The 60,948-nt window shown below is 40.0% G+C and overlaps 1 protein-coding gene across 1 annotated transcript; it reads left to right on the top strand.

The window, feature by feature from the left end:
- The first annotated feature begins 619 nt into the window (after nt 1-619).
- Nucleotides 620-60,121, top strand: ANXA3 (annexin A3). Its single transcript, XM_002745678.6, has 13 exons — nt 620-712; nt 3,296-3,348; nt 23,108-23,195; nt 29,646-29,740; nt 32,811-32,924; nt 36,850-36,940; nt 41,743-41,822; nt 45,736-45,792; nt 46,163-46,256; nt 47,696-47,791; nt 51,142-51,200; nt 53,581-53,703; nt 59,733-60,121. The coding sequence occupies exons 2-13, from the start codon at nt 3,334-3,336 to the stop codon at nt 59,790-59,792; spliced, it is 972 nt and encodes a 323-aa protein (XP_002745724.1). The 5' UTR covers nt 620-712; nt 3,296-3,333; the 3' UTR covers nt 59,793-60,121.
- The last annotated feature ends 827 nt before the right edge of the window (nt 60,122-60,948 follow it).

The following is a 60,948-nucleotide window of genomic DNA, read 5'->3' as shown; positions in this document are numbered from 1 at the left end:
TTGGTTGGAATCCTCATACTAGCATCAGTACGTTTAGCAGAGGAACTACTGAAATAGTTGGGTTCCAAACACTGGCTCCAGCATCTACTTTCCGTGTAAATTTGCTGAAGTTACCTAACGTCTCTGTATCTCAATTTCCTCATCTATAAAATGGGGATAATATATCTACCTCATAGAGTTGTCATTGGAGCCATTTTAATGGCAAAAACCGCAATTACTTTTCTACCAGCCTAATAAAGCAGTGTATATTCGTAAATAAGTTAGAACAGTGCTTGGCACAAAGTACATGCCAGATACATGTTATTGACTGTTATTAATGTTAGGTGTCCGCCACCTATACCACGCGGTGAGTTCCTTGGGTGTGGGGACAGTCTAATCTCCGAATCCACACTGCCTAGAACAAAATAAGCATCTCAGTACATTTGAGAAAGAGAAGGTGAGTGAAAACCGAGGGCGAAACGAGGGGGTAGGGAGAAAGGGTGGGGAAGCTTAGAGACCGGTGAGAGAGCAGAGTTTCAGGGATGGAGCCCTGCGGCCGCAGGGCGCGGCTTCCCTCCCCCAGGCAGGTGGAGCCGAGAGGCCGGAGGAGGGGCAGGAGGAAAGGGTGCGGCCGCGATCCAGGCCGGGAGCCAGCGCGGAGCACCGGCGCCCGGGGCGCACACCTTCGCTCGCAGTTCGCCCGCACGCTAGTTTCCCGCCACCGCGCTTCGGGGTAAGTTCAGCCTCCAGGCGCGTCCCCAGAGCCTCGCTCACCGCCGCCCGCTGCCTGGTGTCTTGGAGAGGTCGCGGCACCTCTCCCAGTTCCCCCGCGAGCGCAACTCCGTCCGGGGCAGGGCCGGCGGCTGGCTACTGCGCAGGGTCCAAACCAGCCGCGTGGGTGCGGAGCTGGAGGGACCTCAGTCCCGCATTTCAGAGTCGAGGAGGCTGGAACCCAGGGGAGGAAAAGGGCCGTGCCCTTGGGTGGGGGTTGGGGGGGTCACCCAGGTCTTGGTGGGGCCCAAGCTGATACTCAGCTGTCCTCGCTCCCCGAAAGCTTCGCTGATCACAGCTAGCAGCTTAGGGGATCCACTTAGCCATCTCAGCCTCCCCAGTACTAAAGGACTAGGGGAGAGAAAAAAGCTGGGAGTCGGAAGGTTCCTCGGGGCCCCGGCGTCGCAGACGGCCTGGCTCAGAGGTCTGCTCTGTGGACTTGGAATCCCATCCATCCTGTGAGCACATTCTCTTCACGTAGCCAATATATTTTATTTTTTACTTATTTTTTTTAGAAGGTAGAAAAAAGTGGATTTGCATATTGAGGGTTGGAAGTTCAGAAGTTTGCTTTTTCCTGGAAAGACTCACCGTTTTCTTTGCAACAGAATCCTATTCACTAGACATGAATCATTTCCTCGACATTTGAGTCTCCAGGTGGAAGATTTAGGTACTTGGTTGCAAATGACCAAATATAGGAAATTATGCAGGTGCTTGCTGGGAGGTTCTGGGTCGCTGGAGGCCCCTCTGGCTGCTGGTAAGAAATTGCATAGCCATGGCCGAATTCTTTCCAACAATTTGTGTTCAGTACTGACAGCAAGACTCTGCCCTCTATACATTTACTATGTTCATCAACCTCATATTTTAAAATGTAACCAATTAATACGTTATTCCATAAAGATATCACATTTGTTTTTCACGAAGGCAGAAAACTTCAGACTGACCAGAAAGGGAATTTTTAAATGTAAAGAAGATCAGAATCTTGTTCCCAGAACTGTGTGATTGTGTAGAGAAACCTGTTTAGAAATAACTGTAGAGGAGGAAGTAAAAGGAAATGATGTAATCCCTTTCAGGAAAGGGTATGTTGAAGTTCTGTGTAAGTCATTTCACCTTCTCTGTGGAGTAATTCTGTACTTCTTAAAAGTTAAACAACAGATTAGTAATAATTCTAAATAATTTTCAAATTCTACTGGATCAACGCATATCAAGTGTCAGCTTTGGTCAGGTGTGGGCCAGACAATGGGGTAAGGCAGAAACACTGGGATTAGTTTCATACCTTTAGAGTCTAGCTGCCTCAATGCCATAGGGGACCACTCACTAACTGTGTGACTGTGGGACATTGCCATCCCTCTCTGGGCCCCAGCTTCTTCCTGTGCAAAATGGAGATGTAATATCTAACTCACCGGATGATTGTGAGGCTTGTATTATATCATTCATTCATTCAATAAGTTTTTTTTTAAATATCTGCTGTGCCCCAGTGAACACAGATAAGAAGACTCCCCAGCATTGTGAAATTTAACTCGTTCAATGCTAGCAAACACCCCCTTCTCCACTTTTTACAGGTGAGGAAACTGAGCCACAAAGAAATTGTGTTTAGCTTTAAGAGGCAAAACTAGAACTAATAATAACTTGTTTCCATTGTATAGGGTGGTTTGACTTCTGATTTTTAGACTTCATAATAGTTTATCTGGCTGTAACCCCTCATAAGTCAAACAGCATCTATTTATAGAGATGTAGTGTTAGACTCTAACTAGAGAGCTGACTGCCCTAGGCCAGAGAGCCTGAAAAAAACAGGGCTAAATATTTCCAGAGGCTAATAGTGTAATTTCCCATTGAAATTTGCTCTGGGGGGTATCAGGGAATTTTTAGAATATTTTGTTCCCAGGAAGGGTGGGAACAACTTGCATTTCTAAATCAACACTGGAGATCTGCCAATATGTTTGAATACTTATCTATGTAAGAAAAGTGTGTCTGGCTTCCCAATCAAAGAACTGCCCCTTTCACCTCTGCACCCTACCAAGGACTGGACCACCTCCTCAAAGAGCAGACATGTCTTTATAACAGACTATAGGCCTGAACCTTGTAAAATGTACATGGAGGTTTCATAATCAGGCACAAGGAATCCAATTGAAGGCAGCAAAAAATTGTGTTGATTTGGTGAGAAGGAGCAAAATCCTGTTTATGTTGTTATTGATCCTTGTCGTGGTAGCCTGACAGTAATCAGCATAGTTCTGCTGGACTTTAAATAAGTCAAAAATTGGCTTTTAAGGAAGCATATTTGTAGCATCATTTAAGTATGAAGATTTTTTTCTCTCTCTTATCTTGAAATCCTCACAAGTCTAGCACGGTCCCTTATATATGGTAGATACTCAGTAAATGTTTGTTTAGCAAATGGGATACCCAACATCAGATACATCCTCTTCCTGAGAAGAGAAAGTTTTTCTGTGAAGGTTGACTTCTGTTTTCTGGATTCAAGATTAAGGGTTGGACTGAGATTGTGTTCTGAATCACATATTGACACCATTTACTAATTTTTTTCTTTCAATAGATTAGTGTGATCTCAGCTCAAGGCAAAGGTGGGATATCATGGCATCTATGTGGGTAAGTAAAAAATTAAGCCTTCACAACATAGTAACATATATGGTCAAACCAAAACACAGAAAGCCAAGATATCAAGAAACATTTTATGAAAGTTGATAAGTTTATCTGACAAAATTAACATGCCAGAAAAGCCAGAGGATGTTAAAAATAATAAAATATTTTTAAGTGCATTATAAAGTTACATAGTTAAAATAATTTATGATGACACCAAAACAGAAAGATCAAAAACATATAATAAATGTGGCATATAATTTGGAAATTTGTTATATGATAAAGATGACATACTAGAGAAGAGATGAATTTTCAATACATGTTAGGAAAACTTCTAGCCGTTTGGGGAAAAAGTAAATCTGTATTCCTTTCTCTGCCTTACAATAAAATTAATTCTACATATATAAAATACAGAAATGAAGAAGATGAAATATGAATGGGCTGGGTGTGGTGGCTTATGCCTGTAATCCTAGCACTTTGGGAGGGCGAGGTGGGTGGATAACCTGAGGTCAGAAGTTCGAGACCAGCCTGGCCAACATGGTGAAACCCTTTCTCTACCAAAAATACAAAAACAGGGCCAAGCGCGGTGGCTCATGCTTGTAATCCGAGCACTTTGGGAGGCCGAGGCAGGTGGATCATGACGTCAGGAGCTCAAAACCAGCCTGGCCAACATGGTGAAACCTCATCTCTACTAAAGATGCAAAACATTAGCTGGGCATGGTGGCAGATACCTGTAATCCCAGCTTAAGAATCGCTTGAACCTAGAAGGCAGAGGTTGCAATGAGCCAAGATTGTGCCATTGCATTCCAGCCTGGGCAACAGGGAGAGACTCTGTCACAAAAACAAAACAAAACAAAACAAACTAGCAAAACAAACAAACAAACAAACAAAAATAGGTGTGGTGGCACACGCCTGTAATCCCAGCTACTCAGAATCGCTTGAACCTGGGAGGTGGAGGTTGCAGTGAGGTTGAGGTCGCGCCACTGCACTTCGGCCTGGGCAACAGAGTGAAACTCCATCTCAAAAAAAAAAAGAAAAAAGAATGTGAATGGATTGAAAAATTATCTTGGAGTAGGAAGGCACTTACAACTGTGACACAAAACCAAAGGCCTAAAATAAAAATATTGATCTATTTTACTTACATACAAATTTATAATTATGACAGCTAACAATACCATTAGTAGAGGCAGAAGACAGCTCACAAGGGAAAAATATTTGCAGCACATTAGACAAAAGGTTTACTTCCTTACCATACAAATAACTTGAAAAAATCCATTTAAAAAATCAACTTGATGGAAAAAGTTGCGAGGGACATAAATAGGACATGAAAAGAATTCTAAATGTCCAATAAACATCAGAAGGTGCTACAAGGTCGGAAACGGTGGCTCACACTGTAATCCTAGTATTTTGGGAGGCCAAGGCAGGAGGATCACTTGAGCCTGGAAGTTTGAGACCAGCATGGGTAACATGGCAAGACCTAGTCTCTAAAACAAAACAAAAACTGCAAAAATTAGTTGAACATGGTGGGGTGGTCCTAGCTATTTGGGAGGTTCAGGTGGGAGGATCACTTACGCCCAAGAAGTGGAGGCTGCAGTGAGCCTTGTTCTTGCCACTGTATTCCAGCTTGGGTGACAGAATGAGACCCTATTTATTAAAAAAAAAAATATCCTGCACCTCACTCAGAATTGAAGAAACATAAATATCATGATGAGAAACCATTTTCTACCTAAGAAATTGGTGAAGGTTTAAAAAAATAGGAATGTTGCAGAAGATGTGGCAAGGTGATACTTTCATTGTCTGTTTACAGGTGAGTAAATTTGGTACACTTTTGGATGGTATTTTGGCAATATCCTCAGTGATTAATTGCACATGTCCTATAAACCCAGTAATTCCACTTGTGGATATGTATCTTATAGATAAACTTGCATAAAGTTGAAAAAACAGGGGCCCAAGGATATTTGTTTGTGTTAATGAAAACATGCAGACAGCATAAATGTCCATCTATAGGGTAGGAATAAGTAAATTACTCATTTATAACTTATAGGCATTTTTATGTGATGGTTAAAAAGAATGGGGCTGGGCTCAGTGGCTCACCCCTGTAATCCCAGCACTATGGGAGGCTGAGGTGGGCGGATCACCTGAGGTTAGGAGTTGGAGACCAGTTTGCTCAACATGACAAAACCCTGTCTCTACTAAACATACAGAAAATTAGCTGAGCATGGTTGTGGGTGCCTGTAATCCCTGCTAATCTGGAGGCTGAGGCAGGAAAATTGCTTGAACATGGGAGGCAAACGTTGCAGTGAGCTAAGATCATGCCACTGCACTCCAGCCCGGGTGACAAGCACAAAACTCCGTCTCAAAAAAAAAGGGAAAAAGTGGATCAGCTGTATGTGAACTGACATGAAAAAAAAGTCTCAAGGTATATTAATCAATTAAAAAAATCAACTCACAGAATAATGTGTATAGAAGGATTCTGTTTAAAAGAAAGAACAAAGAAAAGAAAAAATATACAGAAAGACCATTACGTGAAAACTTTGTGTAAAGGTGGAATTGTGAGAAAGGGCACTTTCACTCTTCAATGTATCACCTTTTGTACTGTTTGAATTTTTTTTTTTAATCGTGAGCATACACTATATTTTATAAGTAAGGGACAGGGCAAATTTAAAGAAAAGCCTGTGCAGAGATGTGACCATCCCTTGGCTTGGGCAGTATGGATGGAAGGTGTGCTGTTGGAAGGCTTTGTTTGGCTCAAATTACCCCCTTCCAACTGGCAAGGAGGCTAATCTTTCATCTTTCATCTGAAATCCCTGCTGCTTTTATGGACATCTCAGAGTCAGATGAAAAAAGCATCTCTCCAAAATGCTGGTGTTAAAAAAATAAAACTCCCTCTGGCCTTTGCCCATGAATAAATTGACATGGAATTAGTTGGGCAGGCTCTCCCGCTGACACCTTCAAAGTCATGGCACATTTCTGAAGGGCTAGGAGAGACCCAGATGAGTGTGATCGAGGGTGTATTCTTTTCCTATTGCAGCTATAAAAAATTACCACAAATTTAGCAATTTGAAACAACACCCATTTATTACCTCACAGTTCCGTATGTTAGAAGCCTAAAGTGGGTCTTACAGCACTAAAACGACATGTTGTTTGGACTGTGTGTCTTTCTGGAGACTTTGGGGAGAATCCTCTTCCAAATCCGTTTAGGTTGTTGGCAGAATTAAGTTCCTTGTAGTTGTAGAATTGGGTTCTTAGTCCTTGCTGGCTGCCGGCAGAGACTGTCTTCGGCTCCTGGAGGCCTCTGCCTGTCCTTGTATGTGGCCCCTACATCTCAGAACCAGCAGTGGTCCATCAAATCTTCCTTATGCATGGAATTGCTTTGGCTTTTCTTACTGGAGCATCTGTACTGTGCCTTTCTCTTCTTCCTCCAGCTGAAGACATTTCTCTGCTTTTAAGGGCGCATGTGATTAAATTGGGACCACCTGGGTAACATGGGCTAATCCCTGTATTTTAAGATCTGGAAACTTAATTATGTTTGCAAAGTACTTTTCATCATTTATCACAATATGTTGACAATTTCCAAGGATTATAGTGTAGACGTTTTAGGAGGCGGCTGTTCTGCCTACCACAGGGGCTAGGAGTATGGCTCATGGCTCCATCAGGGATAATAGCATTTGGCATCAGATGGCAGGAAAGAGAGGTGGGGAGGGACCAGAAAGGGAAGGCTAACCTGAGCCTGAAGGGCAGACCCTTACATGGAGAATAAGGCCCTTGCCAGAGAAGTGATCCTACTCTCTGGGTTTTTGTTTTGCTTTTTTTTTCCTATTTTCCTCCTCTCCTTCAATTAAAGAACTAATATTTATGAGTGAGATCTCAGAGAGCAAAGATTAAGAACAACTCAGAACCACTATGGAAAGCAAGATAGCAGTCCTCCAAAAAATTGAAACTAGAACACACCACGTGCTCCAGCAATCCTACTTCTGGGCATATATCCAAAGGAAATGAAAACAGGGTCTTGAGGAAAGATATCTGTACACCCATTTTCACTGCAGTACTTTTCACAATAGCTAAGAGGCGGAAGCAGCCCCACTTTCCATTGACTGAAGAATGAAGAAACAAAATATGGTACATACACACAATGGAATATTATTCAGTCTTTAAAAACACATGCTGTGTGACAGGAAGAAAACCCTGTCACATATGGATGAGCCTTGAGCCCTTTATGTTAAGTGAAAAAAGCCGGTCCCAAAGAGACAAAATACTGTATCATTCTATTTATATGAAGTATCCAAAGCAGTCAAATTCATAGGAACAGAAGGCAGACTGGTGGTTAGGACTGAATAAGGAAAGAAAAAAAGAGGAGTTGCTATTTAAATATGTATAGAGTTTCAGTTCTGAAATATGAAAAAGTTCCGAAGACCTGTTTGAAAACAATGTGAATATTCTAACCACAACTGAACTGTATACTTAGAAATGATTAAGATGGTAAAACCCCTCAGATTTCCAATTGTAAATATTCTTATCACAAAGTTTTTTTTTTTTTTTTTTTTGGAAAGAAAGACTGTTTATTTGCCCAGGAGGTACCTCACAGGGTTCAATAATTATTATTTTCACTTACCAATGAGCCATAAATGAAATGTCTATGAGTGTATTTGTGCTAAATAATTTTTTTTTTTTTTTTTTTGAGACGGAGTTTCGCTCTTGTTACCCAGGCTGGAGTGCAATGGCGCAATCTCGGCTCACCGCAACCTCCGCCCCCTGGGTTCAGGCAATTCTCCTGCCTCAGCCTCCTGAGTAGCTGGGATTACAGGCACGCACCACCGTGCCCAGCTAATTTTTTGTAATTTTTAGTAGAGACGGGGTTTCACCATGTTGACCAGGATGGTCTCGATCTGTTGACCTCGTGATCCACCCGCCTCGGCCTCCCAAAGTGCTGGGATTACAGGCTTGAGCCACCGCGCCCGGCCCTCTTATCACAAAGTTTTATGTGTTCTTTTGTTCTCTCTCCCACACAAAAGCACATACACACTCAAACATAAATAAGTAATCAAGTCCTTGCATTTCTACGAAACTGTAGACACGGTTATCTGTATGATTAGCTTATTACAGTGGTATGATCAAGGGAGAAGTCAGTAGTTGCAATTTCAATGCATTACCATTGAAGATGAAAGAACGGCTGGTTTCTTAGGTCATTTATATTCTATCTAGGGGTGTTGCAACCCTACCATTGTTTCCGATGAATAAACAATCTATGTTGCATTAGTATTTCCTTTGTTTGCAAATTTTTAATATCTCCGTTCAGACATATGTTTCTATCACTTCACCCTTGATGAAAGGATCTGATACCTTATTGTTCTGTACTCCTTGGACTCGGGGTCCCTTGTCATATGTTGCCTATAGGTCCATAGCAAGCACTCAGGAAGCCCACAAATTAGAATGTCTTATAACATGGCTTTTTATTAAACTACCACAGCAGTATTTTTTCGGTGCGTACCTTCTGTTGTATAACACTAGGTTTCCCATGTAAATATTCTGAGCTCTTCCCTCCTTAATCAATTTCTAACTCACGTTTAAGAATAATAATAAATGTAATTCCTATTTGTTTGAACTCTCAAATTAGAGTTGTTATTATGATACTAGAATTTTTCTTTCTCTTTCTTTCTTTCTTTCTTTCTCTTTCTTTCTTTTTCTCTTTCTTCCTATCTTTCTTTTTTTTGACAAAACTTCACTCTATTACTCAGACTGGAGTGCAGTGGTACAATCACGGCTTGCTGCAGCCTCAACCTCCTGGGCTCAAGCGACTCCTGCCTCAGTCTCCTGACTGTCTGGGAGCACAGGCATGCCCCACCGTGCCCAGCTAATTTTAAAACTGTTTATAGACATGGGGACTCACTATGTTACCCAAGCTAGTCTCGTACTCCTGAGCTCAACTGATCCATCCACCTTGCCCTTCGAAAGTGCTGAGATTACCGGTATGAGCCACCACGCCCAGTGATGCTAGAATTTTTCTAAATTAACTCACAGTTGTTGTAATCACCATGAACTGTTATTAACATCCTAACTTGGTATACGTTCTCCTTGCACCACTCCAAACTCTAACTTACAAAATGAGGAAAGGGAATGTAAAGCCACTCTGCAACCAAAGGATAAAAGAAGTTTTATAAAAATATATTACCTAAATGCAGTGCCTACTAACTTCGTTTGGAAGTTAAACAGTTAAGCAATTAAAGCAGCAAGTACCTAGTGTGACAGGCTCTGCTGGGAGCAGAATGAAGACAGTCTAATTACAATCCCAACTCTCCCTTTCAGAACTCCCTAATTGTTGAAAAGGTAGGCTCTTGAGCAAATTTCATAGTCTTTCTCTATCTCAGTTTCCTCATCTATAAAATAGGCATAGTAATAGTACCTATGTCATCTAGGGTTTGTAAGCATTAAGCCAGTTCATGTAAAATGTATTAGCAGTGCCTAGCATGGAGTGATCATACAATAAATGTTAGTTTTAATCAGCATGATTTCAATATGTTAATTTTATTCTAAAACATATTTTTTGCTAAATAATATCACTACAACTGTTTTTGTACAGGGATTCTGCCTATTTTCTGGGCCTGATTTTATTACACATCAATAGTCCCCTCTCTCCATTGGAATGGTTCTTTCAACCATCTAAAAGAGTTGGCTTATCCTCAAACAGATTCTTTCTGACCACTCTTATTTTCAATATTTCATAATATTTTAAACACATGTATATTTCTAAAGACATAAAATACTTCCATTCGACTTCTCACAACCGGTGGGCCTACTGGAATACATTTCTGACACTATCCAGCGTTAGCATCAGATTCTACAGTTTTAAGGGCTCAGTCTTCTAAAAAACTGCCCTCACTTCAGATGTCAATTCCAAGTCCCAGGAATCACCAGCACTTCTGGCCAACTGGCTATAAATTTGGAGTTTTCTTTGATGCTCTGAAGTTAAACCCTTTCCTAGAACGACTCACAGAACTCTATGAAAGTGTTATCCTTATGATTGGAAGTTTATTATGAAGAATAGAAGCTCTGGAAGGGTCCTGGACCCAGAGCCTCCATGCTATCTCCCTATGGAGTCAGGGCACCTCACCTTCCCTTCATGTCAGTGTGTTCAACAACCAGGAAGCTCCTCTAAGCCTCAGTGTCCAGAATTGTAATTGGAATTCCATTATGTAGGCACCATTGATTGATTAAATTATTTGCTACAATCTCCAGCCCCTCTTTACTCCTCAGAGGCTGGCTGACCCAGAGTTGAAACCCTGTGATCAAAGCGCTGATCTTTCTGGAGACCAGCCATCATTCTAAAGCTATCTAACGGCCCGCCATGAGTCACCCCAATTGCATCACAAAGTCACTCCTATCACTCAGGAAATTCCAAGGGTTTTTGAAGCTTTGTGCCAATAACCAGTACAAAGACCAGATACATTTCTAATTATGCCACACATTTATGTAACTCACATTAAGACACACAGTTTCTAAGATATATTCTTTTATTTTTGATGAAAGTTATATTAAAAATAAAGTTATATTAGTACCAATGGCACTGGCTATCTTATACTGATCAGAAGCTCTGAGTGTGTTTTTTTTTTTTTTTTTTTTAAATAAAGACGGGGTTTCACCATGTTGGTCAGGCTGGTCTTGAACTCCCGACCTCAGGTGATCCACCCGCCTTGGCCTCCAACGTGCTTGGATTACAGGCTTGAGCCACCACACGTGGCCGAGAAGCTGTGATTGTTAGCTATATTTTTCATATATGGGAAAATGAATTAATTTTTGGTAATAAATATAAATTTGCCAAGACACAGTCATTCAAAAAGATGGGATCCATATAGGAGATATTGAAAAAGGGATCTGCAGTAGTAGAAATGTTTGGGAAGGCTGCCAAGACGGACACTTGCAGATAGGAAAAGCTAATCCATGATCATGTGTTCATGGTGAGAGTTAGAAGGCACAGCCTCCCTTCCCTACTCAACCCTTCCTCTCTGCAGGGAACAAGATTGGTGCAGTTTGACACATGTGGACACAGTGGTCTCATTTCTTCTGTTAACCCAGAAGAATGTGGTGATAGGGCTCTTAGGAAGGGTGCAATGTGCTAACAAGAGAGAGAATTTTGAGCAGATAATGCCTTTCAAATTCTGTCGCATGGAAGACATCAGCCCTGGGCATTTGGATGTTGTTGCTCCTGGGTTCCAAGAGTTTGTGAGTGTCCTGTCCAGTCTCACACTTCATGCTTTGACATGGACATCCCACCAGACCTTTCTTTCCTGGTGCGGTTGCTCTTGTTTGCCATGCAAACTTAAAACGTGTGAGGAGAAACTTGTGTTCATGCATGTGGATATGCTGAACTCCTCTGGTCTCCGTCCCGTCTGCCACATCCAGGAATGGAAGATCAAGCCTGGTGACTATTTTCACTGAAAGAGACTTTTCACATCCCAAGAAGAACAGGTATCTTTCCTGGTTCGGTGCTGTTCAAGTCTGCTGTGTGTTTTAAACCATGTTCCCTGAAGCTGCTTTAGGTAAACATTGGCACTCAGACAAGTACACAAATGGTCTTTTGCAGCAAATTGATTTAAAACAGGTTAGACCTGGATTTCAAATCAAAACATTTAAGCTTTGTTTTGGGACGAAGCCTGGAAAGCAATACCATATCATCTGAGTGAGAAGAGAGAGGCTTCCTAGGAATGAGTGGAATGAACATGAAAGAGCTGTTCTTTGCCACTCCCCGATCTTAGCCCAGCTGTGAAGAAGGGAGGGTCCCTCTTTTATATTTAATCATGATAAAACTATAGAATGCAAAGGTAATGTTTAGCCATTTAAAAAGCTTGGTAAGTCAGACGTAAGAGCAAGGAATGTAAAGTGGAGAAGGTGTGATTTGTTCTCTTGAAAGTCTATTGTTGTGGTGGATGTAAAGCAGTTAGAAAAAAAAAGAGGTATATAGAGTACTGAGCAATAAAATGAATACACAGGTCTCACATGAATTAAAAGAGAATAAGTCAAAAGAGGAGAAATTTCTCAAGTCTATCCCTTCATTATCAGATCTTTGCTCCTTTCATTTGTAACTATCAGTGTTTGATTCAGTACCTCACATAGGTTCTGGAGCCATGTTTAAGTAGGAGTAGTGACAGCGCCATGTGAACAGGGTTTAAGAAAGGTGAGGATTACATTTGTAGGATTTTTTATATATGGCGCGGAGCTCTGAAAATTCTGACAGCAGCGTTTGAGAATTATTGAACAAGATGCAGAACAAGAAAACAGTTTTTATTCATTTATTCACTCAACTAATATTTACTAAATATCTTTTATATGCCAGATACTGGCTTTGGCAGCAGAGCAGAGAAAGAGAAATAAAAAAGCATTGTATTGGGGAAGACAGACAATAAATGAAGAAATAAATGTACAGTATAAAAAGACAGTTTTAAGTGCTCTCGGGAAAAGCAAAGTGGATAATAAGAATGATGGGGAATGCGATTTTCTGCTCAGATATATGAGAAGTCAATGTGGCATGAGAGAGTGAGCTGAGAGAATAACTTGGGAAAGAGCAGCCAGGCAGAGGGAACAGCAAGTGCAAACTCTGAGGCCAATGGGCAAGATGCATTTGAATGCAGCAGGAAGATTTCCACCAAGCAATACAGGGATACAAGATTACAAGGGGATTGGGGGAGGTATTACAATTCTCTTTTATGATACTTTCTTACCCTCCAAGGACCACAGAGAGTTCCAAAAAGTCTTCACATGGACTGTTCAAGGAGTTTCCAATCCCTAGGTTTACTTTACATTAGGAAGCATTCTTAAATCTGCAGCAACTTGTTAGGATTATCACTTCCCCCCAAAAAGTCATAAATAACCCATAAAATAATGCATTTGCCATCACGTCTGGTAGACATCATTGACCTTGGCCATTTATGTAAGAATATTCTTCCCAGAATGTTACAAACAGGAGACGTCCCTGATTGCAGTTCCTCACCGGTTTCTCATCAAAGAAGTGAGGTGGATAGAGTAAGTGTCCCCGAATCCAGCAAAGCCAGTGCTATTGTCTAAATGTCTGTGTTGCTTCCCCGCCTCCACCACCATGTCCCTTACTCATAGGTTGAAATCCTGATAACCTTCAGGATGATTGTGTTGGCAGATGGGATCTTTGGGGGTGATTAGGTTAGGTGGGAATTATTGCCCTTTTAAAGGAAGTCTGAGGGAGCTTGGTCATGTCTTCTGCCAAGTGAGGACACAGCCAGAAGAGGCTGTATATGAACCAAAAAGTGAGCCTTCACTAGACACCAAATCTACTGGCACCTTAATCTTGGATTTTTAGCCTCCAGAACTGTGAGAAATAAGTATTTGTTATTTATCACACACCCAGTTTGTGGTATTTTGTTATATCAGCCTGGAATGCTAAGACAGCCAGCCACCGTTCTCCAGCCAAGGGCCATTTCAGAAGATGTGGATTCTGCACTTCAGTGAGCCAAATTCCCTGTATTTCTCTATATATCCAAGAAGATATAAATTCTCTATATATTCCTGTTAGATTGCAGACCCTTAGACAGAGGTGTCTCCCCCAGAAGTTAGATATGCGCAGAGCTGATTATGTGGCCAGAATAGCCACATTAGTCTTCACTCTTTGTGACCCTTGGCCAAGAGGAGAATTTGGTCAAGAACTCTTAACTAAGTTAAGCACTTTGCTTTGATTGTGGAACAAAACGATAATCTATAAATACCAGTGCTAAATGACTCAAAAGAAGATGAATATAAATTGTTTATAATCTGCTTCAAACAAATACATGAAAAGTATTCTAAGAAAGAAGTTTGTGTTGATAAGGATTTGGGGGAGGCCCAGTGTTTTAAACTCAATCCAAATTGTTGGGTGTGCTACCTTTGTCAGAGAAACCCTGAGCACCTGGAGAGACAGGAAGGAGGATGTAATAGAATCACCAGACACAGCCATGCATTTCATGTCTCCAGTGTACTAGAGAACACCCAGCTTCTGAAGTACCTCCCGAATCTCCCAGGATACAATGGGTACTTTGATTTCTAGACTATTGACATTTGAAGGAAGCAACTCATCAGGCAGCCAACTATCTAGTGTAGAGCTTGGAGAAATTCCACACGGTGAGATGTCATTGACTTGCTTTCACATTCTTACTTAGCAAACGAATTCACAGTTATGCATTAAGCCCCTATCTGGGGAACCAGCACTGGGCTCCCAGCTAGATAAATAGGAGTGAGTAAAACAAATGTCTCTGCCTTCTGGAACTTCATTTTAGATGCAGATGTAAACAGTGAGAGGTCTTACTCAATGCTGAGTGCCCTGAAAATTGGAAGGTTGCTGAGATGGAGAGTAACAGCCGAATACCTACTCAGATCAAGAGCCAAAGAAGGCCTGTTAGAGAAGATGGTCTTTAAGGAGAGGCCTGAAGGAAAAAAACAAAAAACAAAAAAACAAAAAAACCATTCTAGGTAGAGAGAAAAGCACAAACCCATAAAGTGGGAAAGGGTTCATTCTATGCCAGCATGACTTTCAAAGAACAGAAGTATGGTGGAGACTCCACCTCTCATCTGGAGAAAGTGGCTCCAGTTAAGAGCCATGAAGAAGGTTGGGCCAAACCATGCAGGGCCCTATGGACCAGTATAAGGAACTTGAACTCTATTCAGTGTGAATAGGGGAGTGACAAGATCTGACTTAGATCTTTTTTTTTTTTTTTTTTTTTTGAGGTGGAGTCTTGCTCTGTTGCCCAGGCTGCAGTTCAGTGGTGCAATCTTCAGGTCACTACAACCTCCTGAGTTCAAGCAATTCTCCTGCCTCAGCCTCCCAAGTAGCTGGGATTACAGGCACCTGCCATCACACCTGGCTAATTTTTTGTATTTTTAGTAGAGATGAAGTTTCATCATATTAGCCAGGCTGGTCTTGAACTCCTGACCTCAGGTGATCCATCTGCCTCGGCCTCCCAAAGTGCAGAGATTACAGGAGTGAGCCACTGTGCTTGGCCTGACTTAGATCTTCAACAGATCCTTTGGCTGCTACGTGGGAAATGGCTGGAGATGGGCAGTAGGAAGAAGAGAGGGTTGCTACTCAAATGTTCAAGTCCAGGAGAGTGATGATGGTGACTTGGACAAGAACAGGAGCAAAATGCTGGAGAGGAGTGCACATGAGATTGTCTTAAAATAGTCTCAGCAGGCCTTGGTGATGGATGGAATTCAGAAGGAAAGGCAGGTGAAGGAATCAAAGGGGACTCTCGGGTTTCTGGTGGCTGATGGTTGGTCCTTTTACAGGGATGGGGAAGATTGAGGAAGCCCAGCAAATCAAGGATGAGCACAGAAACTAGAGCCAGATTGCCTAGGTTCAAATTCTGGCTGTGCCACAAACTGGCTATGTGACGGTGGCTAGTGTCTTAACCTCTCTGAACCTCGTTTTTCTCCTCTATAAAATCAGGGTAATAATTGCATCTACCTCATAGGCTGCTTTTGAGGATTAAATTATCAGGCATATGTAAAATACAAGTAAATACTATGTAAGTGTCAGATGGGGCAAGAAATAACTTGGGAGAAAACAATGAGTTGATATAAGAGATATCAGAACAAATACAAGGAGGAGATATTGAGTATATAAGACCAGTGCCCAAAACTGAAGTCTGGGCTACAGGTTATAATGTGGGATTTGTCTGTATACAGAAGGGGGAGTAGAAGAAGTAACCCACAGCAGGATTAGAAGTAAAGGAAATAGACAGCCAGTTTCCACTTTAGAAGTGCCTACTTTATAGAGGTCAGACAAAGGTGTGTGCATCCCGGAGAGGCTGGAAGAAACTTAGGAGGTGAGGCACAGGAGCCAACAGAAGGCAGGGCCCAGGAGGCTAGCCGTGAATGACACACGCTCTGAGGGGTCGGGGCTTCTTGTTATAACTCATGTTTCATGGGAAATACGACATAATGGCTTGTTTGTCCTGTCTTCCCTAATTTCTGAATCACATTCATGTTTCTACTCCAGCCCACACCCTCCTCTGTTCTCACATTCCAGTCCTCTTGTTCTGACACTGCCCCTGATGAAATAATTGTGTTTAAAAAAAGAAAAGCTGAACTATTCACAATAGCAAAAATATGTAATCAATTTAAAGTTTATCAACAGAGGATTGAATTAAGAAAATGTTGTCTCTGTGTGTATATATACACCATAGAATACTATTCAACCACAAAAAAGAATGAAATAATGTCTTCTGCAGGAACATGAATGGAACTGGAGGCCATTATCCTGACTGAAATGACCCAGAAGCAGAAAGTCAAATCCCACATGTTCTCACTTATAAGTGGGAGCATGTCAATGGACACACATTGACAAAGAGAGTAGAATAATAGACATTGAAGACTTCAAAAGGTGGGAGGGTGGGAGGGGCTAAGGATTGAAAATTACCTGCTGAGCACAGTGCTCACTATTCAGGTGATGGGTACACTATCAAAAGCCCAGGCTTTACCACTATGCACCATCTGCATGTAAGAAATCTGTACTTGTACCCCTTAAATGTTTAAAAACATGTTTTTAAAGAAAAGTTGAAAAGCATGAATATTTTTCCTTTGAGTGAGCACAAGAACAAATATAAACGTTTTCTTCAGACCTTTGGACACATTACAAACAAAGCCATGATGTCAGCCTGGCATTTCCCAGGCATCCCAGCAACTGCCAGTCCTACCTGCTGTGGACATTCAGCACCGCCTGCTCCTCCTACTGCCCTGTGGGCTATAGACCAAGCCTGAGGTGGTGGGGGGAGCCTCCTGTTTGTGCATCATCTTCCATAGGCAGTGATCGTGGCCAGCCAGTAGGACTTCTCAAATCTTAGGGGAGGTCCCTGCTGTATTAGTTTCCTAGGGCTGCCGTCATAAAGTACCATAAGCTGCAGCTTCGAACAACAGAAATGTATTGTCTCACAGTTCTAGAGGCTAGAAGTTCTAACATCAAGGTATGGTCAGGGCCATCCTCCCTCCTAAACCTGAAGGGGGGTCCTTCTTAGCCTCTTCCTGGTTTCTAGCAGTTTACTGGCATAGGGGAGTAACAGTAACTCTCATAGGTTCTTAGTTGGAAAGGACCCTTGTTACAAAAGACAGATTAACAAGAGAAAACCAAACAGAAGTTTATTAACATGCGTATTTTAAATCCACATGAAGACATCCAGAAAATGAGTAGTTTTCACAAAGGTGGCTTTGAATTTCAGTTTATATAGCATCTTCAACAAAGAACAGTAAATTTTTAGTAACAAGACAGTAGAAAAGGACCTTCAAATCTCTTGGAGTAGCAACTTGCAGGTGGAGCAGTGAAGAAGGGCAAATAACTTGCAGAAAAATGTTAGTACAGCTTGCTAATATAAATTCTTCTAATACCTTTGTCAGGCTGACAAGGGTCTCAATCTGTCTTCAGTCTTTAACCTTTGTTCTCCCTGATAAACATGGGGGCAGAATACCTTTTTTTTTTCCCCATAAATCTTTGTCCTGCTTTTAGGCAAATGGAAGAAAGAAATCTCTTGAATACCTGTTTCTTCTTGTCTTCAATGATCCTTCGTATTTTGAAGAGGCACATTCTAGTCTCATATACGGGCAGCTACATAACTCCAGTCTCTGCCTTCATCATCACATCACATTCTTTCTCTATGTCTCTGCCTTTACATGGCTGTCTTATAAGGACACCAGTCATAATGGAGTGGGGGCCTGCCAATATGACCACATTTTAATTAATTACATGTGTAATAACTTGATCCCCAGGTAAGGTCACATTCTGTGATACTGTGGGTTAGGACTTTAACCTATTTTTTTGAGGGGACACAATTCAACCCATAACACCTGCCTCCCTTGACTGCATTTTATTTCAGGGCCTTTTACAGTAAACTTTCTTCGGTTTTGAAAAGTGTTTTTCACTTGAAAAATTGAATAGGAAGTCTTACAGTTTCCAAATTTGATTGCTTTGTTTTTTGTAATCTCCTCCATTTTTCTTTGTATCATAGAGCTTTAGGACCCAACACAGCATCTTGACATTAAGCAGAGAACCGTCCTTTCTCCCTGGCTCTTTGAAAGCTTCTGTGTCCTGGAGTTTTCTCTGAGGCTTTGATTTGAAGCCTCAATTTTTGGATGTGGCCTTTCCAGGGCTTTCTGAAGTGCTGAGTGATCTGGCTTCACTGCATCTTCAAAATGTCCCTGCCGTAGTTACTATTCTTGCTCTGTAGCATTTGGCTTTAAATATGTTTCATATCAACACGGTTGACACCTTCTGTTTTTCTCTTCGACTCATCCTACTGAATATAAATGAACTTCTTGCAAACCCAGTACACTTTGCATTAAGAAATAGGTACAACTGGCTTTTGTGAGTCAAAAACAGACTGGCCTCTCCCAGGGGTGATAGCAAACAGCTCCCCAGGCCCAGCTTGGCCAGGTATCATGTGCTAAGGCAGACCTCCAAAGGATGATTTTAGAAGATCAAGGGAGATTATATTGGCTTGAAAAAGATGGTTTAAATGAGATGCAGCCTAGTCTAGTTTAGGAGTAAAGACTGTCGGGACAGACCACTTACTGGCTGTGGCAACTTACACAAGTTACTTAAGCATCAGTTTTATCATCTGTGAAAAGGATTTATTGTATGATTTATAAGTTTATTTCGAGGACTGAATAAGCTAATGCAGGAAACATGCTTAGTACAGTACTTGGCGCACAGTGATTAGCAGCAATTGTTCTTAGTATAAAGAGCTCCTGTTACTTCCCCCTTTATTTAGCATTCTTTGCTTTCATTTATTTTCCAACTGGCTTCAGCAGCATTTTTCTTTTTGAGGCATCTGAAGGTCAAGTTTCAGAAAAGGAAAGCAACTAAATGTTGAAATGATGTAGATGGAAATCTGATCAAAGGCAATTTTTTAAAAAACTAGACTGCCAAGTATTCAGGTGATGTTCTACACTTAGCACTATGATAGGACGCTAGGGTTACTGGAAATAAACTCAGCAAACTATTGATTAGTAATCTAAGTGTCAAGGAATTAAGCTTGCAATGAAGCAGGCAATGGAAACAGCCTTGTTTGGCTGTAAAAATGCCGACATTCCTGAAACAATGAGCTCATCATTAAATTCTTCCTCTTCTACACCCATAAGAGAATTCATGGCTTGTTTGCTCATTTTTGCTTTGTTTTCTAGGCAGCTAAGAAGAAAATAAAGCAGTGGTTTTTAAACTTTATTGTGCACTAGAATCACCTGGAAGGTTTGTTAAACAGCAGATTCTGCATCCTAGCCCTGCAGTTGCTGCTTCAGGAACACGGGTTGGACCTGAGAATTTGCATTTCTGACACATTCCCGGGTGATGCTGTCACATTCCTGATGCCGCTGTTTCAGAAACCACACTTTGAGAATCACTGAGATGAAGTCCCCTGAGGCACTGTGATGTGGTCTAGAGCAGGGGTCATTAGTCATAAGGAGATGGGTTTGAGTCCTGGGGCTGTCCTTACTAGCAGAGCTCTTTTAAGCCAATAATAGCAAATAATCTCTCTGAGACTAGGTTTCTTCCATTTTCAATAAGAAATAATAAAATTCACCTCATGAAGGCCCCTTGTAAGGGTTAAACGTTTGTAAAGCACTTTGTTCATGTATTAGTTTCAGAAGATTTCATTAATCTTTTATTATATGATTTTGTGAAAGTCATGTAATATTTCTGAATGATTTGGGCAACCAAGTCTATCAAATGAATAATGCTGTTCATTTAAATGACAGAAACAGTTTTAAATATTTCACTAAAATTCCCCTTCAGAATTCTCATGCCCTTTTTCAATCTGGGCTGTGTGTATGTTAATTCCCCCCTTGTAATTAATCAAGTTGTTCTTCCCTCATTTAATTCTTACTAGGTACTAAATTGTATAATAAATTAGGAATTTCCTCCTTCTCTAATTCTGTGCATTGGCATCTTAGCATATTTTGATGTGTAGGTGGTAGAGGGCAGTGAAAAAGTCACAGCTAGAGTGCAAACCCTGAGTTTTCATAATTCATCAATAACTGGGATCTGACCACAGTTTTGTTTTTTTATATTTAGAATCAGCCATGTCAATATCCGCATAGCACAGAATCACCTGGGAACTTCTTAAACTTATAGAGTTTAGCACCCCATCTCAAAAAAATATGATTCAGTATCTAGATGGTGGGTCCTGGTCATATACATTTTAAATATCACCCCAGGTGGTACAGAGACTACATTTCAGGAAACACCAGGAATGGTCTGGAATACTCCAGTTTGCTTTTAAATTCAAACTCTGCCTGCAACTAGCTATGTAGAGTCAATCAAATTCTCTGGTCTTCTTAAATCTGGGTGCCGTTTATGCGAAATTGCTCGCTCTCACTTGGGGCTGTTACGCAGATTATAATTAACATATATAAAGTGCCTGGCACAGTGCTGAGCATGAAACACTCAAACACTCAGACATTGGGGTAGTTCTTTTAAAATGCCAGACACTGGAAGGCAAACAGATAAGATCAACACAAAAGTTCCTAGGTGGATAGAAGCGAAATGAAGCCAGCTGGCTCTGTGAATCCATAAAATATTTAGTAAGCCTTGGGGAAAGAGAATTCATCAAAGATTATATTAAAGTGACTAATTTCTTTCTTTTTTTTGAGAGAGAGGGTCTCACTCTGTCACCCAGACTATAATGCAGTGACACAATCACAGCTCACTTCAGCCTTGACCTTCTGGTCTCAAGTGGTTCACCTCAGCCTCCCAAGTAGCTGGGACCACACCTGCATACCCCCATACCTGGCTACATTTTTAATATTTTGTAGAGATGGGAATCTCACTGTGTTTCCCAGGCTGGCCTTGAAGTCCTGAGCTGAAGTGATCCTCCATTATTGGCCCCCAAAAGTCCTGGGAATACAGGAGTGAGCCACCACGCCCAGACTAAAGTGACTGAGTTCTTACAGGTATCTTCAGGTCGGGAATATTCACAAGTAGTTTCTAACTTGTTGTAATTATTGTCTAGGTTCTACAGTTCTTATTTTGGATGCTATAAGATTAAACAGTGTTTGAGTGTACTGAAATGAATTATTCAATCTAATCTATTGAATCAGCAGACTATCATTTTTTACTGTGCCAGAACAATAATTTTTCATTCACTTTAATGTGACAGGTAATGTCCTTTCATGAAAATATTCAACACTTCAAGAGAGCCGAAATAAAGCCTTATTAACACAAGACAACAGAGCCAATATTATTCAGTAACAGGATAGAAAAGTGCTGTTTAGAAAGCAAATATTATTACTGCAAAGACAGGTTTTTATTCAAGAAGTTAGAAACTACCATATAAATCTACATTACTTTGATTTTTCCCAACATCTTCGTGGCTGTCCTTCTTTAGTTTCTGTACTATAGCCTTTCCCAGCTTACTGACATGCCTCTAATTTACATGCTTAAAATTCGTAGTGTGGCATCTTTTTACTTCCATGCCATTCCTGAAGATCTATGATGTCAGTAGAGCTTTTAGAAGGGAATTTATCAGCCACAATTGCACATTCATTAAACGAAGCTTAAGAACAGACAGTCCTAAGGGGGTTTTCATTTATGGATCATTTAGTGTGGGGTTCCCCAAGGATAATGGTCAACATTAATTAAAACATCTTGAAATCTATAAACCACAGTTATTTCTGTGTGAGATGCCATGAAGAGCTTTGAATTATCAGTTGGAAAACAAGGAGATTTAGAAAATTTCAGCTTTCTTGTTGCTCTCCTGCAGATGCCACTTTAAAATAAATTTTTTAGCATCACCAAGATTAACACAACTCATTGCTCAAGAGAACCAGTGTTTTATATTTGTAATTTGTTACACAAGAGATAAAGAGGACTCCTGAGACATGGGGTAGATATCATATTGCCTACATGTCTTGGGGGTTGACCATCACTTGAAATGTAATTGCCAGATGGGTTCTTCCTGCTCACTGTACAGACAAAATCAGTCCACTGAGACTGTGGCGTTGCAGTAAAGAAAGAGTTTAATTGATGCCAGGCTGGTCACACCATGTGGGAGACAGAGTTATTACTCAAGTGAATCTCCTTGAAGGCTCAGAAGTTAGGGGTTTTACAAGGATAAAATGGTGGATGGGGGTTAGGGAAGAGGGCATGCTGATTGGCTGGGGATGCAATGATAGGAGTGTGGAAAAATAGTCCTTGTAGGCTGAGTCTACTTCTAAGTGGGGGCCACCAGAGGAGCTGCTGGTCTGGGTGGGGCTGTCTAGTAGTCAGAAATGCAAAAGCATGAAAAGACATCTCAAAAGGCCAATTGTAGGTTCTGTAATAGTGATGTTATCTGCAGGAGTAATTGGGGAGGTTGCAAATATTGTGACCTCCAGAATAATGGCTGGTAATTATTTAACTATGAGACTAAATCTTAGTAAAATTCAGTCTCCTCTCATCCTCCTAATTTGGCAGACTTTCATTAATTTTACAGGGGTAGTTTAGCTTTGTGGAAGAGCTAGTATCATTTAAACTATAAACTAAATTCCTCCCAAAGTTAGTTTGGCCCCCACCCAGGAATGAGTGAAAAACAGCCAGCCTGTGAGGCTAGAAGCAAGATGGAGTCAACCATGTCAGATTTCTCTTACTGTCATAATTTTGCAAAGACAGTTTCAGAGCCATTCCTGAAGTGGTAGGAAGGTGTTCAAATTGTGGGTTTGTCATATGCTTCTCATATTCATGAAGGAATATGCATATGTAATACAAGAAAGATTTAATTTTGAACCAATGGGACTTTCAAATATTTCCTCCTAGGTTGGACACCGAGGAACAGTAAGAGATTATCCAGGCTTTAGCGCATCTGTAGATGCTGAAGCTATTCGGAAGGCAATCAGAGGAATTGGTGAGTAACATTTTACAAATCCTTTCTTAATGTTGAAGCAAATAGGGCAAGTTACAATCTACAATTTCAGTTTGCTCACGTTGGCTTACTCAATTAGATAAATTGTCGGGGATTTTCTAAAATTGTGAAACAATGAGGAAATATATAGAGAACCCAGTTTTATTAAATCTTAACACTTATCATATTTACTTAATGATATTGATGGTCTAGGGGAGGTCCCCAAATGCCGGTAGGATCTCGACCCTGGCTGGTATCCAGGCTCTTAACATCATTTAGAGAAAAAAATTCAAGGATGGGTCAGAAAATAGTGAAAGTACAGAGATTTATTGCAAAGTGAAAAGTACACACTCAAGAAAGGGGAGTGTGAGTATACTCAAGAGAGAGTTGTGCATAAGCAGGTTTGGGGCTCTTGCCTTTATGGGTTCCTTTAACCAGGGGGTGGAACAGTCATGAAGATTCCTGGAAAGAGATGAAGATTTCTCAGAACTGTGGTGCCACCCTTTTTTACCCCAAATATCTGTGTTCCTGGAATTGCCGTGGCACTGGTGGGTGTGTAATTGAGTATGTTAATTAGTATATTATGAAATCCTAGGAGAAACCTAAGTCAAATTTAGTGCCATGTTGGATCCAGTAGGTCTTAGCCAGCTTTACCCATACTGTGGGTTTTCGGGGTCATATCAGTCACTAGCCTCTGTAGCTATTTCAATAGTTTCCTTTTGCTAGTCATGCGAAACTGCTGCCCGGAATTTTCTATTCTCCTGTGACCACCCTGTATTAGTCCTATCTAACTACCACCACGACTGCTACCAACAACAATAATTACCATCATCATAAATCGTTTCAAATATGGCCCCCTTTGCAGGGCATGGTGGCTCATGCCTGTAATTCCAGCACTTTGAAAGGGCGAGGCAGGAGAATCACTAGAACCCAGGAGTTCAACACCAGCCTGGGCAATATAGGGAGGCCCCTTCTCTACCAAAAAATTTAAAAATTAGCTGGGTGTAGTGGCTTGGGCTTGTGATCCCACCTACTGGGAAGCTGAGGCAGGGGAATCCTTTGAGCCAGGGAGGTTGAGGCTGCAGTGAGCAGGGAGGTTGAGGCTGCATCCCAGCTGTGCCACTGCATTCCAGCTGGTATGACAGAGTGACAGTCTATCTCAAAAACAAAACAAAACAAAAAAACAAAAAACCCAATACAATCTTGTCAATTCTTCCTGGATTTCACTCTTGCCCCTTTTCCTGGAGATAAACATCATCCCAAATTAGAGTTCATTCCCATGAAACTTTTAGTACCATAACTACATATATATGTACAAATTGTTTTGCATGGTTTCAATACATTCTTCTGCAACATTTTTTATCCCTTAACATTATATTTTTGAGATTTATCCATGTTGATACATTTAGCTCTAGTGCATTAATTTTAACTGCATGATAGTCTATTGCATCACTGTATCAGAAGATGGGATTCTTGATGGAACATTTAAGTTGCCTACAATTCTTTTATATTGCAATATGAAAATGCTACAATGAATATTCCTCTTATGTCTCACTGTACATATTTGCTAGCATTTCTCTAGAGTATGACAGGAACTGGAATTTCCATGTTGACAGGGATGCTTATCTTCAAATTAACTGGAAATTTTGCCATACTGCTCTCTAAAATGAATGTAGAAATTAGCATTCCCTCCAGCATTGCACAAGACTTTCTTTTGCTCCATATTCTCCCCAATACTTGCTACAGTAAGACTATTCCATTTTTCTAATTAAGCGGGTCTAAATGGTATCTTATTCTGCATGTGTGTTTATTTCCTCTCTTTACCCCTATGACTAATGTGATTAGGTATCCTTATTTGTATATCTGCTTCCACTTTCATGTATCAATAAAATATAAAATTTATTTTATCTACTTTTTTCAGTTGGTTTGTCTTCTTTATGATTGGCAAGAGCTTTTTTAAAATTTCTCAATACAAACTTTAAAAAAGATTACAAGCCATGAAAATATTTCCTATAAATGTATGGATTTCTTTTAACATTGGTGACATGGTTTGGCTCTGTGTCCCCACCCAAATCTCATCTTGTAGCTCCCATAATTCCCACGTGTTATGGGAGGGACCTGGTGGGAGATTATTGAATCATGGGGACAGGTCTTTCCTGTGCTGTTCTCATGATAGTGAATAAGTATCACAAGATCTAATTGTTTTATAAAGTGAAGTTTCCTTGCACAAGCTCTCTCCTTGCCTGCCACCATCCACGTAAGATGTGACTTGCTCCTCCTTCCCTTCTGCCATGATTGTGAGGCTTCCCCAGCCATGTGGAACTGTGAGTTCTCCATTAAAACTCTTTCCTTCATAAATTGCCCACTCTAGGGTATGTTTTTATCAGCAGCATGAAAATGGACTAACACAGTAAGTTACAGTAATTTTTATTGCATAGAAGTTTTAAATTTTAGTGAAATCAAGTTTACCAAATATTTTTGTCCAGGCTTTATGCTTATTGAATCTTTTCTATAATAAAGTCATAAAGATAGATATTCTCCTACATTTTTTCTTCCAAGTTTTGAAATTTTATTTTTCACATTATGATGTTTTTAACCTATATGGAATTAATGTTCGTGGATGGTATTTAAAGGTGTCTCATTTTATTCTATTTCATGTGGATATTTAATTTTCCCAGAACAGTGTATTGAAGAGCTCATTCTTTTCACACTGATTTGTATATAATGTCACCTCTGTTTTATATTTTCCTATTTTTCTCTTCTGTTATGCTTCATTTATCTATTTGCCTTTCCTAACACCACATTGTCACAATTATTAGGATTTTATAATGATACTAAATTTCTGCTGGGCAAGGTTTTTCTTGGCTCTTTGCCCTCCTCTATGAATTTTAAAATCAGCTTGTCCAATTCATAAGATATACTACATTAGAGCTTTGTATCAATATAATATTATCTTATTTCTGCCTGTTTGAGTTTTATTTTTTGCATTTTTCAATGTGGGTTATTTCTTCATTTATCTCTTGATTGTCCTATTTTTTTTTTTTTAAAGAGAGGGTCTTGGTCTGTCACCTAGGCTTCAGTGCAGTGTTATGATTATAGCCTACTGCAGCCTCAAACTCTTGAGCTTAAGGGATCCTACAGCCTCAGCCTCTGGTGTTGCTAGGACCACAGGTGCTCATCACATTGTGTGGCTAATTTTTAATTTTTTTGTAGTGACAGGGTTTTGCTATGTTGCCCAGGCTAGTCTTGGATTCCCGGACTCAAACAATCCTTCTGCCTTGTCCTCCCAAAGTGCTAGGATTATAGATGTGATCCACTGCACCCAGCCTGATTGCCCTATTTACATCTATTGTTAAGTAGACTGTTTCATGAGATTAGTGCCAAACTGAATGAATTAATAGTTCATTAATTAATTAAGAATTAAGAAGAGGTGAATTCTGTCACCTCTTCTTTAACATAATGTTTCTTCATGAATTTGTACTTTGGCCTATAGGTCTTCTTTAAGAAGGAGGTTATTGTTTGTGAGCACCACTTCTGATACATTCTGAGTCCAGAACCAGGTGTCATAATGACATTTGCATTAGGGATATATCAGACCCAGTCTCTGAACCTGGGGCATCTTGGTTTAGTTACTGATCTCAAGCATGTTTAAGAATAAGAGATGAGGCTGGGTGCGGTGGCTCACGCCTATAATCCCAGCACTTTGGGAGGCCGAGGCGGGTGGATCACGAGCTCAACAGATCGAGACCATCCTGGTCAACAAGGTGAAACCCCGTCTCTACTGAAAATACAAAAATTAGCTGGGCATGGTGGCGCGCGCCTGTAGTCCCAGCTACTTGGGAGGCTGAGGCAGGAGAATTGCTTGAACCCAGGAGGCGGAGGTTGCGGTGAGCCGAGATCGCTCCATTGCACTCCAGCCTGGGTAACAAGGGTGAAACTCCATCTCAAAAAAAAAAAAAAAAAAAAGAATGAGATGAGAACTGCCAAGCATACAAACTACTCATAACTGCAGGTAATTTGGTGTATTTCTAGTCTAGGTGCTTAGGTTATAGCGATGCAGGGAGGGCTAGAAGATGAGAACAGAGACATAAGGCAGGAGAGATCATAACGAGCTGATATATGAGCTAAGGGGCTTAAACTTCATCCTGAAGATTACAAAGAGCCATTAGAATTTTGACCACGGGGATGACATGATCAGATTGTACTTTTAAACATTTACTTAGACAGTAGAATATAGGAAGAATTATATGGGGGTCAGGTTAGAAGGTGATTTAGGTTATCCAGGTAAAATGTGATAAAGGCACAGTGGCAGAGGGCATGCAGAGGAGATGACAAATATAAGAGATGTAGATACTTGCTAAAATACAGGGAATAAGATAAGGAAAGGAATCTGAGATGATTCCTGGGATTTTTGCCTGGATGACTATATCCATAGTTGTGGACAAGGGAGCATAGCAAGAAAGACAAGTCAGAAAGGAAATGGAATAAATTCCACCCAGAGCATGCTGAGTCTGAGGTACTTGTGCAGTTGAGGTGGCTGGTACTGTACTGACATGGAGGCTATGATGGGTCCAAGTTGGCACTCAGCCCCACAGAGCACAAATTCATTTTAATCTGATTCAGTATTTATTTAACTATGTACAAGAATACAAAACCAAAGACACAGAAGGGCAGCAACCTTCACTGGGAGGCCCAGCAGCTAACCAAGTACACAGAAGCTTTTGCCTCATCATTGATGTAAGTTAGGCACCACTGCCATGGAAGCATGTAGATGAGGTCTTTTATACCACTCTAGTCATGTGTGCTCTAGGCCTGCAAGCCAATTCAGTTTCCCAACCCAGGTATCACCCTGGGTTGGGAAATTCATTAGATACAACTTTCCATGTTTATCTTAATACTGTGGTCACCAAGATAAGAGTGACCTTGAGGTCATTCTCAGTCAGGCCAGCATCAGCTCTGGCCTGATGTTACCTTTCACTTACAAAAAACTGGTTTTGCATATGGGTTTGAAATTCAAGAGAGAGGCTAGGCATGGTGGCTCACCCATGTAATTCCAGTACTTTAGGAGGCCGAGGTGGGTGGATCACCTGAGGTCAGGAGTTCAAGACCAGCCTGACCAACACAGTTAAACTCTATTTCTACTAAATATAAAAAATTAGCTGGGCGTCTTGGCACACATCTGTAATCCCAGCTACTTGGGAGGCTGAGGCAGGAGTATCACTTGAACCTGAGAGGCAGAGGTTGCAGTGAGCTGAGATCCTGCCAGTGCACTCCAGCCTGGGCAAGAAGAGTGAAATGAGAAGGAAGAAAGAGAGAGAGAGAAAGAAAGAAAGAAAGGGAAAGAAAGAAAGGAAAGGAAGGAAGGAAGGAAGGAAGGAAGGAAGGAAGGAAGGAAGGAAGGAAGGAAGGGGAAAGGGAAAGGGAAGGGAAGGGAAGGGAAGGGAAGGGAAGGGAAGGGAAGGAAGGAAAGAAAGAGAAAGAAAGAAAGAGAGAGAGAAAGAGAAGGAAAGATAGAGGAAAGGGGAGGGGAGGGGGAGATGTGAAGTGAACCAGAGATATACATGTATGTTTTGTTGGGGGTCAGAGTTTTGGGTTCAACTTCTTGCTGCACCACTCGGGAAGGGAAGGGAAGGGGAGGGGAGGGGAGGGGAGGGGAGGGGGGGAGAAGGTGGGGGAGGGGAAGGGAGTGAGGGGGGAGGGGAGGGGGGAGGGGAGAGGAGGGAAGGGAGGGGAGGGAGGGGAGGGGAGGGAAGGGGAGGGGAGGGAGGGGAGGGGGAGGGAGGAAAGAAAGAGAGAGAGAAAGAGAAAGAAAGATAGAGGAAAGGGGAGGGGAGGGGGAGATGTGAAGTGAACCAGAGATATAAATGTATGTTTTGTTGGGGGTCAGAGTTTTGGGTTCAACTTCTTGCTGCACCACTCAGGAGTTGTGTGACTTTGGCAAGAAAGATAAGTTTGTGCCTTCATCTTTAGTACAGCTTAATCCTATCTACCACACAGGGCCCCTGTGCATATTAACTATGACAATGAATAAAAGGGTGCTTCCTGCAGGGCAAATTCTGAATAAGTGTTGGTCCTGTTTTCCAGAGGAAGAAAAATTTTTATATCAAGTATGGGACAGAGATAAAAGGCAGTAAGACAGTAACCAAAGCTTGGAAAGTAAACAAGTCAAGTTCAAAAGTAGTAGGTTCTTTGTACTGTTCCCTCTGTCTGATGTACAGTTAGGAGTATTTAGACAATGAATGTTTTCTTCTCCCAAAACTATCCAAACAAAGTTAACTTTCTTTTTCAAAACTTAGGCAAACAAAAAAATAAATAAATATTCCAACCAGGTAAGAAGCTGGAAATTAAAATGCCTTACTCTCTGCACTTGTCTCAGGCCATTGATCATTTTGCTTTTGTTCAAGACAAATACTAAGCATAAATATTGAGTAAAATAATTTTTGTTTCATTTAGGAACCGATGAGAAAATGCTCATCAGCATTCTGACTGAGAGGTCAAATGCGCAGCGGCAGCTGATCGTTAAGGAATATCAAGCAGCGTACGGAAAGGTAAGATCATGTTGACATGACAGGCAGTAAATGAGGTCATCATTACAGTACCATGGTCACTCCCACGTGGTTATGCCCACAGTCTTCTGTTTCAGGCTGAGTGTAACAGAAGATGGCCTGTGCATCCAGTCAGGAGCCTAGAATGTGAGTCCTGGTCTTGCCTTGAACTGGCTGACTGGCTTTGGGCATGTTACTTGGTCTTTCTGAGCCTCAGTTCCTTCACCTGTAGAATAAGGAGGTTTGCCTTAGCTCAGTGGGTTATAAATCAGAAGTGATTTTGCTCCGCAGGAGACACTTGGCATGCATGGAGATGTTCTGATGATCACAATGGGATGGTGGGGGATACTTCTAGCATGTAGTAGGCATAGGACAGGGATGCTACAAGCATCCGAGAATGCACAAGGCAGCCCTCCACAACAAATAATTACCAGGCCAACTATCTGACTAATTCTAGCTTAGATAACCTTTTATTTATCTTTTAATTTTAAAATAGTCATGTAGTTATAGGTTTAATTCATTCAGCAAATGAAAACTTAGTAAGTAGCAGAAACTATATAAGAACAAGTAACTTTGGGAGGCCAAGGCGGGTGGATCACCTGAGATCAGGAGTTCAAGACCAGCATGGCCAACATGGTGAAACCCCATTTCTACTAAAAAAACAAAAATTTGCCTGGCATGGTGGCATGCCCCTGTAATCCCAGCTACTTGGAAGGCTGAGGCCTGAGGTAGAAGAATCACTTGAACCTGGGAGGCAGAGGTTGCAATAAGCTGAGATTGATGATTGATCCAGCCTGGATGACAGAAAGAGACTCCATCTCAAAAAAAGAAAAAGAAATGTAAGACTTGGTCTTTGCTACACAGTTGATTTGTCCGACACCTATTTTTGGGTACTACTTTGTGTCAGGAGATATCCTAGACATTGGAGATATACTGGTATAAAAAGCAGCTCATGCCTTCTTTCATCGAGCTAACATTCTATTAGAATGTAATAAACAAGTAAGTAAAAATAAGTTCAGATATGATAAGTGATATGAGATAACTAAAATGGTTGATATGACAGATAATGACTGATGACTGGCTCTTGCAGATACGGTGATGAAGGAATGTCAGTGGGGGGTTGGTACCTTACTCCCCACTCAGCCTGAATGATAATAGGTGTTCTGCTCTGCTTGATCAGTAGGAGATAGTATTTAAGATACAGCAAATACAAAAGCCCTGAGGCAAAAACAAGCTGGGAAATAATGTGAGAAATAAAGACTTCCAATATGGCAGGAATGTAGAAAGTGAAGTGGGGAGAAGAAAGAGACGAGGCTGGAGAGAGGTTGAGAACATGCTAAGCCTTGGGTCTTGGTAAAGTTTAGATTTTATCCTAAAGGCTACAGGGAACCACAGGAGGTTTGTAAGCAGAGGAATAATATAATGCAGTTTTTGTTTTTAAAGGACTATTTTGGCTGCTGTGGATAATGAACTGTGGAGGGAAAAGGTAGAAATGGACTGGGCTGACTGTTGAGAGGGTCTAGTGACCATCCACAGGCGGCTCAGGAATTACCTCCTGGGAGTGTTCTCCAGGCCCCCAGACTCCATTAAGACACCCTTCTCTGAGGTCCCTTTATCAGAAACTTAACGTATTATATTGAAATTTTATCTTTGAATATTTCTGCTTGTCCCATTAGGGCAGAATGTCTTAGGATAAGGACCTTGTCTAACTTACCTTTAAAGGCCTAGCACAGAGCAGGTGCCCAGAAAACAATTGTTGAATTGAATGAATTGCCTAGCTTCTGGGCAAGACAACACTTTCACATATAGAGAAGGTGAATGATCTGTTGGCCTTTCAGTATTTCCAAAATCTGGAAGGAAGATGGAGGTGGAGGGAACAACCATTTCTCACAGTGGAATAGAATGAGAGCTGTGAAATAAGATTCAGCTGCAGTGGCTTGGATTGAGGACAGATGGTAGTGGAATTTACCATTTAGAGAGAAAAAAAAACCCCTGTGGCAATTAAAGCAGTGCTGATAACACTGAACACCATCCTATTTGTTTCAGCAGGAACATGCCCCTGCTGTGCCCCCAGGGGTGTGGTAGTGTCGGTCTGTGCCCACAGTGGTGCAGCAGGCTCAGAGGCTACCAGCCTTTATTTCAGAGCTGAAAATAATTAGGAGCAGGAACAAACATTACTCAGTATTATGCTTTTGAATATTGAAAAGAGAAACCTTGTTACCTTCCTTTAAGCAGGGGAGATGGACTGTACTTATGTGTTAAAACAGTGCTGTAAACATTATCAATAGGTAATGTCCATAAGAGGCTAACTTCTAGAGTGCCATCGGCCTGTAGGATGACTATGGTTAACAATAATAGAGTTTCGAATCGCTAGAAGGAGGATATTCAATATTCCTTACACCAAAAAAAGGTTAAATATTTGAGATGATAGGTATGCATTTACCTTGATCTGATTACCATACATTATATGTATCAAAACATTGCTATGTACCTTATGAATATATACAATTATTATTTGTTAAAACAAATAAGTCTAACATATTGCCACACTTAGGGTTTCTTTTTCTTTACTTGTTGCCAGAAAATTGCTCCTGATGCCCCTAGTTCCATGTTCTCACCTGAGACAAATGACCGGCCACTGTCCTCCTTTCCCCTTCCTCTTGGAGCTCTTTGGGAGTCACTGAGAAGCAAGACACCCAGGAATAGAGCACCTTCCAGTGAAGCTGGGTGTGCATTTATAAGGGTTCCTCTTCCTCTTCCCTCACCGCGACCCAAGCATTGAAAGCATGCGGGACCTAGGAAATGCATTTTAATACAGTTCCTAACTGTGGCACTCATTGAATCCTCCTATTTGGCTCTCCTTCAAAAAACCTCTACAAAACAGAACAATTTGGGAGTACTTATAAAATGTAGATTAATATTCATAGATATACTTTCAACGCTTCTGTTTATTTCCTGTGGATGGACATGTTTTGTCTGATTTTGTTACATATGTTCATCTTTCACTAGGTGACTTTAGAAAAAGAGAATGGAAAAGTATTTCACATTTTTCTCCTTGTCTTTTTCATTTTAGAAGCTGAAAGATGACTTGAAGGGTGATCTCTCTGGCCACTTTGAGCATCTCATGGTGGCCCTAGTGACTCCACCAGCAGTCTTTGATGCAAAGCAGCTAAAGAAATCCATGAAGGTATGAGCCCTCTACAAGCCATTTCTGCCCAGAGTTTGACCAAATCATCAAAAATAGTGACTTTCTTGCAGTGCACACTTGTGATGGGGGAACTTGGATGCCATTTTGGTCTGTACTCTCGAAGTGGTAGAATGACTCTGAAATACGGAATAGTTGTAGAACCTTAAGCCCAAATGTTCCTGGGCTGGAAGAATTTTGTCATATCCTTTGTTTGACATGAAGAGTCAGGTTCTCTAGTTTGTCATCACTGAAAGTAAATGGCACTGTCATTAACCCCAACACTGAAGCTAAAAACCTAGCATTATCCTTGAGCTCTCATTTTTTCCTACCATTTCAAGCTCCCAAATCTATCAGCAAGTTTATTAATTTTACTTCAAAGTCCATTGCTACTGTTCTAGTCTGACCACCATCATCTCTTGACTGGATCATATCAATAGCTTTCTAATTGGTCCCCCATTTTTGCCCACCTCAAATTCATTCTACACAGAATAGCCAAAATTATTTTCATTAATTTATTTTAAAAATCAGATTATGCTATTTACCTGCATAAATTTCCAATAGCTTTGAACACTTAAAATCCAAGCTTCTTATCATGACCTTCATCACCCAACACAGCGTAACTCCTATGTAACTCTGGGACTTTTAAAAATTCTATCTATATCAGTGAGGGTTCCCCAGAGAAGCAGAACCTATGGGCAGGACATAGATGTTAAAAGTTTTATTGTAAGGCCAGGTGCAGTGGCTCATGGCTGTAATCTCATTACTTTGGGAGGCCAAGGTGGGTAGAGCGCTTGAGCTCAGGAGTTGGAGGTCAGCCTGGGCAACTTGGAGAAACCCTGTCTCTACAAAAAATTAAAAAAAAAAATAGCTAGGCATAGTAGTGCATGCGCTATAGTCCCAGCTACTTGGGAGGCTATGGTGGGAGGATCCCCTGAGCCCAGAAGGTTAAGGCTGCAGTGATCTGTGATTGTGCTGCTGCAGTTTGGTCCAGGTGACAATGAGATCCTATCTCAAAACAACAAAAAAAATGTATTGGAAAGAACTGGAGGCCATGGTGGGAGGATCACTTGAGCACAGGAATTTGAGACCAGCCTCAAACTGAGCAATACAGTGAGAACTCGTCTCTACAAAAAATTTTTAAAACCAGACATGGTGGTTCATGCCTGTAGTCCCAACTGTTTGGGAGGCTGAGGTGGGAGAATCACTTAAGCCCAGCAGGTATAGGCTACAATGAGCCATGACTGTACCATTGCACTCCAGCCTGGGCAACAGAGTGAGACCCTGTCAGACGGAGGAGGAGGAGGAGGAGGAGGAAGAGGAGGAGGAGGAGGAGGAGGAAGAATTGGTTACATGATTATGGGACTGGTTAGGCAAGTTCAAAATCTGGAGGACAGGCTGTCAGGAAAGGCAGGCTGGAACTCGTGGGCACCAGTCGAAGCTGCTGTCCACAGAAAGAATCGTCTTCCCAGAAGCCTCACCTCTGCTCTTAAGACCTTTCAACTGATTGGATCAGGCCTGACTAGAAAAGGTAATCTCCCTTACTTAAAGTGAATCAGTGATAAACTTAAATTTTATCTACAAAATACCTTCACAGCAACACCTAGATTAATGTTTGAATAAGTGGCACTATAGCCTGGCCAAGTTGGCACATGAAACTGACTTTCATACCCCCTCCTCCTCATTCATTAATGATGTAGCTACACAGGCCTTTCCTCTGCTCCTTGAACATCATAAGCTTATTCTTGTTTGAGATCTTTATACATGATGTTTCTTCCATCTGGAATGCTTTTCCTCCAGACATTTTCCATTATTTCACTCAAATGTATTTTCTTAGCTGCATTTACTACTGTCTAAAAGTATCTTGTCTATTTATTTATTTTTGAGACAAGGTCTCTCTTCATTGCCCACGCTGGAGAACAGAGGTGAAATTGTGGATCACTGCAGCCTCGACCTCCCGGGCAAGCAATCCTCCCACTTCGGCCTCCTAAGCAGCTGGAACTACAGACACACACTGCCACACCTGGCTAATTAAAATTTTTTTTTGTAGAGACAGGGTCTCGCTATGTTGCTCAGGCTGGTCTCAAACTCCTGAGCTCAAGTAATCCTCCCTCCTCGGCCTCTCAAAGTACTGGGATTACAGGTATAAGCCACTACACCTGGCATTGTCTATTTTTAAAATCCATTTGTTTATTATCTTTTTATCTAACTAAAAGGCAAACCTCCACCCTGGCAGGTAACCTGGTAGGTCGTGGCCTGTATCTTCTGTTCCTAGAGCAACTCCTGAAATGAAGTGGGTGCGCATAGGAAGGAGGAACAAGAAGGGAGCCTAGATCTGAGGCATAAGCCATATTTTGCCTTGCTATCAGGGAATTGAGTTACCTTCTTTCTGTGGAGGACATATGGGCACCTGAGAAGCAGATGCAAAATGGAATTTGATGTACAAAAGATTTATTGTGAGAAATGTCTGTGAAGGATAAAGAGGAGAAGAGCAGGGTAGGTGGGGCAAACTTTCAGACTGCAGTGCAGTCCTGACCTTTAAGAGGAGAGAGGAGAGGAAGTAGGCTGAGATAGGAGGAGCCTCAGTACATAGTGCAGCTGAGCAAAAACTGCCCTTTGGGGGAGTTCTGTGTTGGGCACAAGTGGCCCAGCTCTGGTACCCCTGCTGATTGCAGTCATTGGCTGATGGCCCCCTGAAGAGGGTATGACCTCAATGTGACCTCTGGTAGATCCAAAGTTGTGGCAGTTGGAGGCTGTAAGCCAACTGCGTTCTTTGCAACTGATTCTCTTGAAGTGAAATCTGAGCATTGTATCTCTATGGCATCCCATGAGGAAGGTTTAGGAGGTGTAATTGTAAGGATTAGGTTCACCAATTAGTGTTAGAACAGTTTCTCTTTTACACAAAAGAAATCCAGAGTAAGCAGCCCTGAACAGGCTGTGGTGACACCACCATTATCAGAGACTCAGTCTCCTTCTATCTTGTGGCTATGCCATCTTTAACCCATGGTTTTCACTTGCTGGTTAAAGATGGCAGCTCAAGACTCAGCCATTAGATCTTCATTCCAGTCAACTCAAAAGAGCAAAGGACAAGGAAGGGTTCACTCCTTCACTCTAAAGATACTTCCCGAGCATGCATATGATACTTCTGCATATATCCCATTGGTCAGAGTTTAGTTACATGGACATACTTCACTGTAAAGGAAGCTGAGAAACATAGCCTTTATTTGGGTAGCTTTGTACCCAGTTAAAAATTGGGGATTCTATTACTAAGCAAGAAAAACAAAAGAGATGTTGTGGGAAACTAGGAATATCTGCCACAGAGAGACAGAATTCAGTCTCTGTTCATATGCTGCACTGGCCTTATTTGATCAAGTCTTAGTGAACATGACTTTTCTTGGAGTCACAGTGTGATTCAGTGACCTTGATAAAAAAAGGACTGAGAAGTAATTAGTCCCCATGCAAGTTGGGCCCCTGACACACATTACTGAGGATTTGAAAAGCTCCCTATATGAAAAGGATGATACATGCTGATAGGCCCAGTACAGTGATACAAGGATAGACTCATTCAAAAGTATTGTAGAGCCTTTTATAAACATAGTGGTATGTTTGAATGTTGGCAGGGTTAATACTGTTAGACTGTCTCTTCTGATCTTGAATGACACAGGCTTTTTCCTTTATGCTATTTCTTCCTAGAATTATTTAATTGATTTTTACACTAGAGTGAAAAATTTTATGTCACTTTATTCCAAATGATTTATGTTATTTTAATACTAAAATATATGGAAAACTACTTTAGAGCAATGGAGAACCTTATATTGGTTTACTCAAAAGTGTCTTTCATCTATATAAAACAAGATATTAAAGACCAAACAGCATGAGATTAAGTTTTTTAAGTGTTCTGAAAATTTGATTTTCTTTTCATTTTTAGGGTACTGGAACAAATGAAGATGCCTTGATTGAAATCTTAACTACCAGGACAAGCAGGCAAATGAAGGAGATCTCTCAAGCCTATTATACAGGTGTCTTATTTTCTGCTTACCTTCACCACTGTTCACACATATGCAAGCCAATGTTGCTTTTCCCAGAATCTCCCCAGTCTCTTCATGAGGCATTTTGAGAAGACAAGACTTATAAAAAGGAGAATACCTTCTAAAATCAGCTAAAGACTATGGGATTCCAGGAAAAATTGAAATGTGGTCTGAGCTAGATACTGCTACATAATATTGGCATTAATGCTTTACATTTGTAATACAGCTGCAGCAGATTTTGCTCTCAGCAATCTCTCATTAATTGAATTAACCATTTTTATCAATGTAAGAGACTCAAATCATATTTTATTATTAGGTGTTAAAAACCACTCAGATTAGATCCACGATTTTTGGTGTAGGAAATTGGATTAATTTAGAGAATGTGTTGAGCATAAAAATTCAGTAGAATTAGCTGAAGACCTAATAGTCTGCTGGTTGTATAAAATTAGAAAGTCTCTGCAATGCAGTTCTGACTCTTAACTACCCAGGGTTAGTGCAGACTTCACAGGTTAAGGTCACAGTCCCCACAAGACTACCTTTACCTCAGACACCAGCCCACAAGCTCAGGTGTTCCCAGGCTATGCATGCTTTTAACCAACTGGCTCCAAATTGAGGGTTCTCACTATCCTCTCAGGTTCAAAAGCACACTAGACTGACACAGAACTCAAATATTGATAAATGCAGTATTACTATAAAGGAAACAAATCAGGGTCTGCGTAGGGAGAGATTTGGAAGGGTCCAGTGGAAGCTTCCACCCTCCTGAAATATTGTTGTATCATTATCAACCAGCAAGCTCACTTGATTATTGATAGTCAAAGTTTTTATTAGGGTTTCATTATAGAAGCATGACTGATTGAACCATTTTTCATGTGATTAAACTCAATCTTCAGTCCCCCTACACTCCCCAGATGTCAGACTGATATTGTGGCTCAAAGCCTCAACCCTTTAATCACATGGTTGGTCTTTCTGATGTGACCAGCCTTTATTGTGAGTCATCTTGTTAGCATAACTGAGCTGTAGTCCAGGGGACCCACCATGAATAATAAAGACACTCCTATGACTTTGGAAATCCAAAGGATTTAGAATTTATCTCCCACGAACCAGGAATAAGACGAGACCAATTCTTTACTATTCAACAGCCCCGTAGAACCCTCTCCAAGTGCTTTAAGGGAGCCACAGTTTCTGTGTTTGTGTCTCACGGAGGTCAGTTGTGTCACAACAGCTTTTGCAGTGGGAAAGGCCCAAGGAAGGAGTACATATTGGTCCTCAGATGGCTGTTAAAGAGGTTGCTCTGAGAAATTCTTGTTAGAAGTAAATATCTCAATGACAGGTGACTCTTTTGTTATTGATGTATTAATTGGGTTCTAATCAGAAAACCAGAAACAGCCCTAGGTATTTTAACAGAAAGAATGTAATATAAAGCATTGCTTAAACTGGGCACAGTGGCTGATGCCTGTAATTCTAGCATTTTGGGAGCCTGAGGTGGGCAGATTCCATGAGCGAGGGAGTTTAAGACCAGCCCAGCAACATGACAAAACCCTATCTCTTAAAAAAAAAAATACCAAAAATTAGCTGGGTGTGGTGGTCCCAGCTCCTCGGGAGGCTGAAGTGGGAGGATCACTTGAGTCTAGGAGACTGAGGCCACAGTGAGCCTTGATCATGCCACTGCACTCCGGCCTGGGTGACAGAGTGAGATCCTGTCTTGGAAGAAGAAAACAAAAATTGCTAAACACCTTTTAGAGAACTGAAAAAGCAAAAAGGGAACAAAGGGATTCATGCAGAGTACAACTCCCCAGAGCTGGGAAAACAACAGAAAGAGGTTGAAGTTGTCAGAAACTAGAAGTTAGAAGAGGGACATACCTGGCTGATGTCAGTACCTCAGGGGCTCAGAGCAGAGGCTTAAGGAGCAGGAGTTGAGACCTATGAAAAGAGGGCTCCATCTGGCTGAAGCTAGTACCTCCGTTGGGGCCAAAGTGACTTGTTCTAAGAGCCTGGAGCCAGTTGCTGGTGTCAGGGTGAAAGGCCTTCACTGGGTTGACACTGACATGAATAGCCATGGACTAGCTTGCACTTCTTTCCACTCCCCACCTTCCCATCCTCCTCTATTCCCCGCTACTGGTGGAACCTCATAGGAAGCGGGTACAGAAAGAAGTAGACGAGAATTGCTTAATCATTAATGCACAAAAGGGCATGTTGTAGGTGTTTAAAGTATTTCAGTTAAACGAGGTTTGCATATTTTACAAAACCCATCAGAGCCAGGCACCGTATCTCAAGGTGGCTTGGTATTTTCTGGTGTTTCTTAGAAGAGCTGCTGCTCCCCAAGTGGACCTGCCATGTGACAGATCCCTGGCGCCCAGCATTTAGGTACAAACAGTCCCAGGATGTAAGCTTTATGAGGATGAAGATTTTTGTCTATGTTGTTCACTGCTGTATCCTCAGTTCCAAAAACAGTGGGGAAGATAAGTGTAAATATTTATTTAATGAGTGTCCTCAAAATTGAGGTTAAGATCTTAAGAGCCAAGTGAAACTTCTGGCATTTGGGATAGTGTTTTGCAGATATGACAAATGTTAATAACACAAAGTTAGCAGAGCCTCAATTTCTATGTGAGCAACACTCTCTAAGGTTACAAGGGATACTACTGCATCAGGGTTACCTTGGTTATGGGAGATTAAAGATACACAAGAAAATCAAGAAGGAAATCGTCTCAATCATGCCAAGCTTTACAGAGATTCAAGTCACAGCACTACCTGAGGGACCCAGTTATCTTGTCAGTCTCTTGGCAGCTGGCATCCACTGCACCTGTGCTAATGCTTTTCATGACAGTAACTGTTCCTCTTCCTTTTTGTTGCCAATGTTCTTGACACCAGCAAGTAACATCTCCTCCCTTAGCATGTGGTGTTTGTCTACCCAAGCCTTATAAATATTTTACATAGTTTTTGGTTATTTTTGGCTACTATTTTCTTCATCATTTCTAGGAGTCTTACATTTCATTGTTATTCTACTATCTTTGTCTCCTTTTCTGTGTAGCTCGCTCCCTAAGAGAGAAGATACAGTGGGTTCAGGAAGTCACTGTCAAGTTGGCCCTCGTAACAGGACCAGACGTCTTGTATAGCTTATTCAGTGCAGTGGCACAACAGAGTCTAAATAAATAGAGATCTAAATTCTTAACTTTTTCAGTATTCTAAAGTAAATGGTGTGTGAGAGAACACTGAAACAGGGATCAAGAACTCAAAGTTCTAGTTCCAGCACCAATAATACTATTAGAATATTATATTTATTTTTATACTCTACTGTGCCTCAAAATGCATAAAGTAGTTGTCAACTTAGATTGAAATAATTTTTTAGTCTAATTTCCCACAAAATATTTGAAGTAAAGGGAGAGGCTGTGTGAAATGACTTATAAAGTCTCATCTAAATAATTTCAAAATTATAAAATACTTTCTCAAGTTCTAACAAATGGGAGCTTCATTCTTTTACTTAATATTTTCAAATTTAAAGTTTTTTTCTAACTAGAATGAAGGATAGATGTAACAATGTCATAACCATTAGATTTAATGATGCCTACTAAATATTATTATCATTTAGAAAAATAATGTTTTTGGTACATTTTACTTAGATAAATTGCTTTGAAAAATTAAAAATTTTATTAAAAACGCGTTGAAACTAAAATTGTGCTGCAGAAGTTTCCATCTCAATGCATTTCTTGCTATTGGATAATCTCAGACCACTTTCTATAACTTTCATTGATTTAATGACTGATTTATAGAGTTGTTGAGAATGATGCAGACAGATTTCCAATAGTCACATGGTGTTGCCTACAACCAGGTGTATAGGAACTCCCCGTGGGTGGGCAGACAGAGATTTAAGACTGATGGGCACTGCACATCACAGGCCATGCAAAAGAGGCTACAACTAGGCAGTACTAAAATACACGAACACACAGTTGACGTTTGTGAAGGGAAATGGCATGCTTTGGGGTAGCTTTCTTACTTTTGGGAGATACTAAAACAATATGGTTTAGTTATATTCACTAGATTCAATAAAACAGAAAAATTAAAGTGGCTTACAAAGATACAAGTTTATTTTTATCATATGTAAAAGTCTAGACATTGACAATTCTAGGACTAGTATGATAGCTGCACAAAGCTTTTAGGAACTCAGGCTTCTTCTTGATTACTTTCATTCCATCACTAGGAAGTTGTCCTTATCTTCATAGTCTGAGACAGCTGCTGAAGATCCAGATGTGAGTTCACATGCAAGGCAGTCAGATGAAAGATGGACATGGTCTCATCACTTTAGGGAGATTTCCCAGCAATGTTATATTTGTCTGCTTTCGTTTTATTGTGAAGAACTAAGTTATAGAACTGTACTAGCTAAGACAAAAGCTGAGAATATAATTTTTAAGCTGTGCACATTATATCTTGCTTAAGGTTAGTATTCTCTTAGCGTGGAAGATGGTCAGAATGGAAATTGAAAGGCAAACTAGTAGCTCATCCACCCCAACTTTTCCACTATGAATCCCTTAGTGCCATTGTCAGATGAAATAAAGCATGATTTGCTCCAGAATGGTAACACTTTCTATTCTTTCACATCTACCATAACACAGTGCAGTAATACTTATAAGAAGAATGTACGATCTCACAACAGAAGAGCATGAAGAAATTCAATAAAAGGGAAGATTTATCTTATCACATATCCATTCTTTGCCACTGTTGGCATTTAAACTTTTCTCTGTTTTATAATCATATTTTTCAGTTTGTCAAGGCTTAATTTCATTCTGATTTGGTTTCAGTATACAAGAAGAGTCTTGGAGACGACATTAGTTCAGAAACATCTGGTGACTTCCGGAAAGCTCTATTGACTTTGGCAGATGTAAGGTTTTATTTTTTTAACTCCCCAGTAAGCTGAATGCTTAATAATAATTTTTAGAGAGTTTAAAAATAACCAAACTGAGACAATGAGTTCACAATTTTACCTATGAAATTTTTGTTCATTTTACATTTTCATTGCTACCAAGCAATATAATGTTTAACCAAGATCATAAATGCATACATAATAATATAACAACAAAGAAAACTTATTTGAGTCAGTAAATGGAGGTGTTTTGGTCAGGGTTCACAATTTTGACATTAGAAGACATTCTGATGCATTATCTGACATAAAATATTTATTTCCATGATAAGTGTCTCCATTTTAAAGAACAGGTTTATTTTTTGGAGACTCCAAAGAATAACTATTTCCTTTGTTTGCTTCTAAATTAAATAGGAAACATGATATGGAAGAATTATTTTTAGAGGTAGAAATTAAGAAATGAGTATCAGTCTCAGGATTAAAAAAAAAAAGAAAGAAAATGATTGCTGCAACTTCAGCCTTGCCACCTTGGAAGAGCTGCCAAACTATTAATCATTCTGTGACCTAATGAGGCCACATCTTACTTTCTGTTTTTAGGAGGCTCATGACTTTTATCATAAAGATGGTAAGGTCAAGGATGAGATGTATTCACAGCTGTGTGTAAGAGAGGTAGTGATTTAAGCCATATCTCACCAATTTTCTTTCAGCTGATTTACACAGCACCTAAAGTGTGAGAAAGTCCCAACAATGGTCTCAGCCTCATGGTTGAAACAGCACTTGTCAAAGTGAGGCATTATGCCTTTAGGAAACAATTGATCTAAATTATGGTTTCAGTTACTTTAAATGTGAAAACCTTATGAAGGCTGAACCCATAACCCCAAACTTATGAAGCATTGCTACAAGCATCTGCTCTCAGAGATATATCTTCCTAAGTGCATCTGTTTGTGTATAGACATGAACACACCCACCCACAGGAGGCAGTATAGAGTAGGACTCCAGGGCAGCGTTCTAGAATCAAACAGGGCGGGAATCTCATGCTGCCTGCTGGCTTTGTGTATTTGGGCAAGTTCTTTAAGTCTTACAACATTTATTTTAATATCTTTAAAACTAAAATACTAATAGGGTGTTATGAAGATTAAGAGAAAGAGAAAGTATGTGAAGTACTTAGTGATCAACACATGGTAGTGGTGGTTAGTATTACATTAAGACAAATGATAATCAGCATTTTTATTATTGGAGCAGAGTGGACAGTGAAAGAGAACAATAAGAAAGCAAACAGCAGCAGAGTATCAGCAGCACAGAGAAGAAACCAGGCAAAAATCAGGCAGGCCTATAAGGACCTAATGTTTGAAAATAAGAACAAATTCATTTTTAAACTATGGTAGCTAAATGTTTCATTCACCGGTAATTTGCTAAATAATTCAGGCAATCCTGTGTTTCCTTTCTGTCTCCTATCTTTCTATAATGTGCTTCAATATTTGTACACAACCACACACACTTAAACCATAGAGCCTTTTTTATTACAGTTGGTATGGGGATCTTTGAGGTGTTTTTGTTTTTGTTTTTTTTTTGGACAGAGTCTTACTCTGTTACCCAGACTGGAGTGCAGTGGTGCGATCTTGGCTCACTGCAACCTCTGCCTCCCAGGTTCAAGTAATTCTTCTGCCTCAGCCTCCTTAGTAGCTGGGATTATAGGTGCCCGCCACCTCACCCAGATAATTTTTGTATTTTAGTAGAAACAGGGTTTCACCATATTGGCCAGGCTGGTCTCAAACTTCTGACCTCAAGAATCCGCAAGCCTCAGCCTCCCAATGTGCTGAGGTTACAAACATGAGTCACTCTGCCTGGCCTTTGAAGTTTTTTTTTTTTCCAATAAACTTTACTTTTTAGAGGAACTTCAGATTTATAGAAAAATTGAGCAGAAATACAGAGAGCTCCCATATGCCCCTTTTCTACTCTCTCCTTTCCCCTATTATTATTATCATTGTTATTTTGAGACAGGATCTTGTTCTGTTGCCCAGGCTAGAGTACTGTGGTGTGATCTTGGCTCACTGCAGTGTCAACCTCCTGGACCCAACCAATCCTCCCACTTCAGCCTCCTGAGTAGCTGGGACCACAGGTGCACACCACCACACTCGGCTAGTTTTTTTTTTTTTAAAGAGAGAGAAGGTCTCACTCTTGCATTAATGTGTATATTTATTATAGTTGAATTAATATTGATACATTATTATTAACTGAAGTTCATAGTTTACATTAGGGTTCACTCTGTCATATGGATTTTAATAAATGTATAATGTTATGTCTACCATTACACTATAATAAAGTAGTTTCACTGTCCTAAAAATCCTCTGTGCTCTGCCAATTCATACCTTTCCTCCCCACCAACAACTGATCTTCTTACTGTCTCTGTAGTTTTGCCCTCTCTAGAAATACATCATATTGTATGTAGCCATTTCAGACTGGCTTCTTTCATTTAGCTATATGCTTTATTTAAGGTTCTGCTATATCTTTTCATGGCTTGATAGCTCACTTATTTTTAGTACTGAGTAATATTCCACTATATAGAATATTAATTTCACCTGCTGAAAGGCATCTTGGCTGCTTCCAAGTTTTGGCTAGCATTATTTATAAATAAAACTTCTATAAACATTCATGTGCAGGTTTTTGTGTGGATATGTTTTCAACTCCTTTGGGTAAACACCAAGGAGTGTAATTGATAGATCATATTGTAAGAGGATATTTAGCTTTATAAAAAACTGCAGAACTGTCTTCCAAAGAGGCTGTACCATTTTGCTTTTCCATCAGCAGTGAATGAGAGTTCCTGTTGCCCCACATTCTCACCAATATTTGGTTTTGTCAGTGTTTTGGATTTGAGCCATTCTAATAAGTTGTGTAGTGGCATGTTACTGTTTTAATTTGCAATTCTCTAATGACATATAATGCTGAGCATCTTTTCATGTGCTTTCTTGATACCTCTGTGTCTTCTTTGGTGAGATGTCTGTTGGGATCTTTCAACCATTTTTTAATTGGGTTGTTATCTTCATATTCAGTTTTTTTGTTTTGTTTTGTTTTTTGTTTTTGAGACGGAGTTCCACTCTTGTTACCCAGGCTGGAGTGCAATGGCGCGATCTTGGCTCACCGCAACCTCCGCCTCCTGGGTTCAGGCAATTCTCCTGCCTCAGCCTCCTGAGTAGCTGGGATTACAGGCGTGTGCCACCATGCCCAGCTAATTTTTTGTATTTTTAGTAGAGACGGGGTTTCACCATGGTGTCATATTGAGTTTTAAGAGTTCTTTATATATTTTGGATACAAGTTCTTTATCAGATACATGTTATAAATACGTTGTCCCAGTTTGTATCTTGTCTTTTCTTCCATGTAAGAACTCTGTGTTGGGTTGGGTACAGTGGTTCTAACTTGTATTCCCAGAGATTTGGGAGGCTGAGGTGGCAGGATAGCTTGAGGCCAGGAGTTTGAGGCCAACCTGGGCAACATAGCAAGTTCCCATCTCTAAGAAAATTTAAAAATTAGCTGTGTGGTGGTGCTGGTGGTGTGCACCTGTAGACGTATTAGCTACTCAGGAGACAGTAGTGGAAGATAGCTTGAGCCTTGGAGTTCAAGGTTATAGTAAGCTATGTTTGCAGCACTACACTCTAGCCTGACCAACAGAGAGCAAGACCCTGTCTCTAAAAAAAAAAAAATAGACCTCTGAATTTTCAGAGAAGGGAACTGAGGCCCCCCCCAAATTGTGTGATTTGCTAAAAATTTCATGACTAGTCAATGCAGAACCAGAACTGGAGCCCGGAGTACCTGATTTTTCTGTGCAACTTGTCCTGCATTGAAGAAAAAACAGTAAGATGCCCTGCTGATTGAAGTACTGTGTGTTAGAATCTTCTGTCTCTAAAGGGTGGCCCTTGTTTTCGTCATCCCTGTTTAGGGCAGAAGAGATGAAAGTCTGAAAGTGGATGAACATCTGGCCAAAAAAGATGCCCAGGTCAGTAACAAAGTGGGAAAACATTTCCTTTACCTGTTCTTCTATGTGGCTGCCTTTGCATTTATGTGAAAAGGGAGAAAAAAATAGCACCAAGGGGGGCTTTTCATTTTCTTTTTTTTTTTTTTTTTCTGTTTGCAAGAGAAGCTTGAAGCTTTGGGTCCCAACCCTAACTTTTTGCCTGCCCCAGTGGTAGTTATCATTCTCCTTGGCTCCTGCCAGCCCAATTTTTAGATTTCTAGTCTGCTGAAAGCAAGAGACTTAGATAGTAGATGATTGCACTGACCTCTGAAATACAGCTCCCACTCCTCTCATGTCACCTTTCAACAAAAAGAAAAGACTTGTGTCTGTAATAACTTTCTTTTGTGAATAGATTCTCTATAATGCTGGTGAGAACAGATGGGGCACTGATGAAGACAAATTCACTGAGATCCTGTGTTTAAGGAGCTTTCCTCAACTAAAACTAAGTATGAACTCATATTACAATTATTTCTGTTGCATGTCGTTTTTACAAGTGTTTTTGCATTTAGTATACAAAGACCTAGAAAAATGAAGCTTAAAATTGCAAAGTCTGTTTCAGTTTATTAACACTTCAGGAAACCAAATGGGGAAGCTGTATTGTAACTCAAGGACGTACTAACACCACATTTTTGTTTTTCTGTACAGGCTGAGTAGATTACCTAGTGAGTGACGGGTAATAGATGGGGGAGGGAAGTAGCAGGAAGAAAAAAAAGAGGCCATTCTCTAGGGTGAGAGCAGAAGGGCCTTTTCCTGTGGGATGGAGGAACCTAATTGCTTCCACTCCACCTAACAGTTCTCCCTAGTTAGCCACTCCCAGAAAAGCCAGACATTGCAGGTGAGTCTCTGCTGACACAGTGATACTGATTAACCTTCAGCTCTTTCTGATATGGAGGTAAGCAGTAGAATGGACCAACTCTTATTGTCAGACCAGCCATTACATGGAACTGAGGGCACCCACCCTCTCGCTCATGGCATCTCCCAGAGTTGTTTTGGAAGCAACAGCACCTAGAAAACTAAAACTCCACTTACTATGAACATCTGTCTATGGCTTCCAGGTGCTAGTTTACGGAACAACAACACAGCAAGACCAAGCTTATGCCGAGTTGACAGAACAATGAGTAAATGTAGGATGTTACTGTGACTTTGAAATTCTGAAATTGTTCTTTCTTAACTTTTGTACTAAAATCACATTTATTTTACAAAATAATGATCACAGTATGTGATCATTGCTTTATTAATCTCTTTGTTTGAAAAAAAAAAAAAACCAAATAGCCCTAGGTCTCTCTCCAAAATTTCTTTTTAAAAAAAATTTATTTGGTAAAAATTTACTTGGCTTACAAAATATGCCTGTATACTTGGTGACATATGTACAGGTTTTGCTTGGGACAAATACTGATCAAGAAATTCAATTGCCTTCTGGGAGGTGTGAAGTGTAGGCCATGCTGCCCTAGGAAATGATTTATTCAGCACAAGGAAATCTTCATAATTAAGATTTCTTTAGCAGATAAAACATATTTGACTAGTGATTACAGTCTCATTTCCCAGGTGCTGCTATAAATAAAATTTAAAATAACCCATCTTACTTGATAAATTATTTATTATTTAAGTATTTTGATTATTTAAAATGCTTACCACTTGAGAAAAGGGGAACGAGAAAGAGAGCTCATTGAAGAAATTATCTAGGGAGTTTGGGTTCTATTGTGGATGATTTTCTTTAAAAGGAACAAAAAGAAAAACAAAAACTTCTGTGCCCAAATTTTCATGGTTTCAAGAGGGAGTTTTTTAAGTTGCTACTTGATCTTCTGCATGTCAAATAAAAAACTAGAATATATTCAATTGTGGTCAACTGGATTGCTTTAAATAATTCTGTGGTGTTTCTTTTTAGCATTTGATGAGTACAGAACTATCAGCCAAAAGGACATTGCAGACAGCATAAAAGGAGAATTATCTGGGCATTTTGAAGACTTACTGTTGGCCATAGGTAAGCCTTTGAGTGCCAGTAAACCAAGTTACTTTGCTCTTGTTTTAACTCAATGTCAAGGTCTGCTCCTTTTGGGCAAGAATCCTGACTAATCCATCTTTTTATGCTCCCTACAGCCCCCAGCATGGTCCAGGGTACACACAGTATGCTCAACAAATATTGTTGAAGAAGTCATTTTTTTGAGCCTTTTTTTTTTTTGGAAATAGGATCTTACTTTGTCACCCAAGCTGGAGTGCAGTGGCAAAATCTTGGCTCACTGTTGACTCTGATTGAATTGCTATAAGATAGGTAAAGGAAGCTAAGAAAGGGAACACCTTCTTCAATTAAAAAAGTGGAATTGAGATCAGTCTCCATGATTAGTTCTCGGACTCTGCCAGTGGCAATGATACAACCAGTTAAGTTTTTTTCCATTTTATATTGTTAATCTTTTTTTTTTTTTTGAGATGGAGTCTCTGTGCCCCGGCTGGAGTGCAGTGGCTCAATCTCAGCTCACTACAACCTCCACCTTCCAGGTTCAAGTGATTCTTATGCCTGAGCCTCCCAAGCAGCTGGGTTTACAGGCACATATTACCATGCCTGGCTAATGTTTATATTTTTGGTAGAGACAGGGCTTCACCATGTTGGCCAGGCTGATCTTGAACTCCTGACCTCAAGTGATCCGCCTGCCTCAGCCTCCCAAAGTGCTGGGATTACAGGCTTGAGCTACCATGCCCAGCCTATACTGTTAACCTTTATATTAATTCTCATTGTTTTTCATTTGGTGTTCTTTTTAAGCCATAATGTTTGAAAAACTTTATTGACATATACAAACTCTCATTCATTGAGCTAAGGAGCATTCTTGGAAATATATATTGAGTTATGTATTACATTTGGGCCATAATGCACATTATTTTATCATGTAAAAAAAGACCTTATAATTCAACTAGTTTAAAGTTCAAAATATGTCACACTTTCATTTTCTGTTTCAGTCTACCTTTGGGATAAACCAGTTTTTTAAATTTTTTTATTAGATATAACTCACATACCATAAAATTCACTCATTCAAAGTGCAATTCAATGCTTTTTAATATAGTCACAAAGTTTTGCAACCATCACCACAATCTAAGTTTAGGACATTTTAATCAGCCCCAAAAGAAACCCTGTACTTATTGGCAGTCACTCTCCAATCCTCCCCCTGGCTCCTGGTAATGATTAATCTACTTTCTGTCTCTATAGATTTGCCTGTTCTGCATATTTCATATACAAGGAATCCAATACAATGGTCAACACATAGTTTTTGACATGAAAAACCATCTGAGCTGTGTCTTAGAATCCTGTAATAGAAGCCTATTAGCTGCCAAATAAAAACAAATCCAGACTTAAGGAGAAAAACTATTATGGTAGAGCGAACACATTGATTTCAGAAACGTGCAAGACTGGACTGTGTATGGTGGCTCACACATGTAATCCCATTACTTTGAGAGAAGAGGAACACTTAAGGCCAGGGGTTCAAGACCAGCCTGGGCAACATAGTGAGAGCAACATTCTGAGACTGTTTCAGTGGCAGTGATAAACTGGTTAATATTTTTCCATTGTATATTGTTAATTTTTATATTAAAGATTCTATAAAAAATAAAAAATGAGCTGGGTGGGTTGAGTAGTCCCAGCTATTCAAGGGGGTGAGGTAGGAGGAGCACTTGAGCCCAGGAGGTTGAGGCTCCAGTGAGCCATGATGGTGCTGCTACACCCGAGCCTGAGTGACAGAGGGAAGACCTCATCTCTAAAAGACAGGGGGGGAAATGTGCAAAAGTTTCAAAATCCAAAATAAAAGTCTTAGCAGCAGCTTTTAATGTTGGGCAAGCATGAGGGATCATTGGGGATTGACAGGAAATGCCTCTAGCGGTGGACAGCTGGATTAGCAAGATAAGCTGCAAAAGATGCATGTTCTGCATTTTAGGGCTTGCTCAGGATTGGGGGAAAGCCAGAGTTCAGGGACATGTGGCAAGAGAAAGACCTGATGGGAATTTGGTCAAGACAATGAAGAGGGTAGGGAATGGGCAATTATGAAATTCTTGGTCATGGCAATTAACTCTAACAGACTCCCAAGCTTCCCTGCCTATGGTACTAGGTGGGAAAGCCTCCTTACCACTAAAACATACTGCCATCTTCCAAAACTTTCAGGCATGAAGAACAAATCTAGTAGTGAAGAACATAAAGCAGAAGGCAAGCTAAAGGGAGGAAAGGATCATGAAAAGAAGGGATTGCACAAATCTGGTTGGCAGGGATGTGACCGGAAAGCTTAATAGGATGAAAGTAGCCACAATTATTTATTTTTAATCGAACTACTAAGGCTAAATGTGAGTTTATTGGTTTGAATGGATAGTTTATTGTCAGAGAACTTCACATAACAGCTTTATTCTAAATGCTGTGTTTGGGTTTCTACACATTTCTCCTTCTATTTTCCTTAAATTACTTACAAAAGCCAAAAGTCTTTTAACTTTCCTTAAGAGAGTTTATAAGCCACGATAAGAAAGTCACTTATTCTTGTTCTGAGCTCCAGAATTTATTATAAAATCCATTCACTTTTGGTTGGATTCCTACCTAGAGATCAGGTTTAAGATTATAAAAATAATTGTGTTGCTGTAAATAGGTTTGTTCCCTACAGAGCTTTCTATTCCTATTTTCATTTTATTTAAAAGATAACCGACTCTCATGCTTTTGTCAATTTCCTTTTTCTTGTCTTATATCGGCTTTACTTGTTATTTCAAAATAAAGAATTGAAAGATTGTATTTTTTTTTTTTTTTTTTTTTAGGCAACTGAATTTAAATGGCAGGTACTTGTTCTAATGGAGTCACTAACCAGTCTATAAATTCTAATCCAGTCATTTAAAATAAAATCCTTTCCATTGGAAAAATTGCTTTTAAATGGAACTCCAGTGCCCCTTCATGCCTAATGAGTTATTTGGAGCAACATTGCTGCAGTGGCTAGGCCCAAGTTGTTCATCAGTAGCCCGAGATGTTAGCAGCTGAGCAGTGGTGTCCCCTAGGGAGTTATCAGTGAAAGCGTAGGTGTTCAGCGTGTCTGGGATCCAGAGATGAGTCAGACACTGTGGGAGTTTCTTTGGCAGGTAACTCTATTTTCCCCATGGCTGGAGATAATTACTGTGCTAAAGTTCTGTGCAAATATGACGTTAAAAGCTTTGAAAATCAGGGTAAGCAGCGTTTCTTTCATTCCAAGTAAAAGCCAGTTGTGGGGAGGAGGTAAAGTGGTATGACAGTCCAAAGAATCTTTTTAAAAACGATATTACTTACTATAGACGAATCCAATTTCTATTCCATGAAGCTGAACATTACTTTGCTTTTTATAACAGTTCATTGTGTGAGGAACACGCCGGCCTTTTTAGCTGAAAGACTGCATCGAGCTTTGCAGGTTAGTCTGGAAAGTTCATGTGCATTCTTAGTGTCCCTTAATTCCTTTGGGGAGTTATGCAAATAGTGGAACAAATATTTAAGAATTGCTTCTTTTAGTGTAATTTAAACATTTTAAGATAATTATATTATAGCAAATCAAGGTATGATACAATACACTCTTTACACAGACACCTGATTTTCTCTTCAAAATAAACAGAGCTGGGTTTATGAAATAATTTTTTTCTAAGTAGGTAAAGCATGATTTCTGTTTAATTAAAACATTATTATTTTCTCTAATACGATGAGTTTAAGTAAATGCTAGTATTCCACTTGTATGAAAGGTAAAACTTTATGTATAATTTAAACATTTTTAAGTTCATCCTCTATTTTAAATAGAAAATGAGAAGGTAAAAATATGGTTTAATGTTGATGGAGTATCATATTTCTTTTCCATTTGGTTTTCTGTGGTAGTAATTTTTCTACTAATTTGTCTAATAGGTTAATAGTATTCTAATCCATGTAGAGATAGGTACAGAGAAGTATTGACTACATTGTTTTCTCTACTTCACAGTAAGTGCAGGCAGTAGGACTTGTTTTAGAAAGCCAAACCTCAAACTTGAGACCCATTAGATCCCATGGCCTCTCAAGCTGCCTTGCTTAAAATGAACCAAGCTGAGTTGGCAGCCTTTAATGACACTGTAACTCTGTGTTTGCTTGTCTGTCTTTACTGCCAGATGATGAGCTCCATGAGTATAGGCTCTTGTTTATCCTCACACCCTAGGCCAGGGCCTTGTGCATAGAAGATGCTTACTTCAATCTCTTTACCAGCCATTTCCTGCAGTCCCACATGTACCTTCAAAGTTATATCCCAAGTGAACACATTCTTTCCTTCACTTCTCCCAGCCCCAAATCTACTCCCCTTCCCCTGTTTATCCCAGAGAATGGCCCCAATAGGAACTTGCCCAACTCTCTTTAGTCATTCCATCCCTTCCCAGCCTTGTTCACTATGTCTCAGCCACCCCAGGCTTCTTTCCATTCCTCACCTGTGGCAAATCTATTCTCACATCATGGTCTTTGCATCCATTGCCCTCTCTGGAATGCTCCTCCTCTAGATCGATCTCTAGCTGATTCCGTCTCATCTTTCAGGTCTCAGCTCTCCTAAGAGAGGTCTGCCTTGACTATACCAGGCCAATTCGTTCCCTTTCAGTCACTTTCCACACCATGTCCAGCTTTATTTTCTTCATAGATCTTATCGCTATTTACTTAAGCAATAGTCAATTTACTTTACTGTCTGTCTCCAGCTACTAGAACATAAGCTCCATGCAAACAGAGATATAATCTGTTCTGTTCACCACCATATGCACAGTACATGGGACAATGCCTAGCTACAGTAGATGCTCATGAGCATTTGCTGGGTGAATTACATAGAGATGAATGGAACATCATTTAGTATGTTACCATCATGGATTAGGTCAAAATCTACCTATCTGCTCAGCTAGACATTTTACACTCTCTCTCTGTTTCATTATCCTTTAGTGGTACATCATTATGTTTTGTCTATCCATGTACATAAGCAAATCTCAAATCTTCCCCATTTTCTCCATCCCTACTGCCTTTATTCTAGGGATGGCCATTGTCATCTCTTAATTACTTCAGCCCCCTCGAGATGAGTCTCAAAGCCTCTAGTCTTATTCCCTTATCTTCATTCTACTCCCACCTTGCAATCTGTTTCTCATGCTGCGAAGTGATTTTCTGAAACCATGAATTTGATCTGATCTCAAGATTCTCATGTTTATAATATTACAATAATTCTCCACACTTAGGATAAAGTCAGAATTTCATCTCATGGTTAACAAGGTCTGGCCTTTCCAGACAAATCTCTTGTTATTCCTCTAATTACTTACGTATCCTTGAATGTGGCATTCTTTCTTGCCCTAAACCTTCACACCTGCTATTTCCTCTATAGGAACCTTCTCTCCTTCCTATAAGAACCTACTCCTTCCCATTGTTGACTGTTTAGTCCTCACTTAAATGTCACTTTCTCTGACTTTCCTAATCCCTAATCTTTCTTAGGTCCTCCTGAAGTATGCTCCCATGGTACCCAATATTTTCAACATGTCAGACTGTTTTGCAATGGCTTACTTTCTTGCCTGTATTCTTTACAAAGTTGGAAGCTTAACACAGGTATCTCATCTCTGTTTTGCAGCATTTAGCATGATGCTGGCACAGAGTAGGTGCTCAACAAATATTTCTTGAGTAATGAATGATGAGTTTGATGATAAAGGAAAAGGAATCACCATGGCTGAATATTTTGCACACCATCATCTGGTTCTTATAGATCTCTATGTTGCTTTGTGACCAGTGACATTTGTATTGTGAACTCCTGCATTTCTTAACAGGGTGCTGGAACTGATGAGTTTACTCTGAACAGAATAATGGTGTCCAGATCAGAAATTGACCTACTGGACATTCGAACAGAGTTCAAGAAGCATTATGGCTACTCCCTATATTCAGCCATTAAAGTAAGTCTCTTTTTAAAAATAGCAAAACTTTTGCCCTTCTCTTCTCATCTTCTTACTCTTATACTCCTTAAAATATAAAGATATATGACTTATATTTCTCTCTCCTTGTCAATGCATAAATGTGCGGTCTGAGTTTAAAATAATAGCAGCAAAATGCCCCTTATTTTCAGCTGTAAAATCCCGGGTATATAATAGACACTCAATATATTTTTCAGGTGTACTAGCCACTAATTTTTCTTCTTTTGTGACTTACGTATGCAAGTTGTTTACCTGTTTTTATGTAGCACTTTTTTAATTTATTTCATTCTTTATGACAGTGTAAGAAAAGAAAAATATATATTTAAAATTTTCTCTTTGTTTTACATGAGATAGCATGGTTCTGCAGCTTAGAGTCCTTTTCATTTAAATATATAGGAAACTTTCTCATTTTATTTAACAGCCGCATATCATTCCATTGTTTGTGTATTTGTGCCCACCACAGCAATAGAGTTTCCAGTTTATTGCTATTACAAACAATGTTGTATAAGGCACACACACAGCTTCATCGGGTACAAGTGTATCTGTGGGATGAATTCTCAGAAATAGGATTGCTGAGACAGATATGAATGCATTTTAAATTTTGACAAGTATTACCAATTGAACTCCATTTTGCACTTCCATGAGGAATATATGAGTCCTTCTTTGTCCATAGCCTTGGCACAGAGGGTATTTTCAAACTTTTGGGTTTTTAAAACATTTTTTTTTTAGAAATGGGGTATTGCTGTGTTGCCCAGGCTGAAGTGCAGTGGCTATTCACAGGTGCAATTATGGTACATTGTAGCCTAGAACTCCTGGGCTCCAACAATCCTCTTGCCTTATCCTCCAAGTAGCTGGGACTGTAGGTGTACCCCACTAAATTTTTGGGTTTTTGTAATCTGATAGGTAAGGAATTGTGTCTCAGTGTAGTTGTAATATACATATTTCTTAGCATAAGTGAGGTTGAATATATTTTTCTGTTTTAAATAACATTTGTATTTCTCTTTCTGTGATATGCCTTTTAAAATTCTTTGTCCCTATTCTTTGGGGTTTTTGTTCTTTTTGGTCTAAGTTTCTTTTTCACATAAGGTAGATTAGTTTTTTTGTCTGATCATAGTTTCCCAATCTGTTCTTTGTCCTTTGGCTTGGCCGAAACTATTTTTTTTTCCAAACAGAGGTTGCACATCTTGTTTAACTAATCAATCTTTTACAGTCTTTTTATTTTTTTTAAAATCTAGTCCCTTCTCTTTCTTTCATTCTGGATGAGAATCTTCCTAAAATGGACTCCTTCCTTTCTGTTTTAATGTATGAAACCAAGTTTCCTTGTTTTCAGATCTCAATTAATATCTTACACATAGACACTTTGGATAAATTACAAATTATTTGAATTAATAAGGCAGTAAGGCTGACAATTGTATAAGAGGGCTTCTATACCTTAAGCTCATGGCTCAAAAGTCATAGTCCCAATGGGAAGATGGCAACTAGTTAGTGGTGAACTAAGGGGCTGGCGCCAGACCTGCTCAGCAGCCTTCCATTGATTTACTTTTCTACCTCGGTGCTCCAGACCACATATGAAAGTCTCCAGGAAATGAGTGATAGAGAGTGTTAGTCCATGCTTGTTCCCTGGAACAAAGTGGAAGCTGAAGTTGGTGAGTGGGGCAATCCACCGTCCTCACCTTCAGGGCCACACTGACAGGGGAAAAGTTAGAGTCAGGGCTGCCTTCACAGAGGACTTGCAGGCTATGCAGACCTCTCCATCTCCATCTACTTGGATGCTACTCCATCTACTCTTGAATGTCTTGTGGAAATCAACACTACAGAGTGTTGGATGCAGGTGGATTTTCCAAGGTCTAAGCAGAGAGTTGGGGCCTAGAGGGCATTCCAGGATGAAGAGGGAAGCAGCAGCCAAGTGAAGAGTGTTTTCTCTGAGCACTGAGGGTCCGAAACTAGGGGTAGAGTCCATGCTGTTTAGACACCCTAGGCTGTGGATTATTTATGCACCGTGCAGATCCTGATCCTGGGTAGCTCCCCAGCAGCACCCTCTCTCAAGCCCTTACGAGGCTGGAGCCCTACCTCTCTGAGAGAACTTACACCGAGTGACAGCCCATGGGGACACCTGGCTTAGACCACATTCCAAAGTCACTGCCAGCAGCTGTGGTCCAAGCTTCACTATGGCCCTACCCACAATTGCCATCCTTGACCGGGCACAAATATTAGCCTGGATCTTTCTGCAGCCGTCTTGGGAAGGTTCCTATCTCTAACTTTACCAATGGCTTTTGAATGAATGAATGAATGAACATCAATCAGGTAACTAGATTCATTCACTAAAATTTCTCTTTTTCTTTTTTTTTTTTTCCTTGAGACAGAGTCTCACACTGTCACCTGGGCTGGAGGGCAATGGCGTGATCTCTGCTCACTGCAACCTCTGTCTCCCGGGTTCAAGCAATTCTCCTGCCTCAGCCTCCTGAGTAGCTGGGATTACAGGTGCCCATCACCACGCCCAGCTAATTTTTTGTATTTTTAGTAGAGATGGGGTTTCACCATGTTGGCCAGGCTGGTCTCAAACTCTGACCTCGTAATCCGCCCGCCTCAGCCTCCCAAAGTGCTGGGATTATGGTCATGAGCCACCACACCTGGCCACTCTCTCTCTTTTTTTAATCAGGGCTTTTGTTTTTGCACTAATCTTTTACAGAAAGAGATGCAGAGCTGCATGAATAAGTTGAAATCAGGAACTTACTCAAAAGGCAATTCTCAGACTGTGCCTGGGGCTTAGCACAAATTGCATCAACTGCTCACACTCAATTCTATTTGAATCAGTCAGGACTGATTCACATCACAATAGTTTCAATCATCAGAGGAAGATTCAATAACGTTAACCACATTGTAGTTACTAAGGCAGAAAAATAGACTCACACATTTTCTAAAGACTGTCAGTAACAAGGTTGAGACATAAAGAGGGCTTTCAGTTCACCCTCTGAAAATTAAATTAACCAGTGGCTCTCCATCTCCCAATGGTCTGGGTAATTGAGGATTATTGTATTAGAAAACATTTAAACTATTTGTAGTCTGATAGAAAAGAAAAATCCATCATTGAAAACTTCAGTTTGCAATTTGAAATAATACAAGATTCCTTTATTCCTACCACCTCACATATATTATTAAGTAATCTCATTACATTTTTGCCATTGATGAACAAGATCATTTTAGACGGTTGTTTTTGAAATTCACGGGGTAGAGTTCCATTTTGTATATCATTTTCAGCCTGTCATCCCATCTTCTTTCTTCCACATATTGTTTAGACACTTCTCTGTCCATTGACACCTTTCTCAGATGGTGACTAGTGGAAAGAAGAAGGCAAGGAAGAACAGAGGTGAAAAACCAATGTGTACCTCTTATTACTTATTAAGAAGATATTATGGAAAATTTAGATGAAATTATGTTTTTTGGTAGTTTTCCTTGGTCAACAAATCCTGTATTTATTTAATAAATAGCACAATGCCGAGATTTTTATGGGAAAATACAGTAGCCACTCACAATAAACTCATAATCTATGAGGAGACTTGAGGTAGTTATTTAAAAAATTATAAGATAATAATTGAAACATATAATTAAATACTATATTGTTGAGTTTAGAACTGATAACATAGAAATTGAGAAGAAAAGAAGTTTGGGGTTAGAGAAATGGGTCTTGAGCCTTCCTTTCAGGTCAACAAGCATGTGTTGAGTGTCTCCTATGGGCCAGGTGCTCTGCTGGTCAATGGAGTCTTAAAGGTAAATGCTCTAGAAACAGATACGGGAAGAGGCAAGAGGGAAAGAAGTAATGAGGCACTTGTTTGATTAGATGGTCTACCTTGGGGAATGTTGAGAAATAAAATCCAAGTAGCAAGATGAGTTCACTTAAAAGAGAGCTTTGAGATCAGGGAATTGTACTTTATTCATTCAATTAAAAATATTAATCAAATGCATATTATGTGCTAGGCTCAGAGTTACAATTATAAGCAAAGGTGGTGGAGTGAGGGAAGACATTTTATGTCCTTATAGAATTACAACTATGTTAAATGTAAAGGAAAGTGACATTGTGATAAAAGATCCTGTAATAGGAGGACTTGACTTACAGGAAAGGCTTCTATGAAAAAACCATGATTCAGATCTGGAAAAGAAGTAGATATTAACAAGGCAAAAGTTATGGAGGCAAGGGAGCCAGTAGAACATTCTAATAAAATAAATGACAAATGGAGAGGTCTCATGATGGAAGAAGCATAATGAAAAATGAGGATGGAGGGACCAGATCATGCAGGACCTTTTTAGCAATATTTAAGGAATTTTGCCTTTAGCTTATGAGTAGGGGGAAGCTATTGAAGAGTTCTGGGCATGAACTGTTGAAGAGTTAGAATTACAATCATGAAAAGGTCCCTGTGAGATCTCTTCATTCTGGAGAATGAATTGGACACAGGATAGAAGAGCCAGAGGGTGATGGTTTAGGAGGCTATTGTGATAGTCATGTTAGAGTATCTGTGACTGGGTTGGTGGCAATGCAAAGAGAGGAAAGAGCAAGCAGAGCTCAAGAGATATTTAGGAGTTGAAACTTAAGGGATTTGTTGTGATATCTTGGTGTGAGGAAAGGAAGGTAGCAAGCATGACACTCAATTTTCTAACTTGAAAAACAGATAGTAGTGCCATTCCTTGCAAGAAGATGAGGTTTTAGCATTTTGTTGTTGTTGTTGTTGAGGGGAGGGTGAAGGGAAGTTTATGAGTTTGGTTTTACATGTGTTGAGTTTGAGATGTCTTTGAACCATGTAAGACATGTGGAGAGGTCAAGTAGGCCATTAGTGGTGCGAAGTATACTTTGAGCTATTTGGATGTATTTTCCTGGCTACGTGGTAGAACCCCTAACAATTGTTTACAACTCTGATCAGAGATGTCTAGAAGGAGGTGTTTTAATACAAAACTGGAGCATTGTCAACTTGTCAGCTCTGCTATGGCAGAGCATTACCAGAAAACTAATAGCACAAGATCTAAATTCTGTATAAAACAGAAGAATATTGAGTCATGTATTCTGTGAAACAGACAAATGAACAAAAAATAAAGGAAACAACAGTATGTATAAGTGCCTATTGTGTCTTACTGTGAAAGTAATGCTTAACTTCTTCACTAAATGAGCCTACCACTTACCCTAATATTTACCCCACTGACAGCTGTTTCCAATGTCAAACTTAAGGGATAAGAAGAGCTCACTGGTTGGGTTGCCTCAAATAAAATAAAAATAATGTGAGCATCTTACACAATCCAGATTAAAAGCCAAGTTTTACCTCCTATGAGTCTTTTGCATTATAAACTTCGTATCTTTGCCCTTTAAGCCTTAACGTCACATAGTATCTCTTTTGAACAATGATCTATTTTTGGTTGGCCTTGGGAAAAGGAACTGATAAACATATTCTTTGAAAATGTGGTTCATTTCACTTTCCTAAGTCAGGCAGTGTAGCCGGTTATTAAGGAGCCAGGATATAGGGATTCAAATCCTGCTTTTGTCACTTATTCTTGATAAGATTTGGGACAAGTTTCCTAATTTGTTTTTCTCATTTTACTTATCTGTTAAATGGGGATATGTACAGTACCTGTTGCAGAGAACTTTTAAAAGGGTTAAAGTAGTTAATACACATTAAGCCTTTTGAATAGCAAGTGTTTGATAAATATTATTAAAACTACAATCTTTTGAAGTTTTAGAAATTAAAATTATGTAACTGATGCAATCTTATTTTATTAAACCCAAATTGAAATTTAATTGGAATATATCAGGAAGAATCTAAATATTATTTACTGTGAAGAAGATGCTGGCCAAATCATAATTATACTCAGGTATGAATGAATGATGGAATTGCAGGTACATTTTACTAAATGGCATAACTCATGAGTCTCACACCCAGGTGAATTCCCTAGTGCTAAAGGATTTGATTCATTTATGATCTCTCATTATTTATATTGTATTTGTTCTTAATCGGTTTTGTTCTTTGCAGTCGGATACTTCCGGAGACTATGAAATCACGCTCTTAAAAATATGTGGTGGAGATGACTGAACCAAGAAGATAATCTCCAAAGGTCCACGATGGGCTTTCTCAACAGCTTCACTTACTTCTTTCTTGAAATATTTAGGAGAACAATTAAATGTAAACAGCAACCTGTATTCCTAACAGGAATTTTCATTGTTCTATAACAACAACAACAAAAGTTATTATTTTAGAGCATCTCATTCATAATGTAGTAGCTTGTAGATGAAATTTAAAGTGGTATTAAGGATCTGCAAATACTATCCAACTTATGTTTCTGCTTACAAAGTCAGAATCTTTTTACAGTTCTAACCCATTAAATATAAAGTAAGATAATAAAAATTGTAGCTTTGTTAAAAGTTATTTGCTTGTTTGCTTTCAGAGCTTGCCAACATTGTTTGATGCCTGGTGCCAACAACTAATATTTTAAAACACAATCTGCCTGCCTTGGCCTCCCAAAGTCCTGGGATTACAGGCATGAGCCACTGCACCCGGCCACTCCTCATCTTTAAAGTAGGACAACTGTTACTGCTTCGGTTTATCAGATTGTTCATCACATTTTCTTTAAGAAAGGAATAAGATGGCTGGGCGCAGTGGCTCACGCCTGTAATTCCAGTGGTTTGGGAAGCAGAGGTGAGTGGATCACGAGGTCAGGATCAGTCTGGCCAAGATGGTGAAACCCCATCTCTACTAAAAATACAAAAATTACCCAAGCACAGTGGCAGGAGCCTGTAATTCCAGGTACTGGGGAGGCTGAGGCAGGATAATTGCTTGAAATAAGGAGGCGGAGGTTGCAGTGAGCCAAGATCGCACCACTACTCTAGCCTAGGCAACAGAGCAAGAATCCATCTGAAAAAAAAAAAGAAAGGAATAAGATAAAGACTTATGTGACTCTGCCCTACCCCTTATAGTTGTGATCAAGCTATACTAGTGGCAATGCATGATAAGTTATTTCAGCTTTCAGAAAACATCTGCTGAAAAATTAATCTAACCACTTCCTGTCTGAATGGCAAGCATGAATTATGGTTGCTTCATGCTAAATACTACTTTCCCAGAGTGGGCATTTAGAATCAAGCCTCTAAGGTTTCCTTTTCTTTTGAATTGGCAAAACTATGCATTTAAAGACTCCTTCATGCTATCTTTGAGTGGGACCTAAAATGAAATTCCTTGGCTGATATCAAATAGA

This window comes from Callithrix jacchus, chromosome 3 (genome assembly GCF_049354715.1).
Source record: "Callithrix jacchus isolate 240 chromosome 3, calJac240_pri, whole genome shotgun sequence".
Taxonomy (NCBI): domain Eukaryota; kingdom Metazoa; phylum Chordata; class Mammalia; order Primates; family Cebidae; genus Callithrix; species Callithrix jacchus.
This window is presented reverse-complemented; position numbering and strand designations above follow the sequence as displayed.

Coding starts and splice junctions, on each gene's coding strand:
- ANXA3 (XM_002745678.6), top strand. Junction 36,941..41,742: donor CTCTCAAGCCTATTATACAG/GTGTCTTATTTT, acceptor ATTTGGTTTCAG/TATACAAGAAGAGTCTTGGA. Junction 47,792..51,141: donor AGACTTACTGTTGGCCATAG/GTAAGCCTTTGA, acceptor TTTTTATAACAG/TTCATTGTGTGAGGAACACG.